This window comes from Spermophilus citellus (genome assembly GCF_964194105.1).
Source record: "Spermophilus citellus genome assembly, chromosome: 9".
Classification (NCBI taxonomy): Eukaryota; Metazoa; Chordata; class Mammalia; order Rodentia; family Sciuridae; genus Spermophilus; species Spermophilus citellus.
This window is the reverse complement of record NC_138191.1, coordinates 102,942,500-103,003,734: the sequence shown is the minus strand read 5'-3', so window position 1 is coordinate 103,003,734 and position 61,235 is coordinate 102,942,500. Positions and strand designations below refer to the sequence as shown.

Sequence of the window (61,235 nt, the reverse complement as noted above, 5' to 3'; positions counted from 1 at the left end):
CTTACTGGAAATGCCAGTTGTGTAGTAGAATAAGAACTTCTTTCCATATGGGCCAGGCATTTTTTAACACAGTCTCATAACAACACTGAGAAGAGACATTATCACTTTTATTTGGCAAGTAAGGAAACTGAGGTGCAAATGAAAACTGGCTCTAGGTCACTCTGCCCTTAGAGCTAGACTCCCTGCTGCTGCAGTTGCTTGTTCTGCCTCTTCTCTGGGGATCTGTTTAGTGTGACTGCGTTTTCCTGAGTTTGGTAAGGCCTGTGCTCAGGCAGCAGAATGCAGTGTGGGGAGGGTACTGGAGAAGGACCTGTTGGAGCACCATTGTGGTGAGTGGAGCAAATGTCATCTCCTTCCTCTCTGCTTCTCCAGTTCCCAGCCCACCCCTCTCCCAGCTGGTAATTGTCCATGTCTCCACCAGGTTATAAGTCACATCATCTCTGTCTTGCCCTAAGCATTCCCAAATAGCCTGGCCCAGAATGTAAAGGCGATCTATCTGTGATCTCTAGCACCCCAGTTGATCACTAGGGTTGATTCAGTTGATCTGGCTGGCTAGGTGGGTGTCTCCTTCCTCCCTCTTCACTCCACATGCATCCCTCCCAAAGCTGCATGATTGGTCAAAGAGGATGACCTTCTGATAAGGGAAGACCACTGATTGAGGACAGGTCTTCCATCAAGGGTATAGGAATAGCTATTTCCCTGCTAGAACATCCAAACAAGCTCTCAAGGTCTAAAGGACCTGGCTCAGAAGTACTCAGTGAATGATGCAGGCTGGCCTGAGCCTATGAGAACTGAAGGAGGGATGGACTTGGGATCCATGTGGCACAGATAGGACTTGTCAGTGGCCTGGATATAGAGACTGAGGCAGGAGGAAAAGGAGGTGTCCATGTGCTGAGATCTGGAATGATGCTGGCAGAAGAGTGGGCTGGGATTGGAGGGTGTACTAATTTACTGAGAGAAGCATTTCATTTAGGAAACTGGGTTGCAAATGTCTTGAGACATCTGTGTAGTGATGTCTAATGGGCACCTAGATATGCTGACCAGGTCAGTGAACCAACTTGCAGCTGCAGTGGGAGTGGGGAGCTGGAGGAATTACTAAATAAATTACTAAATTTATTTCTAAATTTTCTGCTTTAAAGGATGGTGCTAGGAAAGTGGTGGCACCAGTGCTCTGACTTCTGCCATTTCTAGGTATTATGTGAGGCTAACCTCTCAGTTTTCTCATTCACCTAATAATAACAAAATAATAACACCTCACAGGAATGCTCAAATTAAATCATGTAATGTATTTAAAGTGTTTACTAAATACAAAATGCTCAGTAATGGTACCTGGGTTTTTACTACTACTGGAAATAAGAGAGGGGCCCTTTGAGCTCCAGGCTTGTTTGGGAACTGGATTAGGGTGGGGCAAATGAGTCCCCAGATGGCAGTAGGTCCTGGCTTTCAAGGGCTGATCCTGCATTTGCAAGACCTTGAGAGTGAGTGCCCCTTAAACTTAGCACATAGGGGCCTCACTGTACACCCAGCCCTCCAAGTCCCTTGATCTTGTCTGTCCAGAAAGTGATTTAGGACAGGGCTCCTTCACTCTTTGGTTCCCTCTAAATGATAGTGGTGGGTGGTATTGCCCAGACTGAATTTTTAACAAAACTGCCTAAACTCCCTATCCCCCTATGATGTCTCTGATCCAAAAGCCTCTCAGTCTAATAGAAGCTCTTGGTGGGGGTCTGTCTCCCAACTGGTAACTGTTTCTTGGAGCTCCGGAAGCTGTGCAGATCTGTTTGTGGCTTTCTGTGTAGGTGCTGGGGGTGGGGTGGGGTGGGGAAGAGAAGGGGAACAGTTTCCTTAACAGGAGAGGTGTGGAGATCTGTAGTCCAAAGGGCATCTCCAACTGTGTGGTTTTTAAAAAAAAAATTTAGTTATAGGTGGACACAATGTCTTTATTTTACTTTATGTGGTGCTGAGGATTGAACCCAATGCCTCATGCATGCTAGGTGAGCATTCTACCTTTGAGCCACAACCCCAGCCCCACCAACTGTGGGTTTTGAGGAGCTCTTGATTTAAAACAATTGGATCATTTTTTTTTTCAAAGAAGGCTCACAAGGCCTGCAGCAAGGACAGAATAGGGAGTATGTGGGGGAGGGAGCAGAGAGAGGAGATGGTGACCCTGATCTGGGGTCTTCAGATATTCTTCCCAGAGCCTGTCTCTGCCCCAGCCCTTCTCTGTGACCTCTGCCCTGGTTCTCTACTGTCCAACCATGGCCTGAGGCCTCTCTGAGCAGCCACACAGGGCACTGTGGGCTGGCAAGACTTCTTTTATCCCAGATCCAGCTGGGGATGTAAGGACCTGAGCATGGAGGGGATCTGACTGTGGGGAGGGAGGAGCAAAATGGGGAGAGGGCCAGGAGAGTGCGCTGAATGGGTGGATTTGTGATTGGGATTGACCCAAAGGGGAGGGGGTAGAAGGAGGGGTGGAAAGGGAAGGGGCTGATCAAATACCGTGGGTTGGGGCTAGGGCCTCGAGGCTGACCCAATGGAGACAGGGAAGAGGTGAGGCAGGGTCTGGGAAAAACTGACCCCAAGGGATGAGACTGAAGGAGGGGCGAAATTGAGGGGGCTGTGAGCACAGTAAGGGGGCTGGGAAAGCAAATTAGAGGGGAGGCTCAGGCCAACAGGGAAGGTCCGAGCCCTCTCCCCTGGTGGGGAGGGGGCTCTGTCCATATAAGGCAGTTCTGCGGCCCCTGCTCTCCCCAACGCGGGCAGGTCTGCCACATCCTGATGACCGGGCGCAGCGACATGGATTCGCCCGCCGCTTTTTCGGGCTTCCCGGCCCTACCCTCCGTCGCGCCGTCGGGGCCGCCGCCGTCGCCGCTGGCCGGAGCCGAGCCCGGGCGGGAGCCCGAGGAGGCGGCGGCGGGCGGCGGGGAGGCGGATCCCACGCCCGCGCCGGGCCCGGGGCGGCGGCGGCGGCGGCCCCTGCAGCGCGGGAAGCCGCCCTACTCGTACATCGCGCTCATTGCCATGGCGCTGGCGCACGCCCCGGGCCGCCGCCTCACGCTGGCCGCCATCTACCGCTTCATCACCGAGCGCTTCGCCTTCTACCGCGACAGTCCGCGCAAGTGGCAGAACAGCATCCGCCACAACCTCACGCTCAACGACTGCTTCGTCAAGGTGCCCCGAGAGCCGGGCAACCCGGGCAAAGGCAACTACTGGACGCTCGATCCTGCGGCCGCCGACATGTTCGACAACGGCAGCTTCCTGCGGCGCCGCAAGCGCTTCAAGCGCGCCGAGCTGCCCGCGCATGCGGCCGCGCCGCCGGGGCCCCCGCTGCCCTTCCCCTACGCGCCCTACGCGCCCGCGGGCCCCGGGCTGCTCGCCCCGCCACCCGCCGCGCCCGGGCCCGCACCGCCCGCGCGCCTCTTCAGCGTCGACAGCCTGGTGAGCCTGCAGCCCGAGCTGGCGGGGCTGGGCGCCCCCGAGCCGCCCTGCTGCGCCGCGCCCGACGCCGCCGCCTTCGCGCCCTGCGCGGCCGCCGCCTCGCCGCCGCTCTACTCGCAAGCTCCCGACCGCCTGGGGCTGCCCGCGACGCGCCCCGGTCCTGGCCCGCTGCCCGCTGAGCCCCTTCTGGCCTTGGCCGGACCAGCCGGTGCCCTCGGCCCGCTGAGCCCCGGGGAGGCCTACCTGAGGCAGCCGGGCTTCGCGCCGCCGGGGCTGGAGCGCTACCTGTGAGCCTCTCCCAGGGCAAGAGCTCCTGTAGTCACTCTCCCTCCGGACTAGAGCGTGCCTTGTGGGCGGCCGCGTCGCGGTCCCCACCACCCTCCCGCTTGGGGCGCACCTCTGAGGCCCCATCTTTGCCTTCTGAATTGAACACATCTGCAGAATCCTTCGCTGTCCTCCACCCCTGGGGAGACTCCCTCCATCTCAGACACTGGACTGTATGTCCCCTCCAATTTGTGAGCCCTTCATATCTTTTCCCTCCACTTATGAACTCCCATCTTTGCCTCCCCACAGCGCTGTGGGTCCCAGGGAGCTGGACTCCCACCAACGAGGTGCCCCAGGTGTCCTGGTGAGTTCCAAGCCACAGGAACCTTTGGTCTCAAGCTGCCTCCTCAACTGATTCTACCTGGTCATCCTCCTCTCATGTTTTGTCAATACATTAGAGGTCAGACTGCTGGGTTCGTTACTTGTCTCTTACTCACCATCAATTACCTATTTGTCCTCTATTTCTCAACTCCCCTTTCCAGACAGACATACCTGACTGCCTATTCCAGGCCCTGAGGACAGTTCTTGGAAATTTCTGAGACAAGCAGCACCAGGGGCTCCTGCCTGAAAGGGGAATTAGTGGGCCTTTATGTCTGCCCTACCCACTGGAAAGCATAGGATTTATCAGGTTATTATTTTTTAATTAAAGCCGATTTAATTAAAAAGTAAGAAGAACCCTTTCACTGGGCTTGGTGTGTTGGTGGTGACTTGGTGTGCTGGCTGGAATGTTTGGGGAGGACAGTGGGTGAGTTTCACACCTTGGGATGCCACAGGGGGTGAACCCTCTTGCGAATCATCAGAGGTTCATGAAGTGCAGTAAGGAGGTGATTCAGCCATAGCTGTGCACATCTGCCTAGTCTTCATCATCTACATCTCAGCCTAGTAGAGGTGAGATGGGGTTGCATGGGTGTTTGCATGCTTATATGAGTGCATTTGGGCAACAGGGTGGCCTGCTATTTGGCATCCGCCCATAGATAAGGGAGCATTGACCTTCATTCACTCCTCCAAGTGAATCTTTAATAATGTGTTAAGCACTGTGCTAGGCACTGTGGATACATCACTGAACGAATGGGCAAAAACTGCCTCATATGGAGTGTGTAGATTAATGGGGGAAAAGACATTAATTATCACTGCTCTGAGAAATGAGATAAGTGCTCTAGAGCCTTGTGTTTAAAGTGTGTCTATGGACCAACAACATCACCTGGAAGCTTCTTAGAAAATCAGGATTTCAGGCACCACCTCAGACCAACCCATGGAATCATCAGATGTTGCATTTTAACAAAATTCCCAGATGATTAGTATGTGCACTAAGCTAGAGGAAAGGCACCAATCTCAGGCTGAATGCTCAGTCTAAAAGATTAAGAAGAGTGAGACTTCACAGACCACACCACCCTTCTGAACCTCACTTCTGGAGCAGGGAATGCATTGCAGGCTGTGCCTACTATTTTACCTCTTCTGCTGGATTGAGATGCAGCAGCATTGATCTGAGCTGATTCATGACTGACCCAGCACCAAGGACAGGGCAGTATGGAGCAGGATACTCAGAGGTTAAAGTTTGAGAGAGGAAGCTGGCCTTTGACCCTGTTCTGCTCTCTGGTGCTGACCCAAATGGTAAGCAGCAGGCTTTTCCAAGCTTTCTGCCCAGGGCTCCTGGTCTAGTAGAGCCTGGATTAGGGATAGGGAGAATAGAGGATGGTTTGTCTTGAACCCAGGGTAAATATGATTTGTTTGTTGGATGTGCCTGATGCACCTCTTCTAAATACCACTGTTAGAAGCTGTGGGGTGGTGGTGGAGGGTGAGAGCAGCTCATAAAGGGGAAAGGTACAGGGAATCTAGGAAGGAGGAAGGCTCTCTTTGGAGGTAGGGCAGTAGGTATGCCCAGTGCAGTAGAAAGTGCCCTGTTACACACCCTTTCCCCCAAATGTTAACTGCCTGAGCAAGGGTTAGATCCAATTTGCCTGATGTAGATCAGACTTTCACTTAATATTTGTTGAATAGTTGACTGAACAAATGAATTCCTAGGGTCTAATACTGTGCCCAACTTACCAAATAATGACTAAGTGGGCTGTAGATTGACACTTTTTTTTCTTTTGTCCATTGTTACTTGCAGTCCCCACAGTGACTTGTATAAAAGTCAAAAAGAGGAGACAGAGGTAGAAGAAGAGGCAATTTCCTCACTTGTCAGTTGAGGAGACTGCACCTCCCTGGGCTCAGTATGCAGCAGAAAATCCAGTCTTGCGTTTTCTAAACAGAGATCAAAATGCAAACTTTCTGCTTCAAATGATATTACAGCCCCTCTTCCTACCTCAGAGGACCTGTTTGTTGATAAATTTCTCCCGAATTCAAGAAATTCCCAGGGAAGGGAAGGACCTTCTCACTGTCCTGAAGTTGGAAAGTGCTTCCTGATCTCTGAATTCCATTATTGTCATCACTTCATGGTCTTAGTTCCAGGATCTTTGACCACTCAGAGGACAAGGAGACAATATCTGTAGGGACATTCTAGAAAGGCAACTGCCGAACTGGAAAGTCAAGAAACATTTTTATTTTAAAATGCCTCCTGAATTTTTCTTTATTCACCAACATCAAGGGCTGACTATATGCCAGGCTCTGTGTCCATTTGTGAAGCCAATAGAAATACAAATAAGAGACTCTTTATGTTCTCAGAGAGTTCATAGTCTGGAAAGCTATATGTCATTTGGCACATGTGAAAAAAACAAAAAACAAAAAAACTTAACCAAACTCTTTCTTTAAAGTCACCATTTTTTGTCTATTAGTGAGATTTCAACATTCTTTCTCCTTTTGGGTGAAAAAATAGTCTAAAAGAAAACTTCAGAATTGTTTAATAGATCCTTGCCTCTTCATTCTTATAGAAACCTTTAAATCATTTTATTCTAAAGACACATTTTAAATGCTTAACTTTAATTTTTATTAAATTTAAAGAAGCCCATAATCTAACAAGTCAAATAATAATCAAAGGCTTACAGTGGTGTCTTACCCCACTCTTAGGAAACCTGCATTTCCCCCCACTCTTAGGAAACCTACATCTTCCCCTGTGCATCTACTTTCAATTTGTATTTGTTTCTTATGGAATATACTTCCATATCTCCATGCTTATACTCCTCTCTCTTGAAACAGTAATGATTTAACTTTTTATTACGATAGATGATCATTTACCTCTAAAATGTCTCTCTCTTCCCATTTCTACCTATATCACCAACTTTTGGTTAAGTCAGTTCTTAGTACTTACATTATTACTACTGTATAAATATTATTCTTTGATAAGTTACTAGTGGACCATGATCACAACTCCTTTCTTTGGGGATGCAACTTTTTATTTTTCCGGGAATTAATAATGCCTTGGGATTTTTTTATTTGCTCAGCTTCCTTTATACTTACTGCTAAATCTTCCCATACCTTCTGATAGTACGGTGGTACACTTTTTTTTGTGAGTCAAACTTATTATGAAATTCATCACTCCTTTTGGTTGCATGCTTTTGCCTTCCTGGAGACATCTCTCCCAAATCCCTCCATCCTCCAGTTCCAGTCTGGACTGACAGCTTTCCATGTCTGCTGCACAGATGTGGACCTGGAATTCCCTCCATCTCTGTTCTGTATTGAATCTTCTGCTTCCTGGATTCCATATCTTCCTTTTTCTTGGTTTATTTCCTTGTTCCAGCAGAGGTAAATTGTTTTGGAAACTGCACATCTGAAATAAGATAATTGTTTTAGCATGAGAAGCAAAGCATGCATTTTGACAACGAAATAGTTGAGTCAAAACTGTGTTTCTGTAGACTTTTATGGAGGAGACTGGGGAACAGGAGAATGGGAAGTATTTTCTCAGCTTAGTTTGCACTTCCTCCAAGGAAGCTGGGAAGGTAGCTCAGTGTTAAGGTAAGTGGGCAGGAGGATAAAGGGGGGGGGTGCTTTGAGAACTCCTTATAGAAGGAGAGCTGACAAGAAAAGCCCTGAGAGAGGGCTGTGACCTAACTTCAGGTAATTGTACCATTGGATGCTACCTTTGGGCCCAAGATGATGCTGAGTTTGTTTGAGGACCTTCTGAGTCCAGCACATGAAAGAAGGCAACATCACCTTGGCACATGGAAGTATATTGGAAAATGACACCTTTGGTAGGGACACTGACAATGATGACAACAGAAAGGCTCCTTCAGGCATCTTTCAGACCTCTGGGCACCTGGGAATGCAGGCAATGACCTGGGAAAGAATAATGAGTAATGTGGAGAGCCCTCCATTGTAGTAACTGGGTTGTTTCAAGCCCATGTGAAGTAACTCTATGAGAGTTCCTGGAAGTATGGGGACAGAGGTAGGATAAAGGAGGTTAATAGGGTCTACTTTAAAGGAAAAAAAAATGTGGACCTCTAGTATTGACTTTAAATTTTATTATAATGTCACTTAGTATGTGTAGGTATAAATTCCTTAAGTTTCTACTTTTCATGTAACTGTTAAACATTATTATCAATTAAATTCAAACAGAGCAACAAAATAAAAATTCAAGTTCACAGCATTAATCAAATGTAAAAAAAGATACTGTTTTGCTGAAAGTAAATCACTTGCACCCTAAATGTGGTATTGATTTCTCTATAGCAGATCTTTTGGGGTTGGAATGTCTTGACTAAATTCATCCACCATTTTTTTTTCTTTTCAACCAACTGGAACTATTCCTTCTATCACCTGGCCCAAATGCAACATTTATTTATAAAATCTACATGTATTGCCCCATATCACTTGATAATAAGTGCAAATGAAGACTCTAAATATCAGGTTTCTTTTTTAAGGAGGCTGTTGACCCCAATTATGCTTAAATATTAATGTATTTAATATTACCATTGCAATGAAAAAACATTTCAAAATTCTCTATTTTCTGCACGTATAAGAACATATTATTGGATCATACTTCAAGTAAAGCAAATGAAAATTTAAAAATGCTTATTTAAATAAATTACTTTCGTTAGAAGAAAGCTAATATTAGAGATTATTCATAAATCAATAAAGTGAGAACAGTACATATTAAAATCCAAAGAATGGGACTGAGGATATAGCTTAGTAGTAGAGTACTTGCCTAGCATGTGTGTGGTTTGATCTCTAGCACTGGAAAAAAAAATCCTTAGGATATAGCCAACCTTGTGTTCAGAGGAAATGTCATAGCTCCCAAGTATGCTATGGAGATGGTGTTAGAGAGACCTGGGGTGGGGTAGGGAGACCAGTTAAAAGGCTACTGCAGTATCCAGCTAGAATAGGAGGGTAGCTTGGAGGAGATGGAGACAAGTAGACATACAAATATGTGGAAACAGTCAACCATTAACTGAAATCCTAATTTAGCAAGACCACAAAGTTTCCCATTTAACCACAGCTTCATGCTGACTCTGAAAGCTTAGGGACTCCTGGTCTGGGTTGACTAATTTAAGGAGTAACTAATTTCAGACCTCTGAGCACAGAAGAAAAAGAAAACACTGTCAGAGCAGTTCTTCTCATTGCTTCCACGGGAGGGCATCTAGGGTGGACTGTGTTGTCTGTTAAGTTATCAGAATCTGTTTTGCTAGTTATATAAATTGATACAGAAAAAAAACAAAAATGGAAATCATCCTAAGTCAATCTACCTATTTATGTTACCAAAACCTGGTAAAGAAGGGGTGAGCCCACCATAGATAGTCTAATATCACATATGAAAGAAGATGGAAATTTTCCCAGCAAACTGAATCCAGGAATGCAATATAAAAAGTATACCATCAAGTGCTGTTTATCCCCAGAATACAAAAATTACATTATTAGGATTATTATTATCACCCCTTTATATAAGCTGTGCAGATCATCACATTTATAAATGATGCAACTGGAGTTCATAAGTCAAGTGAATTACCCAAGTCAAACTGCCAAGTGACATTCAGGACTGGACTCCAGGTCTGTCTGATCCAAAGTCATTCTCCTTTCTCAGAGAAGTGAATGAAGGTGGAAACTTGGATGGAAAAACCTCAGGCATTAATAACTTTTCTCAGTTTACCCCAACATCCTCCCCCGCACACCCACAGTCCTTGTCTTGAAAGGGATCTTTCCAAGCCAGGTGACAGGTCTTTGGTTTCCTATTTCCTCCACCCTGTTCTCAACTCCCTCCCTAGCTCCATGCTGCCTCTCTCCCTCTCCTTTTCCTATACTCCATCCTCCTTTCTCTCCCTGATCAATTCATGGGGACAAATGCGCCACCTATTGGCCACCTCATACGTACCAGACTTGAGTAGGAAATCATTGGAATGAAGCCAGGATCCACTTGGATGCTCTCTGGGGCTGGTGGGGAGGGGAAGTTCTGATGGCTGAAAGGCACTTGCTCTAGTGGGAAACCTAGTTGTTTGGCATGGAAGAGGAAAATTGGCTGCAGTTCACACCTCCTCTGAGAAGCCCTCCCAGATCTTCCACATTCCTCTTGGCAGCCCTTGGTAGCTGCCCTATTGCAGGGGGTCTTGGAATAGGGGTGGATGGGTGTCCTAGGTGTAGAGAATTGATCTACTCTGTAAGAGGGAAATTGAGGAAAGGATGCTGGGCTGGGGACAGAAAACCTGAGGTCTAGTCCCAGGCCAAAGATTTAGACAAGTCCTTTCCTTTTTCTGTTCCTCGCAGCAATTCCTAACTCTCCCAAGCTTCTGGACTCTGCCAGGCCCTGTTCTCCCCAATTGCAGGTGCAGAGATGCAGCAGATACTGTCCCAGCTCAGAGAATATTGGTGGATATGACAAATATAGTGTGTAGAGTGCTTCATAAGATGAGGGAACTGTAGTTCACCTGGTCACTCTCCAGTTTGAGCCTCTGCCCTGCCCTCAGCCTTAGTGTCCTCTGAAGACAGAATGTGTTCTGATCTCTATGTCTGGGTGGGGGTGGTCTTTGTAATCATCAGTAAGGATTTTTCTACTCTGCCTGAATGTGGGTTTCCAGATAGGGCCTGTTTTCTTTCCTCAACTGTCTCCCTCACTGGGCAGTCTGGGGCTTTCACCTGGGCTGTACTTGTCTGGAGGCTGGACTTGGGTTGTAGGTGGTTGAGGGAGAGAATTAGAGATAGGGGTTCTGAACCCTTCTTGGAGGGGACACAGGCTACAGCCTGGGCATTTGTCTCCACAACTTGATGGGGCTGGGGAGTGCAACCAGGGCCTTGTGGGCTCACAAAGGCAAGGCTTCCTAGAGGAGCTTGGTTCTGGGTTGGGTTGAAGGAAAGGAAAGAAGGAGCTGCTATTCTGATTTCTGTGAAAATCCCTCTGCCTCCCTTCATCCTAATCTCTGCCCAACCTTGACAACTGAAAAAACTGACTACTTTCAAAGCAGTTTAGGTGGAACAAAGAGAGGGAGGCAGCCAAAGACAGAGGAAAGGGAGCAGAACAGGAGGGAAGGATGGCAGATCTGGGGTCCTAGTGAGCAGACCTGCCTACTTCCCTCCTAGGAGCCAGTGATAGACACTTAAGGTACCAGTAAATCTGGCTTTCACATCCCTTGCCTTCAATACTCACATCCACCAACTATCTTCTCAGGTTAGAGTCCATGGGAAGTGTATTTATTGTTGCCCATAGCAATTATTTTAGTGTTGTCTATAGCAATGGTTTATATTATTGTATGTTCTGCATTTAGTCTTTATTGGAATAATTCAATTGTTTCTTTTAAAGCATTTAATTAATTGTTGAATAGGTAATATATTCACTTGGTTTTAAAAGTATTCCATGAATGTTAGGTGTGGTGGCGTACACTTTTCATCCCACCAACTGGAGGCTGAGGCAAGAGGGTGGCAATTTCAAGGCCAGCCTCAGCAACTTGGCAAGGCCCTGTCTCAAAACAAAAAGCAAAAAGGGCTGGGGTAAAACACTCTTGTGTTTAATCCCTAGTACCAAGAAATAAGTAATTTTATAAAGTATCCCATGAAAATTCTCTTCCATTCTTGTTCCCTATTTGCCCTAACAGATAATCAATTATTCATTTTTATTCATCCTTCTAGACATTTTTGTTGCATATATATAAAGCAATATAAATATGACATGATTTTTTCCTCAGAGAAAGAATCCCCAACAGTGGAGGTGACAGGCAGAGTGATCCCCAGCTCCTTCACCTCCACAGACAGCATGTGGATCCTCTGTGGGAAGGTATTTTGCCCTCTGTCAGAAGAGGTTTTCTTTTCTGTTTTATGCAACTCTTAGATTATATTCCTCAGCCAGTACAAACACTCCTCTGTCCTCTGAATAGTCAGTGGGTCTGTGGCTGTGTCTTGGTTCATTTTGTCCTTTCCAACCCTGAATATCCCTCCCCATGCATCTCGATATCCACTCATGTTCCTGGTGTGGCCTGGATGCCACCTGGTCCACAAAGCCTCCACTCCATTCCAGGGCATCCCAGGGCACAGTACTTTTATTCCTTCCACTGTCTTGTGGGTAGTGAATGGTGTCTTTTTTTGTGTGTGTGCCCCTTGCTGCATTGTATGCTCATGAGAAATAGGCATTACTCCCCTAGAATATACAGGAACACGTATTTTGTACTCACTTTGTGTATACGTATTACTCATTTTGTTTGTGAGCTGTGAGGATGATACTTGGCTTGTGGACCTATGACCTGTGATGACTAGCCTGAGGCCAGCGTATCTCCTCTTGGTTGGAATGTATAGGTCAAAACTTAAAAGTTATCTTTTACTCATAAGGGTTTTAACCTGGTCATCTCATGCCAGTTAGAAGCTCTGATTGGCAGCTTTAGGTTTCTTGATTAAAACCCAAATAAATGCCCAGCATAATGGCACATACCTGTAATCCCAGTGGCTCGGGAGGCTGAGGCAAAAGGATTGCAAGTTCAAAGCCAGCCTCAGCAAAAGCCAGGTGCTAAGCAACTCAGTGAGATCCTGTCTCTAAATAAAATACAAAATAGGGCTGGGGATGTGGCTCAGTGGTTGAATGCCCCTGAGTTCAATCCCTGGTATCCCTGCCCTGCTGCACCCCCCCAAAAAAATAAACTAAATTTGAGGCAGTCTTTCAATGATAAAAGTGTTTTTGGTGAAAAGATCAGAAACTGTTCTCTTGGTGCTTAATGAAAATATTTTAAATGAATGTATATACAAGTTATTGTCATTTCTTTATATTAATTCAGAAGTTATCTGTCAAATAAATAATGATTTTTCAAAAAAAAGAATCCCCAACAATTAGAAGCATAGATGTTTACATTGCTCCATATCTTATTTTTTTTTCACTCTACAACATACTTTAGACTGTTTTCAGATCAATAAAGAGCTTCTTTATTCATTTTACATAGCATACTATCTATGCTATGGAAGCGCTGTTCTTTGCTTAGCCATCCCCTTATTGAAGGGCATTTACATCATGTCTAACCTCTTAGAATTACAAACTGTGCTGCAAAGAGAGCCTGTGTGTGTTCCATACCGTATGTGTGCAGGCGTTTCTTCAGGAGAAATCTCTAGAAGTAGATTTCCATGTAGCCCTTGTAAAGGTACCAAGCACCCCGTGTACTGACTCTTTCAATAGCTATCCACCTTTATTTCTCAAAGGGGCCCTTGGTGACCATGGTCAGATTTTATCTTCTCCAACTCCTCTGCCATCCTTCCAGGGGCCTTCATCAGGTCCCCTCATCAGGTATTTTGGCTTCTGATCATGGAAGCCTGGGTACTTGCCTTTCCCATCCTGGAACCTGTTTCCTAACTATCAAGCTGTCCAGGGTGATGGCTTCTTCTAGCCCCAGCCCTGGGCATCAGTGGCAGGTGTGGAGAAGCAGCATTTTGGATTTTTTTTGTGTGGGGGGAGGGGTTACAGGGGATTGAACTCAGGGATGCTCAACCCCTGATCCACCTTCCCAGCCCTATTTCAAATTTTATTTAGAGACAGGGTCTCACTGAGTTGCTAGGCCGCCTTTTTAAAAAAATTTTGTTTTATTATTAGTTGTTCAAAACATTACAAAGCTCTTGACATATCATATTTCATACATTTGATTCAAGCGGATTATGAACTCCCATTTTTCCCGTATACATATTGCAGATTCACATCGGTTACACATCCACCTTTTTACATACTGCCATACTAGTGTCTGTTGTATTCTGCTGCCTTTCCTATCCTCTACTATCACCCCTCCCCCCATCTTCTCTCTACCCCATCGACTGTAACTCATTTCTCTCTCTTGTTTTTTTCCCCTTTCCCCTCACTTCCTCTTATATGTAATTTTGTATAACAATGAGGGTCTCCTTCCTTTACCATGCAATTTCCCTTCTCTCTCCCTTTCCCTCCCCCCTCTCATCCCTGTTTAATGGTAATCATCTTCTCATGCTCTTCCTCCCTGCTCTGTTCTTAGTTGCTCTCCGTATATCAAAAATGACATTTGGCATTTGTTTTTTAGGGATTGGCTAGCTTCACTTAGCATAATCTGCTCTAGTGCCATCCATTTCCCTGCAAATGCCATGATTTTGTCATTTTTTAGTGCTGAGTAATATTCCATTTTATATAAATGTCACATTTTTTTAATCCATTCATCTATTGAAGGGCATCTAGGTTGGTTCCACAGTCTAGATATTGTGAATTGTGCTGCTATGAACATCGTTGTAGCAGTATCCCTATAGTACGCTCTTTTAAGGTCTTTAGGGAATAGTCCAAGAAGGGGAATAGCTGGGTCAAATGGTGGTTCCATTCCCAGCTTTCCAAGGAATCTCCATACTTCTTTCCAAATTGGTTAGGCCACCTTTGAACTTGCAATCCTCCCATCTCAACCTCCCGTGCCACTGGGATTACAGGCGTGCACCACTGTGCTCGGCTGAGAAGCAGCTTTTTAAAAAAATACTTTTATTTTATTTGTTTATTTTTATATGGTGCTGGGGATCGAACTCAGTGTTTCACACATGCTAGGCAAGCATGCTACCACTGAGTCACAACCCCAGTCTGGAGAAGCAGCTTTTAGACCTCCGCCTTTCAGGTCTCCAGGCTTTCTGGTATAAGCCGCTCTTACCCCATTTGGACTCTGGTTGTGACTCTTGTCTTCTGACTGCAGGATCATGTTCTAAGATCTGCCTTAGATTTCCCATTTCATTGCCTCTGATCCCTTCAAATATGAGTGGCCTCAGGTTTGATGGAGGAAGTGGATAAGGGAAGATGAGAGACCCCTGTGAAGGCATGCATGGGATAAGCAGGGAGCCAAACTCCATGGCTAGAAACAAGGCCCTCAGTAGCCTAGAAACCTCTGGGTTGGCTGTGGTGTCAGCTCATGTAGTAGTCATGCCATTTGGGGCTGATGTAGGCCAGGCACGAGGAGGCACCTGTTCTGGCAGCTCCAAGGGGACTGGGAAGGGCAATGCCTTACAGCAACATCACTATTATTGCTGTGAATGGTAACTGCTCACATTCAGAAATGTAGGAAGGGATGCTCTTCTCATTTGTCTGATAAGGAAACTGAGGCCTTGGGAGAGATGGGGCATGCCTGAGGTCACGCAGGAAGATAAAGAGAGGCAAGGCTGGGAGTAGAGCCCAAACTTTTTGATTCAGGCCTCACAGGGAGGTACAGTCTCCCAGCAGGATAGAACAGACATCCCAGACATATCAAGGTTGGAGGGGAGAATGGGAAGCCTTGCTGAGACATCCTGACTCATGGTTGGCTCTGGCTAGATTGCTAGGTCTCAAGAGTGGGCTAAGAAATTTCCTTGGTCCTAGTCTCCAAAACAGATACCTGAACACTTTACAAACAAAGAGAGAGAGGCTTAGAGACATTCCTGTCTGAGACTAATAAGTGATAAAAGCACAATTTGAATCCAACTCTAAGACCTGAACTCTTTCTGCTGTACCTGATGCCTCTAAGATTTCTACTCAGTGATGATCTGGCCTCTACTCAAGCACTCCTGGAGATGGGGAGCTCCTGACCAACAGGGTAACCTATTGCATCTCTGAGGCATAGCCCTGTTAGAGTGTTTTCCTTGCATGGAGTCACAGAAAGTAAGTCTCACCACAGCCTTCTGGCTTTCATTTGCTTTGGTTTCTTTGGCTCAGGTCAGCCCTGTAGGGATTTGGAGATGGTGATTGTACCCACTGTTTATATCCAGGCTAACAACCCCCGACCTTTCCTTTATATCTACAGGACATTTTGCCATCCCTTCCTGTATTATTTAGGGTTAGGTTTAGTTGTCAGTGACAGATTCCCCCCTCTTCCCATGCTACATTAATGGCTTAAACAAGATTGACATTTATGTCCTTTTCACATAAAGTCTACAGGCAGTTCAGGGTGGTGTGGCAGTTCAGTGGTCTTGGGAACCCAGGCTCTTCCGCTCCTGTGGCTCTGCTATTTGTGAAATTCAACTCGACTTAGCTTAGCAAAAGGGAAGACTTAGTTCTTTCATGTCTCTGGGTTCTAGTTTCAGGCAGAGCTGGGTTTAGGGATTCAAACACTGTTATTAAGACTCCATCTCTCGGTGTAGGCTGTTTCTCTCTGTGTGTGGGCTTCCATGTCAGACAGCATTCTCTACATGGCAGGAAAGATAGGCTCTGGCAGCAGAGTCTGCATGCTTGTCTTCCAATCCAAAAGGAGAAGTCCTCTTCCCAGATCTCAAACTGCACATAACCCAGAATCCCATAGTCTCTATATATGCCCCCAAGTCCCAGCAATATGTGTCAAATTATGGAGAAAGAGTAATTTGTCTGGCTTATGCCACTTATTACTGCTTAGACTAATCACTGGGTCCTGCCTTAGCAATGCTAATCCAGCCAGGTTGCCTGTCTGCTCTTGGGGTAGCCGGGAGGTAGACAGACTGGACAGCCCCATTGGATCACATGGAGTGCTGCAGGAAAGGTTTCTTTCAACACGGAGATTTGGGACACCCCAAATCTGTATATCCATTTAACTCATTACACAAAGGAGAGTGACTTTTGTATTACAGGCAATGGGGGGCTCCTGAGAGATTTCGACAGGGTTCAGTCTGGTAGATGGTTTGATTCATCATAACCATTTTATTTTATTTCAGTTGTAGATGGACAGCATAACTTTATTTTATTTATTTTTATGTGGTGCTAAGGATCGAACCCAGTGCCTCATGCATGCTAGGCAAGCGCTCTGCCACTGAGCTATATATAGCTCCAGACCCTGTTATAACCATTTTAAAAGACAGAAAGTGAGGCAAAGAACACAGAGAGAAACTCAAGGACTGGCGGGGTTAGGGACTGTCATGGACAAGGGTTCTAGTTTCAGTCAGAGCTGAATCCAGGGAATCAAAGACTGTTTTTAAGGCTCTGTTTCAGCTGGCAATAGTGGTTCCTGCCTGTAATATCAGCTACTTGGGAGGTCGAGGAAGGATGATAACAAGTTCAAGGCTGGCCTGGGCAACTTGGTGAGACTCCGTCTAAAAATAAAAAATCAAAAGGTCTGGGGATATAGCTCAGTGGTAGAGCACCCCTAGGTTTTAATTCCCTCATAACACACCCACATGTGTGCACTGTCTTTCTCTATGCTGTTTCCCTCTGTTGAATTTTTGCTAGTTGAGTTGGCTTTCACAAAGAACAGAGCCACAGGAGAAGACGACCCTGGGTCTCTGAGATCATTGAACTGTCGTCCTGAAATGCCTGCGCAGATGTGAAAAAGCCATAACTACCAATCTTGCTTAGCCGCTGATATGGGATCAGGGGTTCTAGTTCTGAAACTAGAGACGTGTTCGCCTCCTCTCAGGGATGAGGGAGAAACCACCTCTGTTCTCAGAGAACATATACCTCTATTGACATGTCCAAATTTGCTCCCTGAGAAAGGGATAAGTCACACCATTCACTCACTCTTTCTTTCATTCAAGTGCCCACATACCTAACACCAATTAAGCTCTTACTACGTGTCAGGCTTTGTGCCTGGCAGGAGGTACAGTGATTAATAGTGATGGTGCAAAACACTTAATGAGCTCTTTTAGAGTTTCAGGCACTGGGCTAAGCGGTTTATATATACTATCTCACTTAATCCTCACAAAAATTCAATGAAGTAGGTACAATTATTATCCACATTTTATAGCAAAGGAAGGATGAGGATGAACACAATATAATCCTTGTTTTCGAAGAGTTCACAATCCATAGCAAGGGATGGACTAGAAGTCACTTCCTGACAACAGTCACTCTTAAACAGCACTCTGGGAGCCCAGGGTGGGAGCCTCTCATAGTCTGGTATTGTCAGGGAAAGTGGCTACTAAAGCTTGACATTTGAAAAGTCCCAAGAAGGATTAAGAGGAATGAGGCCAAAAGTGAATACATAACATCAAATCAGGTGTGAGTGGATTGCAGGGGATGGAGGTAAAGCTGGATAAGTGAGCAGGACCAGGCTGCCAGGTACACTGTGCAGACAAGCACTGTCCCCAAAAGTGAAGCAGTCCTGCAAATGATTCAGGCTTCTGGGCAGGTATCTCTGGGTCCTCAGGTAAGTTATCTGCAAAGTACCCTCCCCATTTCTGTACCAGAAAGCCTCCTCCTATTGATCTGAGGTCTCAGCCATGCTCTCTGGATGTATATTAGAAGAGATCTCAGCCTCTCCCTCCCTTGGGCAAGGCTCAGTGTTTGATGGGGAAGGGTGGTATTTGCCTGAGTTGAGACTGTTCCTAGCTCAGGTCCCCACCTACCTGCTTATATAAGACACTCAGCCAACCTCTGAAAACTGGAGCCCTTCAATATAGCTTAATCTGGTCAGGGGTTGAGGGAAGGAAAGGTCTGACCTCCCAGCACAACTGTGCTTCCTGCTTTCTTCACTACCTACTCCTGGAGCAGTGACCCCTCCTCCAAACTCCCCCTTTCACTCCCCGCCTCCTATGACCAAACTCCCCCATCCAGTCCTCCTCAGTCCAAAGGAGTCCTCCTCCACATTGCTAGCTCTCCATCTAGTAGAGATGGAGAGAACTCTGGGCTGGGAAACTGGATATTGGGGTTCCACTTCCACCTCTACTACCAATTTGCACCTCTACTACCAATTTGTGGCCTTAGACAAGTCCCCTTTTTCTCTGTATCTCCATTTCCCTCTCTGAGAAATGAACTTTGAAAAAGCTTCAGTCCAATTTTGGGACAAATGACTTCAATCTTTATTTACTAGTATGTGTGGGGAAAGAGAAAACAGCATACCCAGCTTGCTACCAAGGGGTGGGTGGAGTGGATTAACGGTGTCTTTTGAGAATGGCAAGGCAGGAAGCAGGTGGGCTACACAGTGCTGAGCAAGCCTGCGTGGAGGGTACAGGCATTCGATTTTTTGAGGAGCTCAGAGCACGAAGAGGTGGGGACAGGCTGGGTTATAGAGGTTTCTTTCAAAAAAGGAGGCAGAATTTGAGCAGGAATTTGAAGCCTGGGTACAAACTGGAAAAGGAAACAAATGAGAAATGAGTGGAGTCCAAAGATTGAATCTCAGGGTGACTTTGCTAAAGGGATGGATGGAGGTGAGCTGGCAAAGTGGTGCTTTGGTTTCAAATCTTATGAAGTTCCTGACTTTGTGTGGATGCAAGGTTCCTCCAGAGGTCGCTGTTCCCCAGGAATCCACCACTAGCTAGGCAGCGGCTCTGGCTGGTGCACCACCCCATCTAGGCTCAAATTCTGCCAGGGTGATGTGGCTCTGCATTTACCCCACGGGACACGGGGACTGTATCTTCCCTCCTATGCAGGGAAGTACGGTCTTACCAGTCATTCTGGGATTCTGAAAGGTTAAATGTGATGGTGCCACTCAGAGGAACCAGGTCCTTATGGCTAGGCACCCTCCCTCTTGCCCTGCCCCCATTCAGGACCCTCCCAAGAGCATCAGTTCTGAAGTGCCACTGGCAGGTAGCCTGTAATTTGGTGGGAAGAAGGCCAGGTGCCAGATTTCTTGGCTGTCACGTAGCGCCATCCTTTTATGAACTTCTTTCTACCTCTCCTAAACATAGATCCCTTCTCAGACCAGCATCTTGGCACACCCTCCTTCCCTGCAAGGGTCCTGCTGCTGGTTTGAAGTGGGCTTGCATTCTTGGACCAGGTCTCACTGCCTTGCACTTTGGTGGATGCTCAACCTTCCAGGGAGGTCCTGGATCACTCTGGCCCTGCAGACACAGAGCATGAGATCAATAGGGGACCCTCATTTAGGGGCATACTCAGCCACAGATCCACCATCTTCCTAAGAGAAGGCATACATACAGGACTGACACCTGAATCCAGGGACCTAGGAACCTATCAGAGCATTCTAGGAACTGGAGCTCCCACTCCAACAAACTTGGAAGGTCCCCCATTCACTTGGCCCATCAAAACTCTGCTCTGCAGCATGTGAAACCATGGTGCTCTCCACTAACTCTGAGAATCTACTGAGCGGGTGCTCACCACAGTACAGGAACAGCACTATTTTCAACCCCTCCTGAGCTGGCAACCCTCTTCCCACAAATGGGAGTTTAGCCTCACAGCACTGGGGCCACAGGTTGCTAGAGCAAGCCCCCAACCATGTAGTCCAGATGGGGCTAGCAGGGTACAGACAGTGGCCAGAAGTAATGGAAGGAGAGGAAGACAGAAATTCAGAAATTCGTACTCTCTGAACTTTGTCATGCTGAGTTGCGGGGCTACAGAGGTGCCTGGGGGTGAGCAGATGGGCTGGGGGGGACACCCCAATGCCTGAGTTCCACCCCTGTGGGTCACATGATCGGGAGTGTCTAGTCTCCAACCAGAGCCAAGGGAGCCAAACTTTTCAGAGCAGGTTTAGATCCAGATGGAGAAAGGGATTGGGAGACCAGCTGTGGCCAAACAATGCCTTCTTCCAGAGCTGCAACCCTGTAGGGAGCTGGGAAGGGGCTAGCCTCCGCCTCCCTGCTTTCCCTGAGGCTTTGGAGAACTGTGTGGGTGTCATGCTGAGTACAACTGAGGCCTCCATGGGCCTTCCCACGGTGCAGAGGAGCAGGCCCCAGGCAGGTGGGTGGTATGCAAGCTCTCACCCAGAGCCGCCTGCCATAGTTCAGCCTGAGTCTCTGGACAAACTCCTCCAGCAGTGCAACTTAATTCTATTCTTGTAATCGCTGGAAGGCTTGACTTTCCCTGATCGGAGGAGAATGGCTAGTTTGCAAAACCCGTATGAAGGGAAGGGACAGATGGCCTGGGAGCCATTGAAAGTAACACATACTTTGCAATAAACAGGCAACGACTTCTCCTCTGGGGAGAGGGTATGCTTGTTCAGAACCCTGAACAAGCATACCCTCTCCCCAGAAAGCTTTCTCTTAACTTTCTGGATTGCTCAAGGAAGGAGGATAGGCAGTGTGGTAGATGAAGAAGGAGGATGAAAACGGACCCAACCACCCACCTACACATTGTCACCAATAATTGTGGAGCCTGTGGGCTGCCTTAGGTACCCGTAGGTGAAGGTGAAGGTGTTCGGGTTTTTGCGAGGGCACAACCAACTCAAACAAGGCTGAGATACACTGCCAGATGTGGAAGAGGCTAAATGCACAGGCAGAAAAGGCAGGGACCACTGAGAAGGGAAGAAAACAAAACGAATCCTGAATCCCTGGGTTGCCCTCTGAGTGGCCCTTCTCCCTGACCTCCGTGCACCTACTCTAGGCATTGTTTTAAACAAATTGGCCCAGTTCGAAGGGATATGAAGCTACCAGAAACCTCCTCCCCAAGCAAGAGCAGTACTCTTGCAGGGAAGCAGTTGTTTGGATAAATCCATGAGTTCTGGGCTGGCAGTCTATTCATCTGGGTCCATCCCAACTTAGGGTCCCTCAAAAGCCTGACAAATAACATATTATCCTGGGCCTCAGTTTCCACTACTGTAAAAGTGTGTGTGAAGAGTCTGGATGATTCCTTAAGGTTGTGCCCCATCCTACAGAACAAAGGCTGGGGTTTTTATACTCCCTTTTTCAAAGTGGGTGTGCAGCAGAGCCCAGCAGAGGCAGAGAGACTACATTACTCCTAACCCCTTTATCTCCCAAAGAACAGGGTCCCATGATTCTGGCTGGTAGCATCTTATTTGAAGCATTAGAATCAGGGGATGTGGGCAGCAAATGCCTCAACCAGTTCTACCCTGAAACTTGACAGCCTAGGGAATGAGGAGAGTCCTGGCAAGGCAAGAAGCTATTCTGATTTCCAATTTTTGAAATGAAGACACTCAGAAGGTGAAATGGAATAGGATGATGTCATGCTGTGGGGTTTCTTTTTTTATCCATTTATTTAGACATTAGCAGAGCTGAGCTTGTTGGAGTTAGTGTGTGGCTGATGGTGTGGAGTATCTGTGGGTAGGGTCCTGGAAGAGGGATGGGGGGAGTGCACTGGGGGGGGGGAGGGAGAGAGAGAGATATCAATCTCCGTGTAGTAGAGAGCAAGTTTGAAGTATGTGCAGGGTTGCCAGATAAAATAAATCTGCTAAATCTAGCAACCCTAGCTATGTGAATTTATCTAGGCTTATGTTAAGAAATGTCTCTTCAAAACTCCTTTTGTTTGCTTGTTTGTAGAGCTGGACCACCCAGGAAATTCAAATTCTGGGGCCACTAGTCCTTGTCCAACTTACTTCCCTGACTTGAGGATTGGACCTCTTCTTTCTCCAAGAATGTTCTGTTTATGTAGACCCAGCACAACAAGTGCATCTCTTTGGTCAGAGGTCCCAGATGACTTGTTCTCACCGGATATAAGCAGCTCTGTCTCCCACTGTCTTCTGCTCTTAGCTCAGGAAGCTCAAAAACTCTACTGTGAGGGTTCCATGATAGGGATTGCAAACCAGTCCTGCTCTATCTTATTGCGGAAGCCTGGGCAAATCCTCTCACCCTTCTCTGGACCTCTGTAGCCCCATCTGTGGAGTGAGGGAGTTGGGTTTACACTAAACCCTTCCAGTCATTGGATGCTGCTGTTTAATAGGAGATAATTCGTTCACCCTCCTAAGAACCAGCCCACTAGACTGCAAAATCCCTCACACCCTGCTCCTACCTTAGCTACAGAGGACTGAATTCAGCACAGTGACTGGAGATGGTACCAATAAGCAGTCTGGGGATGGGCCAGGGCTAGGGATCCATGTGAGAGACTACATTACCCCTAACTCCTTTATCTCCCAAAGAACAGGGTCCCATGATTCTGTAACATGCTTTCAGTACCCTCCCCATAAACAGTCCGGAATATGGTTACTTTTACATACCAGTCATGAAGTAGGTATTTTTAATTTAATTTTTACAGAGGAGGAGACAATTAAATAGTTTAAGAAACTTTTGTAAGTGACAGCTGCTAAGTAGTGAAGCCACAACTGGAGCCCCCAGCAGCCTCATTCTAAGGTCTGCTATGCAGACCAGGAAATTTAGGCTCGGAAGAGGAAATTACCCAAAAAGGGTCACACCGCCTTTTAATAGCGGCTAGCAGCTGGACTCAGGCCGCCAATGCTCAACCTTTGGCCACTGTGCGGCGCTGTGAGGGCAGCGGTCAGCTCTTGCCCACGTCCGGTGCCCATTCCCCTTCTATTGCCCAGAGGTTGAAATGAGCCCAATCGGAGCTGGAGCGGACTTTATTCAGAATCCTGGAGAAAGTCGAGAAAGAGGCCTAATGGGATAGGCAGGAATCCAGATAGCTGAAAAAGCTGCTAAACCAACCTTAGGTGCACCAGATCCCTAGAGAGAAAGGCAACACGTGCCGGGGATGAGGTCAGGATTCGCTGAGGGAGGTCTCCAAGGGGGCCCTGCTACCTGTCCAGTGGTCATAGGGGCAGTGGGGAGGTAGCCCTCAGTGTGATTGCGGGTAAGGGAGAGGGGAGCTGAGAGGGATTTCCAGACCCACAGACATTCAGACAAACGCAGCTTCCATAGGAAACGGTGAGAGATTGACGGAGGAAGAGGGACACAGAGACTAACAAACGGAAGCTGAGACCGAAAGCAGTCATAGTACAGGCAAACCCGGAGTCACAGACCGTCGGAGCCCCAGGAATACGGCCACAGCAGAGAAATTTTAGGGAGGGATCACGAACAGGCGGCGCACTCCCTGGGTCTCCCCCCGCGAAGGCCTTGAAGGGAAGGAGAAGGAAAGGGGAGCAGACAGAATTTCTCACCTCTCGGAGGCGCGAGGATGCGAACGCCCGGTTTCCTCCTCGAGATCACTCACCCCCTTGGGCCGGAAGCCGCTTGGGCTCCGGCGGGCCCTGCAAGGCTCCGCTGGTCTGGACGTCTCAGGCTCCCGCTCGCGATCCAACGGCGCTTCGGCCCTGGTGGCTCCGGGCGCTGCTTTGGGGAGATGATGGGCGGGGGCTGCCACCACTTCTACCAGCTCTGGCTGGAGCCCGCCTTGACTTCCAAGAACTGAGCGCCCTGAAGGCCGAGGTTCCCGGGAGCCGAGGACTTGCGGGAACTGTGGGAAGGGGAGGACCCGCCTCCAGCCACGCGAACTCAGCTCCCGCCGGGGCGGCGGTTTGTTCCCGCCGGGCCCCTGTGTGAAGGCACTCCGCGGGTCCCCTCCCGCCCCGCCCCACCCAGAGAGCTCCGCCCCAAGCCCGGGGCTCTTCCGCCTTAGGCAGCGGCTTAGGAGAACCCCGACTTCTACCCCTGGGGGAGTAGGGACGGACGCCCGCCAAGGTGAGGGGTGGCTCAGCTCCTTCCGCCTGCGCGGTGGGTGTAGGTCCCGGTTCCGGCTCCCGGGGCAGCAGAGGGAGCGGCCAGTTGGGTGCGCCCTGCAGGATGAGACCGGCTAAGTTAGGCCACCAGGGGGCGCTGCGAAGCTGGGGGACACCCCTCCCTGTCCGCTTCAGTCCGCCCCCTCCCCGCCCGCGTGCAAAACACACTCGCCCCAGAGGCAGCGCGGCCGAGCCGGAGCCGCGGCCGGAGCGGAGCCCGAGATCGCGGCGGCGGTGGCGGCGGCACCATGACCCTGGGCAGCTGCTGCTGCGAGATCATGTCCTCCGAGAGCTCCCCGGCCGCACTGTCCGAGGCCGACGCAGACATAGACGTGGTGGGCGGCGGGAGCGGTGGGGGGGAGCTCCCAGCCCGCTCCGGGCCCCGCGCCCCTCGGGACGTGCTCCCTCACGGCCACGAGCCTCCTCCGGAGGAAGCCGAGGCAGACGTAGCAGAAGACGAGGAGGAGTCGGGTGGCAGCTCTGACGGCGAGCCTCGCGCTCTAGCGCCCCGGGGGGCGGCGGCCTCAGCGGGAAGCCCAGGGCCAGGCGCGGCCGCGGCCCGGGGCGCGGCGGGGCCGGGGCCCGGACCACCGTCGGGGGGCGCGGCGACGCGGAGCCCTTTGGTAAAGCCACCCTACTCATACATCGCGCTCATCACCATGGCCATCCTGCAGAGCCCCAAGAAGCGCCTGACGCTGAGCGAGATCTGCGAGTTCATCAGCGGCCGCTTCCCCTACTACCGGGAGAAGTTCCCCGCCTGGCAGAACAGCATCCGCCACAACCTCTCGCTCAACGACTGCTTCGTCAAGATCCCCCGCGAACCGGGCAACCCGGGCAAGGGCAACTATTGGACGCTTGACCCGGAGTCGGCCGACATGTTCGACAACGGCAGCTTCCTGCGGCGCCGCAAGCGCTTCAAGCGGCAGCCGTTACCGCCACCACATCCACACCCGCACCCTCACCCAGAGCTGCTGTTGCGTGGCGGGGCTGCAGCGGCCGGGGATCCCGGCGCCTTCCTGCCCGGCTTCGCCGCTTACGGCGCCTACGGCTATGGCTACGGGCTGGCACTCCCGGCCTATGGCGCACCCCCACCAGGGCCGGCCCCGCACCCGCATCCACACCCGCACGCCTTCGCTTTCGCCGCCGCTGCCGCAGCAGCGCCTTGCCAGCTGTCGGTTCCCCCAGGCCGCGCCGCTGCACCTCCACCCGGACCTCCGACGGCCTCGGTGTTCGCTGGCGCAGCCTCGGCTCCGGCCCCTGCGCCTGCCCCAGGGTCGGGCCCGGGCCCCTCCGGCCTGCCCGCCTTCCTAGGCGCGGAGTTGAGCTGCGCCAAAGCTTTCTACCCCGCGTCCCTGAGCCCTCCCGCAGCTGGCACAGCGGCCGGTCTGTCCACCGCACTCCTGCGCCAGGGCCTCAAGACTGACGCGGGAGGTGGTGCGGGCGGCGGGGGCGCAGGCCCTGGGCAGAGGCCTTCCTTCTCTATAGACCACATCATGGGCCATGGTGGTGGCGGGGGAGCACCCCCAGGCAGCGGCGAGGGGTCCCCGGGATCGCCGTTCACGGCAGCTGCGGGACCTGGGGGTCAAGCCCAGGTCTTGGCCATGCTGACTGCCCCGGCCCTGGCTCCGGTGGCCGGTCACATCCGCCTCTCGCACCCTGGGGACGCGCTCCTGTCTACAGGGCCGCCGTTTGCCGGCAAAGTCGCCGGCCTCAGTGGCTGCCACTTCTGACCACAGCGGGCTCAGGGTCAGTTAGGCCCGCACACAGCTTCTCCCGGGAGCTCCTGCGGTCCCAGCGGAACTCAGGGAGTCTATTTATGAAGAGTCTCCAACCTGGGCCGGCGCGCGTGACTTGGCACTTCAGGTTCCACGCTCAGAATCTCGCCGAGAGTTGGGACGAAGCGGGCTCCATCGCTCAGGGCGAGGCCTGGGTTTAAGCTAAGTGGTCCCAAGCCAAGATCCCATTCCTGTTTGAGCAGCAAACGAGGGAGTGGGGAACCTTCGGTTTTTCCCTGCCTGAGTCCGCTCCGCAACCCCGGAAGAATGCCTTCCCGGAGACGTGCCTGTCCAGGCCCTGCGGATCCCACCAGAAGCACCAAGGGCGCTGAGAGGTCTCCCTTTCTTCCTTCCTCAACTTTGCGACCCTGCTTGTCCAATATTATAATTTAACAACATCTATTATCCGCTTGTGCTTAAAAGAAAAATTCAAAGTTTTTTTTCCCCTGCTCTCCAAGGAAGTTCGTTCCCTCTGAAGCCTAGCGCAGTATCTACACAGGCGAAGCCGAGAGGTGAAGCAGCGGATCTCCACAATCTTTGCAGAAACCCCAGATCCCACTCCATGAGGAAAATCCTTTCTCTTTCATGTTTGGGTGCTTTTCAAGGAACTTCTTCCCTTTCCCCTAGCCGGCTGGGGCCAGCCATCCAGGGCCAGCAACCCTCTCAGCCTCCAGCTCAGCCCCAGGCCCTGGGGTATTTATTGTAGTTAAAGGCAATGAGGTCGGGTGGGAGAGGAGGGTCTGGGTCAGGGACTGGAAAGGTGGGGGTGGGGTGGGCAAGGGCACCGAGCTGTGTCAGGGGGTCCTGTAATTATGTGTAAATATCTGTACAGCAGGCTGCTCTCTGTTCTCTGTCCACTGGTGTGCATTGATTTAGAAACCTCTTCTTAGGGAAGACTCTGTGAAATTGTCTGACGGTTTGTGTGGAAGAAAAGAAAAATCTGTCTCTTTCCTCCCTTCCCACTGGTGTCAATTGAATAAATATATGCGAACTTCAGCAGTCACCAGCTCCGTCTGCTTGCCTGCACTCCCTTGTCCTTGTTGGGGGCTCACCTAGAAGACCCCAAGTTCCCCAGCAGAGGGGGAGTGAGGAAGGGCCAGGCAGGCAGAGGAGGGTTTGGGCTTATCAGATACTGGGGGCACTGTAACGTTGGCCTTCAGCTGCTAATGGGGCCAGGTCTCTGGGAAGCCAGTGACCCCTCCAGCACTTTCATTTTCACTCTGGTACTAGGAAGGTTTTCACCATGGAATTGGGTACAGGGATTCTGTTTCAAATGCACCTGAGGAGTCTTACCTCCTTCTTGTTTAGTTTTAGCATAGCCTGGGTAGATCTGGGTGCTAAGTGCTCTTGAACATTGAATCCACTGAGGATACAAATAAGTCTCTTGATGCACATTCTGTGTGCCTCTGTATAGATGTGTGCAGGGGCTTTTATGGAGCTTGGATTGTTTTGTGTTTGGGTTTGTGTGTGTGTGTGTGTGTGTGTATATTATTTTTCAGAATATATGTATTTTTATTTCTACATTTGTCCGTGAACATTTGTCTCTGGGTGTGTGTTGTCTGAGAACATTTGTCTCTGGGTTGCACTCTCTGAGAGGAGAGAGGTTTCTCTTTGGCCATTGTAGGGCCTTTAGGAATTGGCCCCTCCTGACATAGGTAACAGAATGGGAGGTATGAATTAGAGACTGAAACTTCACTCTCTTCCCACCTGAGAGGGCTAGAGGTGTACTGTGAGATAAAGGAGAGTTAATGGGGTCTGTCTACTAGGGCAAAACTCCTGGTCCCTTGAACCACGCTCATAGCTGGAAGCTACTACCTGAGTGCAAATCCATTGGTCTGATTGGAGTCTCCCACAGCTTACCGAGCCCTCAGCTCTTTACATGTGTTTGGTACTACCTGTAGTCAGATGTGCAAATGCGTTGGGTGAGGTGATGCTTTGGAAGAAGCAGAGATAGTTGTTGCGCTTTTTTCTCTGTGTGTTCCACTGAGATCATAGGAGAGAAGAAATATGGAAATACACGAAGAGACAGTTCAACCTTCATAAAACACACACACACACACACACACACACACACACACAATTTTGAGGGCAAGGGTTAGGAGACAAGTGACTGAAAAGGAAGAAACAGGGTCAGAGACCCAGATGCAGAGAACTTGAGGGTGTGGGCAGAGAGAAGTATGAAGGCTTCTTCAGCTAGGATCCCAGCAACTGGCAATAGTAGGAAGGAAGAAGATATTAGAGGGCAGAGGCTGCTATAGAATCAGAATAAGGTGTGAATCAGGATAAGACTGGGGAGAATATCAGAGTTTTGGAAGGGTTGTTGGGATTCCTAAGTCTCTCATCCTCTTCACAAGGGAGGAGAGACAAGTCTGTAGGTATATGTGATAAATGCAAGTTCTCTGCCAGAGGTGAGGCAGAACCCCTCTCTCCATCTTGCTGAGAGTCTAAGGGAGTAGTGGTGGTGGTAGGGGGAGTTGGATACAGTGGGCCACCTTTCTACCATTTTATCAAATGATACAGGCAAAGTAAGCTAGTTTCAATGGTAAAAACTGGGAAATGTCTGCTAATACTGGGATAATGGTCTCTGGCTGCTTTGTTGACTTCCACTGCTCTGAGTTTGTTTTCATTTCTTTTTACTTGAGGAAGGGTACATGTGACTGTATGTGTGTGCATGCAGCATGCATGCCCACCCAGTGTGTTTGCTCTCAATAAAGCCCTTTGCAGCTATGTGATCTCATTGATCATGAAAAGGTCACGCCCAGATATTAATTTGGGGGGTTTTAAGTAAAAGACTTCTCAGTTGGTTTTTTCCTTTCTTGAAAAGAGAAATTAAGTCAGGCAGAATTCATATCTGATGGTGGATAGATAGATGAAACACTTCTGTAAGTGCTGTTTATAGGAGAAGCAGCAGATTTTTGATGTGTCTTTGTCAAGTGTGTGTGTGTGTGTGTGTGTGTATACACTCCAGCATATGTGTGTAAGAGAGTGGGGGAGAGGTAGTGGGGGGGGGAATCTTTTTTTTTTTTTTTTTTTTTTTAGGCTATTGCTTGATGTCTCTGTGTGTAGAAGGTTCCTGTCAGGAAAAGGCAGAAATACAGGAATCTAAGGAGTGTGGTGCATGAGGGACTCCCAGACCCAGGACTCAGACCCTCCTTTTATAGAGGGTCAGAAAGGTCAGGCCTGGGCCAGATTACAATTATAGTTGAGGTTGGGGGCCAGAGAGAAACCACTAATGCCCAACTGGCCATGAAAACTACCCAGAAGAGAATTACTAAGAGAGCCCCCAAGGTTCCACATGCTGAAGGCAGGGAGGAGGGAAGGTATTTGGAATTCTGGACCATTTTAGATTGTTTTGTGGGTAACTTGTGAGTTGGGACCTGGAGTGTAGGAAGGATGAATGAGTTACAGGATTTATATGGTAGAAACCTCTAGGCTTTCCGCTGCTTCCAGACTGTGGAGGGGGCTCAGTTGGTGACTCCCTTCTAATCTGTGGCTGCATAAGGTGGGTGTTGTCTCACTTAGGGGCTCAGCCTCCTGGGAGGAGAAACTGGCCATCCCTTAGGGAACAGCTCCTGTGGGTTCCCTCCTTGCCTAGGTGGAGGCACGTGAGGTTCTGTCCTACACAGGCCTCAGCAATTGGTGACAATAATAAGAAAATATCCAGGGCACACCTTCATCTCTCCGAGGTGAGAAAAAAAATGATAAGAAATCCGCCTAGGGTTCAGTGAGTGCTGCTGAGAGCGGGAAGTTTAAAGGGGAAGAAAATTGGCGAATTTCACTGGTCAATTTCACTTCATTTCGTTCAATTTCGTTCAATTTCACTCCTTTTCATCCGGCGCCGAGAGGCCCAAGGCCACAAGGAGAAGGAGGGGGAGGGGGTCTTTCCGGGCAGGATTTTCCCCATCTTGCAGACTTACTTACTATGGTTGTGAAGAACAACCTTGATTCTCCAACTTTGACATGCGTTTTTCAGCCACCGCTAAGGGCTGACATTCTATTTTATCGAAGAGTATTTGGCTTGGGTGATCGAGGCCCATCCGCAAGCCTCCCCGCACTTCTCTCTTGCAGCCCAATTAAAGCGGTTAATTCTTTTCACCGCCTATTCCTCCCCATCTTTCCCCCCCTTTCTCCAGGGGCTCCCCAGACCACCCAGGAGCCGGAGTTGGGGCGGGGGGAGCGGACACTTCCCCTCCATATCCAATTTGTTCTCGCCACAGCGGGCGCGTCTTCGTGGTTACAAAGCGCTTTTCCCCCTGATGACTTTTTTCCCCTTTTCAAAAACACTTCTATCTCCCCCCCTTCAACTAGCAACCCTCCCCAGGCCCACCCCTCCTCCCTCTCCGCTCGGGTTTATTTAAACTTCGCCTCCTCCCGCGTCGCCTTAGCGCTCACTTAATGAAGTTGAAGGCTCGGTGCGCCCGGGTGAAGAGGGTTTGGAATCTGTTGAAAGGGGCGTTTTGTGACACTGATTGGGGCGGGGGCGGGGGCGGTGGCAGACCAGACAATGACCTACCGGGCGGGTTTTCCTGCTCGCAGAGTCAGGCGAATAAAGGCGCCGACACTGTTTAAACGAGGGACCTTGCAAGAGAAAGGCAGAAAAGATTCTGAGTGCGGAGTGTGCCTTGTATGGTTTGGAGCTTAGTGAGGGGTGGGAGGAGGCAGCTCGCCTGCGGTCTTTACGGACCGAATTCGGCGTTTACTTCGAACCCTGGGCTCCCAGTTGAAGAGAAGAGAGGCAAGTTTGGGTTTGCGCCTAAACTATTCCGATACGTGATTTATAAGGTTGTGTACCTGGGTCTAGGATAGCCAACCAACATGACATAGACGATAAGACCCAGCTTACGTTTGTCCCTGGGGCTGGGGTTACGAGATTTCTAGAGACACGCTGAAAGAAAACTAAAGGTGGGCAGTGGCCGGACAGGAGAATTCAACCTCCCAAGTCTTTCGCCTGTCAGGGTATTTGAGAGTAAACACTGGTTAGATTTGGGGGGGGGGTGAGAATTATTCTGCTTTTTAAAGGTCGGCGTACATACATATTGTACCAACGAAGAGATATGTAGGGAGGACAGAGGGTCCCAGTTGTGGCTTTGAGAACAAAATATTTCGCGGGCTGGTGGGTGCGGCTGGTGCGGAGCCTAGCCGGCACCGCCTCCTTCCCTAGCCGAGCAAGCGCTGCAGTCCGAAGCTGCAGTCGCTCGGGGGACCTGGAGGCTTTGGTCTGCTGGGGAAGGAAGTCTGTTTCCTCCAATGCGCCCCGCTTCTTGACTCATCGCTGACATCCTCAGGGTTGTTTCCGACCCTGGCTGGGCCCCCTGCTTTTAGTTGGGGTCCCTGCAGAGCGCTGTGTTTTCGCTGCAAGCGGACTCCCAGAGGAAATCTCTCAGTAGCGACTTTGCGTTTCTCAATGCAGCGAGGGTCTCCGCCAGGTATCTTCCTCCAGGCTCTTTAGTCTCCTCGCGAAAATTTCGTCGTCACAGAGGGGATCGAAAGGTTCCTAGTCTTCACCACCCCTCTACTTCCGCTCAGTTATTACGAGACTGTCGACTCCCAAGGAGTGCGGTCAAAATCCGCAAGCGCGGGTGCCTCAGGAGGATGCGCTCAAGTCACCGCTACCGGAGTCCTGGGCAGTTCACCACTGGAAGCCGGCACCTTGGAGGTCTGTGCTCAGTTTTCCTAGAAGTCGGAAAATTGTCCAAGGCTGGTTTTACGTCTGGGGCATTTTTCTCTTTCAGGCAGAAGTTTCTTTGGGATTAGGGCTCACGGATCCTAGGAAAAAAATTGTTGGGGCAACAAAAATTTTAAATTCATCCTAAAATCATTGAGGACCTGAAAAGTGCATTTGAAGTTATCTGTGTAGAAACGGTCAGAATGTGTGCGGCGGTATAACCGGGAAGCGCTGAGGATACAAGAGTGGGCTTTATTGGTAATTCGCCATCGCTTACAGAGGACACCCCCCCTTTTTTTTTTTTGCGCCCCCTGCTCTCTACCCAAGCAGGTACCTTAGGACGCCAGAGCTTTCCCATCCCATTCAGATGTAGATATGCTGGATCCGGGCTGAGGGTGGGGAGTCCACCTTGCTCCACTCTCACCCTAGCCCGAGCTTTCCTCCCGAACCTTCCTCCTGGCTGCTTCTCCTGGGCCCCACGGGTTCGCGTCTCAACTACTAATTGTATGCAAATATTCCAGTCTTTTGGGGGGATAGGTCTCGCTTCCCCACTTTGAGTCATTTCAGTCTAAGAGGGCAACTAAGGAGGCTATCACTTAAATTAGTCTAGAACACAGACTGCGGGAAAAAGAGGGTCCTGAGGACCAGAGGGTTCCACCTTCCCCTTTTCAAACGGAAAGGACCAGGCCGAGGTGACTCAGCCGGTCATTTACGGAGCTATGCAGAGGAGCCAAGGGCCCGCGACACTGGTGGGCCGACTTTGCGCCGGGTTACCCTGTCCAAGCTGTCCCTGCCAGCCTGGCTGTGTGAAGCCCCTGACAGGTGGGAGGTTTGAAGGTCATTCCGAGTGTACATTTGCAAACCCACGGGTCTTAAGTGTGCAAAGCAAGGGCAGTCGGACTGCAAAGCTGCTTCCGGGTTCCTTTGGCGGCCTCTCTGGCCTCGGATCGGAGCACCCCCTCACCTCGGTCTCAAGATCCCTCCGCTAGCTGAAAAGTATGGGGCCAGAATCAGGAGCAGTTTTTCTGAGAAGTTAGCTGATAAGCATCAATTAGGGGTGAATTAACAAACACAGGCGAGTTAATTCACTCAAGCCTGGAGATCTCTTTCCTGTCTGGCTCACACCTACCTACCTACCTACCAATATTCCTTCCTTCCTTCCTTCCCTGTCTCCCTTACCCGGCTCCTGTACTTATTGCTCACCTATTGTGTCCTGGAGGTACAGAGTGAACATCTGCCTCCTTTCATTGCAGGCAGTCTAATTGGGAAGTTGAAAACTGAAACAAAGGCAAAACAAATGATTATCCAATATTTGATGTAAAAAAGAACGTTTGGTGCTTTAAGGGTTAAGGATGTAGATTTCTACTTTATGATGATATCACAGCCTTTAAGTGTGTCTGTGCTTTTTGGTATTTGGGGTCTGTGATTGTGTTTATGTTTGTGTGTGCCAGACGGGATAGGTATATATCACTGTGCTCTGGCAACTGTGCTTAGAAATGAATATTTTAATTTTTATTTATTTTATTTGGTGATGCTGAGGATTGAACCCAGGGCCTTGTGCTTGTAAGCAAGCCCTCTAGCACTTAACTACACCCCCAGTCCCTAGGGGGTGAATATTTGTAAAGTGATTATGTGTGTGCTAGCATGTGTATTTGTGACTATATCTGTGTGAGTCTGTGAGTGTGGTGAGTCTCCTTGGGTGGCTCTGGCAGAGGCTGGAAGATGTGGGTGGAGAGGATTGGAGTGGAAGAATTAGGAATGGATCCCTTCATAAATGAGAAAGAAGGGATTTGAGTTTCCGGCCTCTTTATTTTTTAGCAAAGACTGGGACCTGTCCTCAGCTCCCCCCCACTGTAGACAAGACTGGGAACATGGAGCCTGAAGCAAATCTGCTGAAGAGTGCAATGACACAATTGGCAGGGGAGTAGGCTGACGGCCTACCCCAGGCTCCTGCTTCTTCTCTTTTCCATCATGTCCACCCCCTGAGCCTGCCTGGGTTCAGAATTTGGGTTGTTTCAAATTATCCAAGAGACTTCATTGTCTGGCCCCTGTCTGCTTTCTGGCCTGGTGCTGCTAGCTTCCTCCCCTCCAGGTTGCACAGAGGGCTTGACTAGCAGTTCCTAGGTAGCTTTGGAGCCTTCCCTTCCATTCTAAGGAAACTTTCTTTTCCATCAAAAGTGCAGGTTCAGACTGTAGAGCCTGTAACAGCAGAGCTTGCCGAGCAGCCAAGGCTAACAATGTATGGATGGGGAAACAGGTCTAGAAAGGGGTGAGGGGTGGAGCTTGACCAAAATTGCTCAGTAGGTTCTGGGGCATGCAGTTGTACCCTATAACCCCTATACACCAACATAGATAGTTAAGGCACATATCCAGTTATTTTGAGGAAACTTAAAAACCAGCATCTCCCTTTACATTCTAGGAAAATCCTAAGTGTCACTGGGCTTCTGAATTTCCCTTCCTTCCCAGTGGCAGGATGGGAGGAAAATTGAGATCGAGATGCTGTACAGCAGACAATTATCCAGGTAATTCAAGACATGAACTAGATTGTGTTTAGATGAGTGAGGTGCTAGTGGCAGAAGGGAAGTGTGTAGACTAGCAAGAGCATGTGTCACTCCTCTTTGCCTATTTCAGGGCAGAAGTGGGAGTTGGGGGAGGTGACTAAGTCCTACCCCTGGCCGCAGGCAGCACCAAAATTCTGGCACCAGCAACCTGCTTGGAGGCAAGGAAGAGATAGTAGTCAGTAAATCATTTCTGCAAGTCTGATTGAGAATCTGTCGACCAACCTGAGCCTTATTTTCTGTGCTCAGGCCTTTAACAAAGAGGAGACTAAAGGGAGAAAATCTGGTCCAGACCCTAGGCAGCCCTAGCTGGAGCCATTTCTTCCTGGGTGGGATGTTTGCTAAAGGTTCAGAACTGGAGGGGTGGGAGGGGGGTGTTGGGGTATGTGTGGGTGTAGGTAAGTGTGTGTGTACACAAATTCAGTATTAAGGATTTTGACTTCTACACATCCTTAGAAGTTGCCAGGCTTTGGTTTCTCTTTCTCCATCCTGGCTCTGCATCCTAGCACCCATTGTGAAGATGATGGGATAGAGAAGGAGGAGGAAAGATCACTGGATCTCTCCAGAATGCTAACTGTGACCTTGGGCTAGTACTTCCCCTACTATTTGGACTTCAGAGAAATAAGTTAGCCTGGACTCATCTTCAGGTCCTGGCCTCCCTGCCACCCCTCTGCTGAGGAACTTTTTCTCTCAGTGAGAGTGCTGAATGGGACTGTGCTGAACTCTACAGACACATTTCCTGGGGCTCCCACTCCCATACCTGCCCGGGATGAGTGGCTCCCTTCCTTTTGGATCCACGTAGGATCCTGGACTTTCTCCTCTCCTGGCAGGGTCCTAGAAGGGGGGCGGGGCAGCACTGTGAGTGCCCTTCTCTGGTGAGCTGAAATCTGTCATAGGGAAAGGCCATCATTCCCCAGTTCTGCCCAGTTCATGGAGATGGGGCATGCGGATGAGTATGAAGGTGAGTGGACACCTCACTTCTGGCGGAGCTCTCAGGCCTAGCGATTATGACTCCGACGATACTGGGATGGGGTGGCACAAAAAACGAAAGGGTGCGTTTACCCTGACTCCCTTTTACTTCAGTCCCTTGTGGACCTTCTTTCCGGAAGCCCTGTCAGGACTAGAATGTTGGGGTGTGCAGAAAGACCAAACACCCCATGGGAGTTGGGAGATTGGAACCCGAGCGGGGAGGGTGAGGAGAAGGGAGCCTTTCTAAAGCCTGAATGGGAAAACGACTGTGGCTCCGCTTTCTTCGCAGATGTCACCTTTAGGAGCAAACCAGAAAACTTGACGGCGCTCTCAGAGGCAAGTCGGCAGAGGGGTGTGGGCTCTGAGACCCGGGGGAGTGGGGAGGAGCCAAAGGGAGGGCGAAGAGCTGGAGCGGGGCTGGAGTTTGCGGGTGAACCGTCTCTCCGCCTACATCTCGGATTCTTGGTCTCAGATGCGCTTACGCAATACATTGCATTCTGTGAGCCGAAGAGTTCCAAAGATGCGTGCAAAGAATATTCGGAAGCGGATGCAATTCCTGAAGGGCGAGGCTGGGGCCGAGTGGGCGAGGTTCCTCGCTTGAGTGTGAGAGAAGCGAGGGTGGAGAGCTCAGGTTCCTGAAACCCTCCCGGGCACTGGATCCCTATCGCCGGCCGGGCCCAGCCACCTGAGGGCGCCGCTGGCCCCAAAGTCCCAGGAGCTTACTCTGTGCAGATCAGGACTTACCCTAGGCTAATAGAGATGACCCTATGCTAACCCAGGTGACCCTGCCCCACGCCAGGATGACCCTGCGTTAGGGGCTGACTCTGCAAGACAGGGTGACCTTGCGCCAAAGTGGAGACCTAGTGCTAAAAAGGGATGACCCCTGGCCAACAAGGGTTACCCTGCTTTGAGTGGGCCTGACCCCATGCTAACAGGAATGACCCTGACCTGACCAGGGCACATCCCCGACTAAATGGGATGTGCTTGGGCTACCTGAACCGTCCTGTGCTCTGGTTCTCAAGGCTTGCCTTGCTCAGATTAGGTGGGAGGACTGTCCTGTGGGTCCAGCACAGGCTTCCCCACCCTATCTCCCACCTACGCCACTCCTCTCCCCTGTGGCCCTGTCAGGCAGTTCTGGCCAAAGAGAAGGCTGCCATGGCCAGGCACATCCTACAGCTCTGGGACAAAGGGGTTAAAAACCTCAAGAAGAGCATGCAGAGGCGGGTCCCCTGGGGTATCCTCAAGGGTACAGATTCTCTCCAGGAGATGCATCTTGGGGGCCAACACTGTGAGTGCCCTTCTCTGTCTGTTCTGCCTCTAGTGCCAGCCTTGCCACACCCCGCCTTTCCCACAGAGGTGGCAGCTTTAGATTTGTACCACTCTCTCCTTTCTCGGGTCCAGTTTCCTCTTTAAAATGAAATGAGCTCATTGCCAGGCTGTCCTCATCTGCTGGAATGTCCTTCCATAGTCACCCATCAGTCCTGATTCATTTTCACAGTCTTTTGTGACCTACTTTGTGCCTGGTCCTCTGTCCTAAGCTTAGTATACAAGTTTTATGAACAAAACATATGAGGTTCCTGTCCTCAGTATGGTGACAATCTAGTGGAGGAGAGAAAGATATGCACAAATGCATATCTAATTATAGGTGTGATTAGGCTCTGAAGAAAGAATACCTTGGGCTTTGAGAGAGAATAGCTGATGGGTGTAATTTAGGGCAGGATTCCCCGTCCCCACCCCAACTCTGGTGAGCTGAAATCATAGGGAAAGGCCACCACTCCAAATCCATCCTGTTTGATTTTATCAGTTCCTGAATCTACACAGAGCCAAGGTCCCCTCTCAGAGTGCCAGTGTCCATCCCAGAGAACTCCTAACTGAATAGCCCTCTTTGAACACAGTGAGGAAGGACCCAGCCTTTGTTCTGACTCCCAGGACATATTCAGACCCCTTTTCTTCTGCTTGGGACCTTGGTGTTAGAACTGACAGTTGTCCCTTAGGAGCAGGGTATGAAAGCCAGGACAACTTTGGGATATGAGATCCCTTCAGTTCTGAGACCCCTTTACCCAGCCTGGCATTTGGCATGATAAATAGTTGTTGATTGAAAGAATAATTCTAGGAGCCTGTGAGACTACCTTTTAGTGAGCCCAAGAGCCAATGATTCTATGGTTCATGATCTGATTATTCCTTTTCCTCCTTTCTGCCTGGTTCTCACCCTGTTCAGTTGTCACCTCCTCTCAACCTTCTCTGCCATCCTTGTCCCCAAGCCTGGAGTTAGAGCTTGTCCCCAGAACTCTTCCCCTCCCACCCTTGTATTAGAGATTGAACCTAGGAGTGCTCTACCACTGAGATACACCCCCAGCCATTTTAATTGTTTTTTTTTTTTTTCCATTTTGAGACTGTCTCCCTAAGTTGCTGATGGTCTCACTAAATTGCTGAGACTGGCCTCAAACATACAATCCTCCTATCTCAACCTCCAGAGTTGCTGGGATTACAGGTGTGCATCACCACACCTGGCAACTTTTCCTGCTTAATTATGAAGCATTATTATTATTATTATTATTATTATTATTATTATTATTATTTTGCCTATTGCTCCACCTCTTTCATTAGACTGGGTGCTCCTGAGGGCAGGAGCTGAATCTGATGCATCACTCTGTACCAATCACTCAGTGCAAGGCCTCCAAAGGTGTGTTGCATTGCCTAAAGATGAGTGGAGTTAATGTTACTCAGAAGTATGACCCTTCACAGAATAATAATGATTTCTGGTTCTCTGTGTGGTGGGGGAGAGGGAGTGGGAACAGCAGCATCCAGGGCGGGGACTGGGGACCCTGAGCCCCCTGTTGCATGATAACCTGAGGGGAGAGAGGGGTCCTTTATTCAGACTCTGTGCATCTTCATCCTGGAGACAAAAGGAGCTTGGTGGAGTGGCACTGTGAAGGAGCAGGCCAGAGAGCTGCCTCCCTGCCATCCTCATGGCCTGGTGCAGCTGCTGTCTGTGGAGTAGGCCTGGGCTCTCCAGAGCTTGAGGAGAGGATGAGTGTTCCTGCCCAAGGGCAGGGGCTCCAGTGCCTATTGGGGGAGGGGTGGAGCAGGAAAAGAAGAAAGGGGGTGGGCAGAGGGAGTGGCTTTGAAGGGTGTGGGACAAAGAGGCTGACTCAGCCTTGGGACCCTGGAGGAGATATCATTCACCAGAATTGGAGAGGACCCATCTTATTTTTAACCCCTTCCTGACTTTTAGTGTGGTTTGGCTACTAAAACCACAGTGGTTCCCCTCGCCCCTTATCCACAGGGATAGGTTCCAACACCCCCAGTGGATGCCTGAAACCTGGGATAGTACCAGATCCTATATATGCTGTTTTTTTCCTCTATATACATACTTGTGGTGAAATTTAATTTATAAACTAGGCACAGTAAGAGTGTAACAACAATAAATTAATAATAAAATAGAATAATTACAACAATACACTGTAATAAAAGTTATTTAAAACTTATGAATTGTTTATTTCTGGAACTTTCTATTTAATATTTTTGGATCGAGGTTGACTACTGGTAACTGACACTGAGGAAAGCAAAACAAAGGATAAGGAGAGACTGCTGTACAGAGACTTAGAGGACAATATATATTAGTCTGAAATCCAGACTGGTCAGAAATAGTTTCAGGGAAGGGAAATTGAGGCCTCAGTGTGGGAAAGCACTGGTATATTTTTTTTCCACTTGAATCATACATTTTCCTTAAACATACATATTCTGTGTGGACCTGGGCCAGGCTGTCAAAGGACAGAACTGAATCAAACAGACAGTTTCTCAGCCACCCACTCGCCTCCATGCAGCAAATGGTCCTACTAAGTCTGGGCATCCCTGGACTAGGCCCACTGTAGGGGTGAGTGTAGGCTGGGGGGATAGGCAGGGAATTGCGCCAACTTCTTTCCCTGGGGAGGCTCAGACTATGATGCTGACGGCTCTTGGCGTGTAGGGTTGGGGATAATAAGTTTCATGAGTGGGGAGGAGGCACAGATGGCTTCCTAGAGGAAGTAGAATTTGAATTGTGCTTTGAAGGTTGGGGTAAATTGGAACAGTAGAAGTTTGGGTGAAAGGGGAGGGCATCTAAGACATTCCACCCTGTGAGCAAGGGCATTTAGGAGAGCTAGGAATGAGTCCAAAATTAGCTTAAGCTGAGAGGTCTGCCCAGCATTCTCCATGTCTTGCAGATTCTCTTATTATAATGGTTTTTCAAAGTCTCAGTCATTGAACAAATAAAGATTATTTTTCACTCATCTCAGAGTCCAGATGTTGGCTCTGTGGTGGTGATAGTGGGAGGTACTTTGTTTCATGCAGCCATTCAAGGGTCCCTGGGCCTTCCATCTAGGGGCATCAAAATTCTGTGGAGGAGTTCTGTTTTTGTTTGTCTGTTTGTTTGTTTTTTTGGTGCATGGACCCTGTTGGGTAGTCTAATTAAGCCTCTTCTCACACTTAAGAATAAAGATTTCTAGGGCTAGGGTGGTGGCTCAGTGCTCAAGTGCTCGCCTAGCATGCATGAGGCACTGAGTTCGATCCTCGGCTCCACATGAAAACAAACTAATGTATCCACTTAAAACTAAAGATACATAAATAAGCAAATATTTTTTTTATAAAAGAACAAAGATTTCTAGTGCTGGGGATATAGCTCAGTTGGTAGAGTGCTTACCTTACATGCATAAGGCCCCTGGGCAGTCTAGTTAAGTTCAATCCCCAGCACCACAAAAAAAAAAAAAAAAAAAAAAAAAAAAAAAGATTTCTAAATTCTTGACATCGAATTCACAGGACTACAAAAAAGACCAGTTGGGGTTCAAGTACCAAATATTTAAAAAGTTCTATGATATAATACTTGTGATAATTGAATAATTGCTGATATAACAATAATGATAATAATAAAACAAGTTAAATAAACTCTAGCATGGGATTAACAGTGCAATTTCAATGTTCATACAACCTAAATGAGCTTCTGATATTTTTGCAACAATGAAGCATGCCATATAATAAACACCAATAATTTTTATGGGTGGCAATATTATAAGTACCAGGAATACTGCTGTGGTTTGTTACTTCTATTTACAATTGACTAAAATGCTGAGTCTTCATTTAGAGGTTTGTGAGAATAAAGACAAAAATTTTTTTTCCATTCAAATTTATGGAGCTCTCAGCCAATAAATTCTATTCATGGGTCCCCTGGAGATTGTGGACCCCAGCTCTAGGCCCTTCACATACTCTATTTAGTCTTCTAAACTCTGTTAGCTGAGGGGAGGGGGGAGGGAGAAAAGGAAGGAGGAAGGGGAGAGATAGAGAGATAGAGATAGATAGATAGATACATACATACATACATACATACATAGAATAAATAGAGGATTCTGGAGGAGATGCTTTTTAAAGGCCAGGTCTGCAGGTGGTAGGTATCACTTTGACCACATTCCTTGGCCAGAATCCAATCATAGTCATGCTCCTCCTGACTACAGGGGAGATTGGGAACTATATTCTGGCTGTGTGTGCAGGAGGAAAGGGTAATGGGGCCCCATGACACACAGTCTTGTGTGCTGTGCAAAGTTTTCTGGAATCTTCTGTTCCATTCAGTATCTAAGGATCCATTGAGTGACTGGATTATGCCTAGCTTTGGTGAACAACACAAAGGGCATCATGCCCGTATCTTGGAAAGAAGACAAAGGAAAACAGAAATATTCCTTTATTCCAAGTCCATTAAGTCCAGCTGGAGGCACAGAGAGGTCTGTGCTCCAATCTGCACTGAGTGGCTCCAAAACCAAGTACCCTGTCCCCTCTTTTAGTCCTTCACCTATCCCTATGTCCCACCCCCTGCAGAAGGATCACTCAGAGCAGCCTTGGCTCCCAGTAGGCCATGGGATCATCAGATGGTGGCTCGTCCCATGGACCAACACTCTTGTATCTGTCCCTCTTTCTCTTTACCAGATCCCATTGGGAACACTTCTTCTTTAGGAATGGGACACACATGTGCATAGAAGAGGCTCCCAAGAGCGTGTGCAGAAGGCAAAGGAATAAACTCACATTTTTTTTTTTTATACCAGAGATTGAACTCAGGGGCACTAGGCCACTGAGCCACATCCCCAACCCTACTTTTTGAATTTTAAGAGACAGGGTCTCACTGAGTTGTTTAGCACCTCACTGTTGCTGAGGCTGGCTTTGAACTCCTTTCTCAGTCTCCCAAGCCGCTGGGATTACAAGTGTGTATCACTGCACCAGTGAATAAACTCACTTTTGCCATTGCTCTGTCCTGGGTAAAGTTGTCTACATTCACTGATCATAACTATAATTAAACCCAACAGCACCCAACACATAGTAGTAGGTGCTCACTGAATGAGTGTCAAATTGAACATCTGAATGAATAACCTTGCTGCCCTGGAGGTCTCTTGCCCTCTTATTGCCTTTGTCCTTACTCTTCTGACCATCCATCTGCCTGTCAGTGGTCTTTCTCTCTCAACCAACTCAGATCCTATGTGGAATGAGGCAGGACACATGAGCACACACAAGGAATAAAGTTAGTAAGAGCTCCATGTTGGTAGGTAACTGCTCACTGTCCTTTCCACCCTGTGCTTATGATTTTTCCCCACTGAGAGTCTTGATCAACAAGGAGGCTCAGTAGTCATTAAAAAGCATTTCCACCCCATTGCCTTGAGATGGGCACTTGCAGCTAACTGCTTTACAGATCAGATGTGGTGAAGCTCTGTGGCTGCTCAGGTTTGCATCAGCAATAGCAGCATTTGCACTTGAACTCAGGGTCCAGTTGCCCCCTCCTACCCCGACTCTCAGGTTTGCTTTTTATTCTCTCTCTCTCTGGCTTCCTGCTGTCCCAGAGCCTCTAGTCTGGCACTTTGTCCAGGTCTTCCTGGATGGTATACTCAGACTTTTCCTTGTTCTGCTAGTCTAGGCCCCAGGAGCATTTCCTCAAGGACGGGAGGAGCCATTTAGAGGGGTACAGAGCAGGACCTTTCCATCAGTGTTTTGCTAAAGTTGCAGGAGAGACGCCCATCTCCACCCCAGTCCTGAGTCTTTTCACTGACATCTCTGACTGTAATCTCCTTCCTGTCTGTGGCAGCCCTGGGTCTCCTAGGGCTGCAGTCTTCCAATCCTCGCCTTTCTTTACAGGTTATCTTTCTGGCCTGTCGCTTTGCCTAGTCTGAATCTCTTTGTTTGCAGCAGGCCCAGACCTCCCAGGAAGGCCTCTCTGCAGGTCTCCTTGTTGGCTAGGCTCATTCTGCTCCCTGCACCCCATGGGGGTCTTCCACATCCTTCCCCCAACACCTCAAGAAGGGGCTAAGGCTGGTCCCTGTCTTCGCCGATCAGGGACCCCAGGAAGGCTAGAAATCTGCACCTTCTCCAGACCCTTAACAGGTAAGCTTCCAGTGCTCCAGACCATCCCCACCCTGACTACAGATGAGTACCTGTCCCTGAATCTGTTCTCTCCTGGGTTGATGGGCCACAGCAGCTTTTTCTTTTGCCTATGTGGCCCTTGTCCCTGCTCCTTGCCCTCCCTTATCCTTTGCTCCTTCTACTCTTTCTGAATTTCTCTTATACCATTGTTACACTAATGGAGGTGGCAAGGGATGTGTTTTCTGGGATGTAGGGATGTGTTTGCTCTTGAATTGTTATGCAATGGGCAGCCCAGACTCTGAAAAGACTCCCTGGGGAGAGGGCGGGCAATGGAGTCAAAGAGTTGGGTCTGCTCTATTCAAACAGAGGACCCGCTAGTGTGTGAGCACACGCACACCACCACCCTCTGACACACATGGGCCCTGCTGCTTAGATTTCAAAGTCAGGGGTTTATGTAGATGCAGCAGCATGGAAGCACATGCAGATAGAGTCACCTCCAAATGACATCTGCATTTAACCCAAGCACATGAAAAAATAAGTAGAGTATTTATCTGGTGACTCGAGTTGAGCATGTGGGTAATTTTCCAATAAATTATTACCTAGAAGAGAGTTATTTCCAGAGGGTATATTTGGGATAGGCATTCTGAGCTGTCACTTCCCTGTGAATACTACTTTACCCAGGGCATTCTCAGCCATTCTCTTTACGGTGTCTTTTGTGTGTTGATGATGGAGGTTTATGAAGGGGCGAGGGTGGGAGTCTATGATAGGTGATATATGCTGTGTGTGATGACATGTGCTTTGGTGGGGAGTTGACAGAGAACCGGAATTGTTTTTTGTGATGGTGACTGTGTGTGTGGCAGCATCTGTGGTGATGGTGTACTTAGCATGTACACATGTGTACACGCCTGGGGCCAGCAGGAGAGGCATATAGACATCAGGAGCAGTGGAGAGACAGCCAGCCTGGCTCTTGGGGGAGACACTCATGTATGAAGAGCTTGGAGCTTGAAAGCGGCTGTTTAACAACTTGAGCATCAAATTATAGCCCACGTGGGCAGAGGTGTCAGCGGTCGCTGGTTGCTGTAAATACTTTAGTGCAATTGACAACAGCTTGTGGAGGGCTAAGTGAGATGGGGAGGGGGCAGAGGGAGGGGCAGCGCCTCCCGCAGGGACCCTCCACCGTGCAGTCCCGTCTCTGCTGGATCTGGTGCTGGTGGGGAGGGGAAACAGGATGGAGGGTAGCAGGTCTGTAATAAGGTAGGCTTCAGAGCAAGAACTGTTCTAAATAACCCATCATTTGCAGCTGGGCAACCTTAAGCAAATGACTTACCTACTCTGTACCTTAGTTTTTCTATCTGAAAAAACAACAATAACAGAGATAATAGCTTGTGGGATTTTTGTGAGGAATTATGGGAGCTTTTTAATCTGCAAGCCCTTGTGGTTATACAGATGTTAGCTTCTGTTGCCTTGTAATGAATGGGAATTAACACAGTGCCTCTCACATAGGAAGCTCCGATAAATGATAGCTAATGTCGTTAGGCAATTGCCATTGCTATTGTCCTTGTAAGCCTGGACCCATAGCTGGAGATACCTCAGCTCTTCCAAATATGCGTGGAAAAAAAAGACTTCCCAGAGGGCAGCCAGTGGGTCTTTGTGGATTTTCAGAGAAGATGGTTTTAGTCTCCAATCTTTCAGAGAATCCTGCTGCACAGGATCTGAGACAGAGAGAGCATGCCCGGGGAGCTCTCGCTGGAGACCCGGCTGACTTCATTAGCGCCATGGCTGCGTTTTTTTTTGAAAAGTCATGTGTAAATGGATTTCTGCAAACCCAATCCCATTTAAAATGCACTTGCAGGGCAGAGGGCTTAAAGGGTCCCCGTGGTGAATTCTTTTGTAAAGCAAGGTATCTCCTGAGTGTATCTATTTTGTAAAGTACAGATATTTATGAAGTAGAGTCAGGATTTCTTGAATGCCTACTATGTGCCAAGTATTCAACATCTATTATTTAATTATAGCCCCACAACAAGCTGAGGGAGGGCAGCTTCTAATTTCAGAAGAGCAGCACACAATCTCCCACGTCTTACCACTGGAATAATGATGGTCTGGTCCAGCTTGTGAGCAAGCTCATTGTCTTCCTGCTGTGCCCTTCTTGCTTTCTTCTCCTCTCCCCAGTCTCTTCTACTTCCTTCCTTTTTTCTGCAATCACATAATCTTCTTTTGCATATACTACAAAGAGGGTAGCTTTAAGACTAGTGTAATCCAGTTACCTAAACCTGAAAGACTTAACAGTGTTTAAAAAGTGGGAGCAGTTACCTCTGAAGTTTTGAGACCACTTGTTAAAAATCATTTCAAATGAATATTTTCAGACACACACAACCCCCTATATACCTACGTCTTTGATTGTCAAGAGTTTGTTTTATCTATTCTCCACTTTTCTGGGATTCTGTTTAATTTGGTGAGAGGGTTGGATGCATCCTTCATACCAGCATTCTGATTACCCAGGGAACTCTACCCATGGGGATGTTGGCTTTTTTTCAGAAAAGCTGGATACACGATCATATATTAGAACAAATGTCTTTTCCTACATTTCTGTTTCTATGGAAAATGATTACAAGATGCTTCTAGGTCTTGTTACTGTGTGGTGCTATGGTATGGATATAGAATGTTCCCCAAGGCTGATGTGTTAAAAGCTAGTCTTCAACTTGGCACAATTGGGAGGTGGCAGAAGCTTTAGGAGGTGGGGAGAGCTTCTGATCATTGCGGCTGTGCCCTTGAAGGGGATAGTGGGAGTCCTGCTCCTTTCTCTTCCTATTTTACTTCCTGGCCATAAGCACAGCAGCTTCCTCCACCATGCGCTCCCCACCATGGTGTGCTACTTGTGACAGGCCCAAACTAACAGGGTCAACTGACTGTGGACTGGAACCCCTGAAACCATAAGCCAAAACAACATTTTTCTCTTTAATAAGTTGATTATCTCAGGTATTTGTTATAGTAACAGAAAATTGATATATTGCTTTTATTGCTGGCTCCCTTCTGCATCATGTTCAATATTTCCTGTTCAGACTCATCAAAGAAGGAGGTCACACTAGTAAGTTTGAAGAGGACAAATTTTCCATCAGTCCCATTCCCCAGGCTGGAGTCACTTGGTGGTCACCAGAGTATATGTGACTTATTTCTTTTCTTTTTTTTTCTCTTTTTTTAAAAACATATTTTTAGTTGTACTTGAACACAATATCTTTATTTTTATGTGGTGCTGAGGATCGAACCCAGTGTCCACACATGCGAGGCAGGTGCTGTACCACTGAGCCACAGCCACAGCCCCATATGTGACTTATTTCTTAACGCTCTTGGGAGCAGTCCTTTTTCTCTTCCAATTATGATACTGTTTGACTTTTTTAAATTTTAATTTTTGTCATTTTTTTTTTCACCACGGTGACAAAAAAACCTAAGAACAATTAGAAGAGGAAAAGTTAATTGTGGGGCTTGTGGTTTCAGAGGTCTCAGTCCATAGATGGCCAACTCCATTCCTCAGGGCTTGAGGTGAGGCACAACATCATGGTGGAAGGGTATGGAGGAGGAAAGTAGCTGGGAACTTGGCACCAGGAAGGAGAGAGAGAGAGAGAGAGAGAGAGAGATCCTCAACAAGGACAAAATATATACCCCAAAGTCATGCCCCAGGGACCCACCTCTCCAGCCATACACTACCTGCCCATTCAGTTAATCGCTATCAGGGGATTAATTCACTGATTAGGTTAAGGATCTCATAATCCAATCTTTTCACCCTAACCTTCTTGATGCATTGTCTCACCCAAGAATTTTTAGGAGATACCTAATCTGAATCATAACAGGGCCTTTGGATATGGAATTTACTCAGGTAGGTGTTGCCTGTAGTGATCGCGCCTTGGACAGGTACTTGTCTGGAAGCAACAGAGGGAGTTTTACCATTTCAGAGTACCCTGGCTTCCAGGTGTGTTCTGCTCCTATCTGGATCATTGGTCTCAGGTCTGCTGGATGGCTCTTTAGCATTCCCACATGTGGATTTGTTCCAAGCACTTGGAAGTGTTCCAACCACAAGTCTACAGGAGATGGGAAGTCCTCACACCGTGACACCTGCCCCTCTGAGGTGGCACTTAGTGCTCTGCACCCATGACAATGGCTTTTAAAGCAACTGGCTGAGTGGAGCATATCATCTTCAGTGTGGCAGGTGGCTGCCCATACACAGGAAGCACCACTCTGCAGCTGCCTGGGGTCATCTGGTGGGATCTTCATAGGAAAGTATGAGGGGTGGGGCTAGAGTAAGATCCTATTCCATCTGTGAGCTATGCCACCCCTTCACTCAGGAGCAAAAGTCTGTCCTACTTCCCTTTTTAAAACAGGTCAAGCATTATGCTCCTCTGGGGAGCCAACATTCTAGGACCCCCAGGAAATTAGAATCATTTGTCTAAAAATTTGAGACTTGATTGCATCTCTGACTTGCTTTTCATTATCTTTGCGAGATACTGTCCCTCCCTCAGTGCGTGTTGAAGTTCAGAGCCTGAAAGTAATTTCACCTTCTTTCTGAATGTCCAGTATGAAGTGGCTTATAAATCAGTGGCTTATACTGATTGGCTCTTTCCTCATTGAGTTTTTTTTTGTCTTTCCAGATTATTTTTGACTAATATTAATGAATGAAAAATTCCCGTTGTCTCAATTCCTGAACAATTTTGGGGGCAGTGAATAGAGAAGCGGAAAAACAAAACAAAACAAAACAACAAAAAAAAACACACATTTTTTCACATGTGAGTGGTGCTGGGCATTGGACCTAGGGCCTCATACATGCTAGCTGTACCACTGTGCTGTACCATTCTCCCCCAGTCTGAGAATGATTTTTTTTCTGGATACTGAACTCAGAGCAATGTGCATACTGTATAGGCAAATACTCTACCGTGGAGCTACATCCCATCCTCCTAGAGATGATTTTTTGCTGGTTGAAGCTGTGTCTGTCTAAACTGTGTTTTATTTGTCAAGCAGCCCACATACAAGCTACTAAAAATATATCAACATCACCCAAGATAATAAGTTTGAGCCAAATACAAAAAGTTAGAAACGATCTGACTTGAGCCACAGAACTAACGCTGCTCAACACAAACTTCTAGATCTCTGTGGTGAACATGGAGACATTTCAGGCTCAATTAGTGGCACATTGCAGTGTGAGATGTGCCCCATAAATGTCACAGTTTTTAATATATAAGCCTTGGGGAGCATTCTAGATCCACACCATAGTACCACACGGTCATAAGACCTAGAAGCATCTTGCAATCATTTTCCACAGCCTTGCTGTGATGTGACACAATGGCCTCTATATGGCACACTGGGGCAAGTGAAGGAGGCTGCAGGTCAGAGGGTTCCAGGTTGCAGGGTCTGTGTGGTGACTCCATGAGATTCAGCATAGGGCCACCCTGGAGAAGTCCACCTATCCTAGTGAGCCCTAAGTTTAGAGGATGGGGGTAGTGCAAGGTTCCCTGGAGAAAGTGGGTGTTGCTTGAAAGCCTTCAAAGTTTAAGAGAGTTACGCCGGGTGAATTGGTGCATGCCTGTAATCCTAGTGGATTGGGAGGCTGATGCAGGAGAATCGCAAGTTCAAAGCCAGCCTCAGCAACTTAGTGAAACCCTAAGTAATTCCGGGAGGCCCTGTGTCTAAATAAAATAGAAGAAGGGGTTGGTGATGTGGCTCAGTGTTTAAGCACCTCTGGGTTCAATCCTCATACCAAAAAAAAAAAAAAAAAAAAAGCTTAAGAGAATTTCCCTTGGTGGAGATTGATGAGGGTGGTGCCATAGGCAGGGGAAATCTGAGCAGAGGGTCAATGAGGAAGGCTTTTCACCATTTGCATTGGTGTAATTACTTTTTAATGATTGTTTTCAGAGCAGAGACCCGACCTGGCTTACTCACTGTATCCTTGGTACCTAGAACCACGTGCTAGGTTCTCAGCCAGGTACTTGTCTTCAGCAGGACCTTGAAGGATGGTAGGGTTTGGGTAAAGGGAGTGAAGAAGAGCAGGCATTCCTGGAGGAGAAGAGGTCTGGGCAAAGACACAGAGGTAGGAAAGCATGAAACATGTGTTGAGATCAATGAGGAGCCTGGTTTGTCTGGAAAAAAGAGTTTGTGCCAGGGAGTTGCGGGCAATGAGGTTGGAAGGTGGGCAGGAATGCTGCATTTTCCAGGTTGGGTTTGAAGCCACAACAGTAATTCCCTGCAGAAGGAAGGGGAAAAGATTGGGCCGCAGAGGGGTTTGCTGTGTGGCCCATGACAGGGTGGGGGTGGGTGGGCAGGAGGCTGTGGCTACCCCCTCGTGTTTCTGTCCAGCTCCTTGTCTCTTTTAGAGTTATGCAACCGGGAGTAGTGGGAAGAACTAGACAGACTATTTTATTTCTATGGGCAAGGAAACCACACACACACACACACACACACACACACACACACACACACACACCAATCCTAAGAATACTTTTTCCACTTGTCAAGAGCCAGGAAACAGCTGAAGGTATAAAGTTCAGAACTGGCAGGGCTGGAGGCTGACAGGGGAAGGGCTAGGGATCTTTGAGTTCTGTAAGTGGCCACCCTTGGGAACTGGGAACAAAGGAAACAGAATGTTGGGGAAGTCTCAGGGTCTTAGGTGGGCTCTGGGGAGTTCTGGAGGAGTGTGACTTCTCTCTCCAGAGCCTCTGCTGCACTGGGGAGGCATCTGTGGGCTTGGAAGATAAGGCCTGTGTGCCAGGCAGCTGGAAGCCCCTGGTCCCAAGGCCAGAGAGCCACTGCCTGGGTTCCAATCCTGACCAGGTGGGCTGTGTGACCTACCAGTGGTCTGCCGGCTCTGTGACCTTGGGCACATCATTTTACCTCCCCTGCCTCTCTGTTTATCAAACAGGAGTCACAGTGTCCACCTGATAGGGTTATGGTGATTTCATGAGTTAATGCCTTTTTGAAATAATGCACATGATAATTGTGCAATAAATATTAGTCATTATTATTGAGCAAATGGAGGTGGGAGAGAGTGGAGATGATGAGATACACACACTCAGGACAAGAAGGATTGCCCATGGGCTTTAAGAAGTGGTTATATTATTTTCTGTGTATCCTAATTAAGAAGTTAGTAAAAAGAATGATTAAAGTTGATGCTTAAGTCCATGGCTGTCCAAAAGCTCAGGTATTTGGAATAATACACTAATCAAAGATTCTCAATAGCTGAAGTTTATATGTGAAAATTGGACACATATAATAATTAAAAATTGAATGCATGGGTCTGGGGTGTGGTGGTAGAGAACCTGCCTAGTATGTGCGAGGACCTGGGTTTGGTCCCTTGCACAAAAATAAAATAAAATAAAGTAAAATAAAATAAAATAAAATAAAAACTTGAGTGTAAGGACTGTCAACATAAGGAAGATTTTATACAAAAGTGTGTTCTATAATGTCAAGGGCATTAGTCTTTTTTTAAAATATTTTTTTAGTTATACATGGACACAATATCTTTATTTATTTTTAATGTGGTGCTGAGGATCGAACCCAGTGCCTCATGTGTGAGAAGCAAGTGCTCTACCACTGAGCCCCAGCCTCAGCACCAAGAGTATTAGTCTTGCAGACAGATTTTAGTGCTGGCTCCACCAGTTATTGGTTCTGAGTGTTTGAGAAAGTTACTTAGATTTCCTGAGCCTCAGTTTCTTCATCTGTAAGATGAGCATAATATTCCATAATTAATATGATGATAATAATACCTAAAAGGAAAATCCTTGTAATGAAAATAGCAATGCAGATAAAGTTCTTATAATTTAAAAAACTAACTTTTCTCACTCTCTAAGTATAACATATATATATTTTGCTTTCCTATCTTATTAAACAAATAATTCTTATTCACTGTAAAAACATTCATTTTGAGAGGAGAGGCATTGCTGGGATTGAACCCAGGACCTTGCCTGCTAAGCAAGCATTCTACCACTGACTTACACCTTCTGTTCCTAAAACCTTTTGACGTGTATAGCATTTTTTTTTTTTTGAGTCAAGGTCTTGCTATGTTGCCCAGGCTGGCCTCGAACTCCTGGATTTAAGTTATCTTCCTGCCTTTGCCTCCTAAATAGCTGGGACTACACTGTGCTCAGCTATATATAATTATTGAATGTTTTGCCATGAGAAAAGAGAAGAAAATAAAATATCTGCTTAACATAATTGTGTTTACCTTTAACAGATATACAAATGAGTGATAGTTTGCATTTCATTTCAGTCTAATGAAAGCCCTGGAATGATTAAATTTGTTTTATGAGGCAAAGAAATTAGGTTTAGAGATGTTTCTGATTTAACTAAGGTTACACAGCTAACCTTGTTTCTTCTGGATGAAGGAGACAGGAATCCTTTCCAATTAGGCCAGGAGAGCTGGGAATGTGGCAGGAGAGGAGAGGGGAAGGCGGCCGAGCTGGCCCAAGGTGGACAGAGAGATATTTGAGCTCAGTGGGAGCCAGGTGGGCTGAGCTTGGGTTTGGTCACTGGTTGCCCCTGACCAGTTCCTTCTTGGTCTTGGAGACCTCCAAGGATGGGAGGATTTTTGGATAGATGGGATGGATGGAAAGAAGGGGATTAATGGAAAGTGCAACTTCCCAGAGCCATGTTGGCTCCTCCCCTGGTGTCTTTGCCAGCAAGGACTCCATCCTGCTCCTAAGCTGGGGTGTCTCTTCCTGTAGGAAGCCTCTGCAGTCCCCTCAGGCAGGCTCTGGTCACGTCGGGCTTACCTGGACCAGTGCCCTGGCACAGCCTTGGGTTGTGGGCGCATGCCCCTCCCACTTGTCCTTTGCTGGCTCACTCGGCTTCTCCCTCCCACCAGCCTCCGGGCTCAGTGGGGGCCTGGGGGTCAGATGTCTGCTGTCATTGTGGTGGGGGACTGGAGACACACTCACCCACCCTGGCTCCCAGATTCTTCAGGCTAATCCCTGTGTCCTAGGCTCCATTCTGCTGTCACTGTCCCCTACAGCAGGAGTTAGCCAGGTGTGCTGAAACGTCAGTTAGGAGAATCTGTCATGACACTGTAAGTTCTAGCTGAGGTAGTGATGGATGATGAACCTAACTTCACATCCTGGAAGTTTCAGTGAAGTGAAACAAGTTCGTTTTTTTGTTTGTAAGTTGGAGTTGTCTTTGAATATAAACTCTGACCAGCACCATTACTGTTATTCATGAGGCCTCTACATCTCCCTCAGGGGAGAAGTTCCCTTCTCTATCCCTGTGTGAGGCCTCTGTTTTCCCAGATTTCCTGGGGATGAATGGGCTCCTCTCCTGCTCTAGGATCACTCATTCAGCTGCATTCGAGTCTTCCATCAGCTGGCCACCTTCCTTCTTTCTTCCCTTCCTTCTATCCTTTGCCATTTCCTTTCCATGTCATTTCTTCACTCAACTACCCAATTTCTCTGAATAGCCTTCCCGGTCTTCCAGCCTTGCAATTTAGAAATGCCCCTTTGAAACTAGGAGCTTGTTATTGTTGTTGTTATCGGGGTGTTTTACCAGTGAGTTACCCCCTCCCAGCTCTTTCTATTTATTTATTTATATTTTGAGACAGTCTTGCTAAGTTTCTTAGGGCCTCCCTAAGTTGCTGAGGCTGGCCTCAAATTTGTAGTCTCCTGCCTCAGCCTCCTGAGTCACTGGGATTACAGGCATCTGGTTGAAACTAGGAACTTTTTACAAAGCGTCTGTCATTTCTTTTCTAGCTCAGAGGGTTTTTTACAGACCCTGCAATTTTCTATCTACTAGGAACCTCCTTTGCCTGGTTTGCTGTAGTCTTCTTGTCTCTTTCTGGAATTCTCTCTCTTTACTTGGCCCTTTTGTATTTCTTCCATGCTTTTTTTTTTTTTTTTGTACTAGGGATTGAACTCAGGGGCATTCAACCACTGAGCCCAGCCCTACTGAGTTGCTTAGTGCCTTGCATTTGCTGAGGCTGGTTTTGAACTCATGATCCTCCTGCCTCAGCCTCCTGAGCCGCTGGGATTGCAGGTGCGAACCACTGCGCTTGTGCATATCCTTATGCCTGCCTGAGACCATTTCCTTTTCCTGAACTGATCATCCTTGTACCCTGTGGTGACCTTCCTTTTATTCTTTGGGACACTCAGTTCAAATGTCACTCCTATAATATTCTTTGCCACATCTTTTCCCAACTGAATTAATAGTCTCTTCCTCTGAGCTCCCCAAACACTTTGTGCATCTCTCTAGCATGGCTCTCACTATGTTGAATTTTAATTAATTGCTTGCTTGTCTGTCTCACTGGCTGGAGGTAGCATGCTGAAACCAACATTGCATCTTTGGCTCTGGGCTCAGAGCTGGACATCTGTCTGCCTGTCTACCTGTCTGTCATCTATCATTTATCACCTGTCATCTATTTAATCCATCTATTATCATTCCTTATCTACCAATAAGCTATCATCTATCAGTGTGATCGATGTATCTGTTGTCTGTCAATCATTTTTCATCTATTATCTATCTAATCTTAGCAACGAATAATTAAATCATCTGTCCCTCACCATTATGTCCCCATTCACCTAACCACATCCCACTCCTCCTTGAAAGTTTTACTCAAGTGCTTTCTTCCTAAAAATATTCCTTGATTTCTTTACCCTGGTGGGAATTTGTGTGCTAATGGTTCCAGTACTTTGTTGAAGGGGAGATGGTGAGGAGGGGGCAGGGCCAGGTAGCATGTAGAAACTGACAAGCCCCTTTCCTCTGCTCCCACCTTTCTCTGGGCTTTATCATGGTTGTGTGTCCTTAGGCAGGACTCTGGCCATCCTGGCATGCTTGATTCTTGGGAATCCAGCCCCCAGCCCATGCCCCAGGTGCCCTAGGCAGGTTGAGAGGAGTCTCCTGAAGCACTGAGATAAGGCTGGCACTTTCTAGGACAGGAGGTACATGTTCATCCAGAGAACTGCCCAAGAGAGTGGGCCCAGGCTAGGGGACTTATGTAAATCAGAAACAAATTGAATGCAAATATAATGCAAATACACATGTGGTTCTCCTGATTGCTTCGTTCAGTGGGAGGGGCCCTGGGCCAGCCTCTTGCCAGGGTCACTGGGAACACAATGATCAGGGGTCCTCCTCCACCCAGCTAGCCCTCCCTCCTCCTGCAAGCCCATCATTTCTATTTGTGATGGCATCGTGGGCTGTCTCTTGCAGTGAGAAATGCCCAACACCCCTCCTTAGGGATGGGGCTGGCTTGTATCGCCCTGTCATCCTGGGGGCTCCCTGAGAGAAAGCCGGGTCAGGAAAGCTGACTTAGGCCCATCATGCCCCTGTGGGGTGCATATAGGAAGAGGTGGCAGCAGTTCTTCTCAGTGCTGTCTCAGCAAGGATCAGTTTCAGGCCACGAAGGATGGAGGCCTTTTCAGCAGGGCCAAATAAATCCAGCTGCGTGGAGTGGGCAGGCGATGGGCAGGGGCTGGGTGGGGAGGGGTAGCCCTGTCCCTAGAAAGAACAGGGCGCATTGAGCATCCAAGAGGGCAGGAGGGACTCCAGTTACACAGAAAGGCTGTCTTTCGTGTTAGGAGAATAAGTTATCATGAAGAGGAACAGGGGTCAGCGGAGTTTGCAGTCATGACTTCGTATACAGATTAAAAAGTTGGTCACTCGTGGCTGGTTTGTGATTCATGGGGTAAAGGCAGCTGGAGTTTTCTTCTAGTACTTCATTCATTCATTCACTCAAGTTCTTTTTGAATAGACTATCAGGCACTATGCTAAGTGTTAGATGTCATTTTGTCACTAATCTGTAATGACATTAAAGTAACAGATAGTGCTCCACAGGGTCTGTCACAAAGAGGTCATTGGACATTTCTGGATTCAGCATATAAACTCACTAACTCCTTTATCTTTTCCTTATTTTCCTGAAAAGACATTTCCATAAAAAGGGCCACTTCCTCCTCTGGGCCAGAAAGCAGGCTCCTTAGCAGAGCCTGGTTCATGATCCAAGTGTAAATGAGTCAGTCTCCTCTGGCTCCCTCCATTGCCCATGTGGTACCTTTAATTAAGGGGACAATTGCTTGGCTTAAGAGGTGGGGGCTTCTAGCCAACAGGTCCACCCTCTGGTGGATCCAAGATGTCCTTTAAATCTTCTTGGCCTATCACAGGGTCAGGTCTTTTTGCATTTTCTTACCAAAAGGGACAAGATGAGGACAAACAGAAATGGGATGTGGTGAGGTGAGGAGGGGGGCACCTTCTATGATGACATCTGGTTATTAGTGGTGCTTCTCCAAGAATCTGGAGCTGATAAGATCAGAGCTATAGTGGACTGGAGTCCTTGACATCTGCATGGTCAGTTCTAGGTGGATGCAGAGACCAACCCCACATTTTATAGGGGTCCAGGGAGGGATGTCCTGCCCTAAGGCCATATAGGAAGCCAGGGAGAGAACACACATGCTAGAGTTCTTATCTTGTGATGAGTTGAATTCACTGGCTCCTTTTTCCAGTAGGCCATGATTTAAGGAACAAATTAATATATGAGACATTGGAGGCTGGCCTCTGGCTCAGCTCTTAGGAGGCTGTTTTTCTGGCAGGTGGTTGTGTCCACACCTTTTTTCTTCAACTGAGCTGCTTGGGTAGCATGTACCTGGTCTGTTGTCTAGTTCTGTCAGGGAGTCAAACCGTGAAAAGAGTCTTAGAGAATATGAAGGTCTCTGTTTTGGAGTTGCCGTGTTGGGGTCCCAGGTGACCTCCAGAATCCAGGAAGAATTGGATCCTGGGGTGCTGAACTCTGGAGTGGAAGGCTGTGAGGCCCAGATACTGGATGCATGGAGTGCTGGGTGCTTCCTGAGCCGGAGGCTTCCCAGGAGGGTCAGGAGCATCTCCCCCAGGTTGTCCCTGGGAAAGAGAAGCCATGCTGAGATGCCCAGGATCTGTGGGATAGGAGGGTGCTGAGGGGCCCAGAGCACTGTTCTCTTCTCACAACAGCCTGGAAGCCGAGGAGGCAGGCCTGCCGGGCTGCAGGGCAATTTATGCAAGTGTCTCCAGTTCTGACTATGGTGAAGGTTCAGTATCACAGCGGCAAATCCTCCATGAGCACAACCTCAGGCCACAGCTTTTAAATAGCAGCAGGCCTGACAGGAAAATGGGCCCTGAGGCTGCCCCCTCCTGTGCTTTGGGAAAGTGGGCCTTGGGAACCTGTTGCCTTGGAACCCGGCATATACCTATTCCCCAAAGCCGCCTTCTCCAAGGCCATTCTGGACACAATAAAGTAGGTGGGGCTGGGCCAGAACAAGTGCAGTGGCGAGGGTCAATGGGAACATTGAGACTGTGTGTGTCATGGGGGAGAAGGGTCATGAGGGAGGCAGGTCTCGTCTCTCAGTATCTCCAGTACCGTGTTAAGATTAGGGGCATACGGTCTGGAGCCAATTGCTCAGGTTCAAATCCGGGCTGTGCCATTTACTAAATGCTTGACCTTGGGCAAGTCACTCCATCTATGTGCCTCGGTTTCTTCATTTATAAAACGGAGATGACTTAGTTGTGAGGATTCAATTCATGAAAATGCTGTCACCTAGCAAGAGACAAATCAGTTTTGCTCTTGTTTGTATTATTTTGCACAAGAACCCTTCCTGGTGGCCTGTCTTGTGCATCTTAGGAGCAGGGTCAGCAGTAGCTCCGTTAAGGGCTCACAGCTTTTACTGAATTTCAGAAGAGTCCTGCGACTAAGGTTGGCTGAGTATGGGGGCAGTATGGTCCGGTAGAGAGAGTCCAGGCTTGTCCAGGCAGTACACCTGGGTCCAAATGTACTTGATTTGGTTAAGTGAGCTCACAGCTCCACAGTTCTGTTTTCTCATCTGTAAAATGGGATTCTTCTCTCTAAGAATTGTGAGAATCAGAAGAGAAAACATCATGAAACATCATGGAGGCTTTTGGCTCACGGCCTGCCAGCAATCAGATTCCTGAATCCTGATCAGTGATTAACGTAGATTCGTTTCTCTTCGCTTTTCAGACTAGCTGTTGCAGACCCAGCAATTCCTCTGTCTAGCCAGAGGAAATGAAATATTGAAAAGACATTTGCACTCCCCTGTTGGTTGCAGCATTACTCACAACAAATAAACCAAGTGTCCATCTACAGACAATGAAAAAAGAAAATGTGGCATGCATGCTCATGTGTGTCCTTCAAAAAGAAGGAAAGCCTGCCATGAGAAGGTGGGTGAACCTGGAGGACATTATGCTAAGCAATACAATCCAGGCACAGAAAGATTAATACTGCATGAGCTCGTTTATGTGTGGAATCTAGGAGATTTGGACTCAGAAGCAGAGGTACAGTGAGGGTGATGAGGCTTGAAGGAGGTATTGGTCAAAGGGTACACAATTTCAGTTATACTGGACAAATTAGATCTAACACACAGCGTGGTGACTCTAGCTAGTTAATAATATTTTTTAAAAAAATATTTATTTATTTATTTATTTTGGGCTGGGGATGTGGCTCAAGCGGTAGCGTACTCGCCTGGCATGCGTGCGGCCCAGGTTGGATCCTCGGCACCACATACAAACAAAAGATGTTGTGTCTGCCGAGAACTAAGAAATAAATATTAAAAATTCTCTCTCTCGGGGCTGGGGATGTGGCTCAAGCGGTAGCGCGCTCGCCTGGCATGCGTGCGGCCCGGGTTCGATCCTCAGCACCACATACCAACAAAGATGTTGTGTCCGCCGAGAACTGAAAAATAAATATTAAAATTCTCTCTCTCTCTCTTTCTCTCTCTCTCCTCTCTCACTCTCTCTTTTAAAAAAAAATTCTCTCTCTCTCTCATTAAAAAAATATTTATTTTTAGTTGTAGTTCAACACAATACCTTTATTTCACTTATTTATTTTTATGTGGTGCTGAGGATCAAACCCAGGGTCTCACCACTGAGCCACAACCCCAGCCCCTAGCTAGTTAATAATATATCTACACTTGAAGTTTGCTAAGAGCAGAGATCTTAACTGTTCTCACACAAATGGTAATTATGTGAGGGATGGATATTCTAATTAACTTGAGTGTGTTAATCATTTCACAATGTATGCCTCCCCCCCCCCCTCAGAAATTGAACCCAGAGGCACTTTACCATTGAGCCACATCCCCAGATTTTTCTTTTATTTTGAGACAGGGTCTCACTAGGTTGCTGGGAGCCTCATTTAGTTGATGAGGCTAGCCTCAAACTTGCGATCCTTCTGTCTCGACCTCCTGAATTGCTGAGAGTACAGTTGTATGCCACCATACCAGGCTACAACATATATGTGTTTTTTTTTTTTTTAATATTTACTTTTTAGTTGTAGTTGGACACAATACCTATATTTTATTTATTTATTTTTATGTGATGTTGGGGAACGAACCCAGTGCCTCATACATGCTAGGTGAGTTCTCTACCACTGAGCCATAACCCCGTTAATGTACATAACAATGTTATTAATCTCTTAAATAAATAATAGCTATGATGGAATTGGAGAAGTGGGTGTTTTTTCTTTATCTACGATGAAGTGTGGATGGCAGTAGTAACACCTGAGATAGTTTTCATTCTTGTGTACAGTACTATATTGATAACAATGTGTTTATTTATTTCTTTAAAATATATTTATTGATTGTAATTTGTTATACATGACAGAAGAATGTATTTCAATTCATAGTACACATATAGAGCACAATTTTTCATGTCTCTGATTATACACCAAGTAGAGTCACACCATTTGTGTCTTCATACATGCACTTAGGATAATGACGTCCAGCTCATTCCATCATCTTTTCTGTCCTCCTGCTCCCTCCCTTCCCCTCCCGCCCTTTTGCCCTGTCTAAAGTTCCTCCATTCCTCCCTGCTCACTCCCCAACATCCCTATTATGGATCAGCATCCACATATCAGAGATAACATTCAGCCTTTGTTTTTTGGGGGGATTAGCTTACTTTATTTAGCATTATCTTCTCCAACTCCATCCATTTACCTGCAAATGCCATGATTTTATTCTCTTTTATTGCTGAGTAATATTCCATTGTGTAAATATACCGCAGTTTCTTTATCCTTTTATCTACTGATGGGCATCTAGTTTGGTTCCACAGTTTAGCTATTGTGAATTGTGCTGCTATAAACATTGATGTGGCTGTGTCCCTGTAGTATGCTGTTTTTAAGTCCTTTGGGTATAGTCAGAGGAGAGGGATAGCCGGGTCAAATGGTGGTGCAATTTCAAGTTTTTCAAGGAATCTCCATACTGCTTTCCGTATTGGCTGCACCAATTTGCAGTCCCACCAGCAATATATGAGTGTACCTTTCCCCCCACATCCTCGCCAATACTTATTGTTGTTTGTATTCTTAGACTGGAGTGAGATGAAATCTTAGAGTAGTTTTGATTTGCATTTCTCTAATTGCTAGAGATGTTGAACATTTTTCATATGTTTGTTGATGGATTGTATATCAGCTTCTGAGAAGTATCTGTTCAGTTCCTTTTCCCATTTATTGATTGGGTTATTTGTTTTTTTGATGTTAAGATTTTTGAGTTCTTTACATATCCCAGAGATTAGTGGTCTATCTGATGTGAGTGTGGTAAAAATTTCCTCCCTTTCTGTAGGCTCTCTACTCACCTCACTGACTATTTCTTTTGCTGAGTTTTCAGTTTGAATCCATCCCATTTGTTGATTCATGATTTTATTTCTAGTGCTATAAGAGTCTTATTAAGGAAGTTGGAACCTAATCTGACATGATGAAGATTTGGGCCTACTTTTTTTTCTATTAGGTGCAGGGTCTCTGGTTTATTTCCTACGTCCTTGATCTACTTTGAGTTTTGTGCATGGTGAAAGATAGGAGCTTAATTTCATTTTGTTGCATGTGGATTTCTGGTTTTCCCAGAACCATTTGCTGAAGAGGCTATCTTTTCTCCAATATGTTTTTGGCACCTTTGTCTAGTACGAGATAACTGTATTTATGTGGGTTTGTCTCTGTGTCCTCTATTCTGTACTATTGGTCTAGAAGTTTTTTTTGGTGTGAATACCATGCCATTTTTGTTACTATTGCTCTGTAAGTTTAAGGTCTGGTATTGTGATGACTCCTGCTTCACTCTTCTTGCTAAGGATTGTTTTGGGTATTCTGGGTCTCTTATTTTTTCAGATGAATTTCATGACTGCTTTTTCTATTTCTATGAGAAATTTCATTGGGATTTTGATTGGAATTGCATTAAATCTGTATAGAGCTTTGGGTAGCATGATCATTTTGACAATATTAATTCTGCTTATCCAAGACCAAGGGAGATCTTTCCATCTTCTAAGGTCTTCTTTAATTTTTTTCTTTAGCATTCTATAGTTTTCATTGTATAGATCTTTCACTTTTTTCATTAGGTTGATTCCCAAGTTTTTTTTTTTTTTTCTTTTGAGGCTATTATAAGTGTAGTAGTTTTCCTAGTTTCTCTTTCAGAGGATTTGTCATTGATGTACAGAAATGCCTTTGATTTATGTGTGTTGATTTTATATCCTACCTTGCCAAATTCATTTATTAGTTCTAGAAGTTTTCTGGTGGAATTTTTTGGATCTTCTATGCATAGAATCATATTGTCAGCAAATAGTGATGGTTTGAGTTCTTTTTTTTCTATCCATATTCCTTTAATTTCTTTCATCTGTCTGATTGCTCTGGCTAGAGTTTCAAGAACTATGTTAAATAGAAGTGGTGAAAGAGGGCATCCCTGTCTCATTCCAGTTTTTAGAGGGAATGCTTTCAATTTTTCTCCATTTAGAATGATGTTGGCCTGGGGCTTAGCATAGAGAGCTTTTACAATGTTGATATATGTTCCTGTGTTCCCTAGTTTTTCTAGTGTTTTGAGCATGAAGTGATGCTGTATTTTGTCGAATGCTTTTTCTGCATCTATTGAGATAATTATATAATTTTTATCTTTAAGACTATTGATGTGATGAATTACATTTATTGATTTCCATATGTTGAACCAAACTTGCATTCCTGGGATGAACCTCACTTGATTGTGGTGCGCTATCTTTTTGATATGTTTTTGTATTTGATTTGCCAGAATTTTATTGAGAATTTTTGCATCTATGTTCATTATAGCTATTGGTCTGAAGTTTTCTTTCTTTCTTTTTTTTTTTAGAGAGAGAGAGAATTTTTTTTAATATTTATTTTTTAGTTTTCGGCGGACACAACACCTTTGTTTGTATGTGGTGCTGAGGATCGAACCCGGGCCGCATGCATGCCAGGCAAGTGCGCTACCGCTTGAGCCACATCCCCAGCCCTGGTCTGAAGTTTTCTTTCTTTGATGTGTCTTTGTCTGGTTTTGGAATCAGAGTGATATTGGCCTCATAGAATGAGTTTAGAAGTGTACTCTCTTTTTCTATTTCATGAAATAATTTGAGGAGTATTAGTGTTAGTTCTTCTCTGAAGGTCTAGTAGAACTCAGCTGTGTATCCATCTGGTCTTGGGCTTTTTTTGGTTGGTAGGCTTCTGATAGCATCTTCTATTTCATTGCTTGAAATTGATCTGTTTAACTTGTATATATCATTCTGATTCAGTTTGTGCAAATTATATGACTCTAGAAATTTGTCAATGCCTTTGATATTTTCTATTTTATTGGAGTACAAATTTTCAAAATAATTTTTAATTATCTTCTGTATTTCT

At 47.4% G+C, this 61,235-nt stretch overlaps 3 protein-coding genes across 3 annotated transcripts; 2 read left to right on the top strand and 1 right to left on the bottom strand.

Annotated features, from left to right (window-relative positions):
• Positions 1-2,775: 2,775 nt before the first annotated feature.
• On the top strand, positions 2,776-3,864 carry FOXE3 (forkhead box E3; the record flags this gene model as incomplete). Its single annotated transcript, XM_081307993.1, has 1 exon — positions 2,776-3,864. One exon carries the CDS (start codon positions 2,776-2,778, stop codon positions 3,724-3,726), a length of 951 nt encoding a protein of 316 aa, XP_081164119.1. The 3' UTR covers positions 3,727-3,864.
• Positions 3,865-6,695: 2,831 nt separating this feature from the next.
• LOC308655549 (uncharacterized protein) lies at positions 6,696-24,555 on the bottom strand (the record flags this gene model as incomplete). Its single annotated transcript, XM_081305620.1, has 3 exons — positions 6,696-7,457; positions 23,748-24,379; positions 24,478-24,555. 3 exons carry the CDS (start codon positions 24,553-24,555, stop codon positions 7,136-7,138), a joined length of 1,032 nt encoding a protein of 343 aa, XP_081161746.1. The 3' UTR covers positions 6,696-7,135.
• Positions 24,306-27,215, top strand: FOXD2 (forkhead box D2). The gene has a single exon (XM_081307976.1). It carries the CDS (start codon positions 24,554-24,556, stop codon positions 26,033-26,035), a length of 1,482 nt encoding a protein of 493 aa, XP_081164102.1. The 5' UTR covers positions 24,306-24,553; the 3' UTR covers positions 26,036-27,215.
• The last annotated feature ends 34,020 nt before the right edge of the window (positions 27,216-61,235 follow it).

Coding starts and splice junctions, on each gene's coding strand:
- FOXD2 (XM_081307976.1), top strand. CDS start 24,554: ATGACCCTGGGCAGCTGCTGCTGCGAGATCATGTCCTCCGAGAGCTCC.